This window comes from Pleurodeles waltl, chromosome 1_1 (genome assembly GCF_031143425.1).
Source record: "Pleurodeles waltl isolate 20211129_DDA chromosome 1_1, aPleWal1.hap1.20221129, whole genome shotgun sequence".
In the NCBI taxonomy this organism is placed as follows: domain Eukaryota; kingdom Metazoa; phylum Chordata; class Amphibia; order Caudata; family Salamandridae; genus Pleurodeles; species Pleurodeles waltl.
Window position 1 is genome coordinate 933147574 of NC_090436.1, and position 72089 is coordinate 933219662.

Sequence of the window (72089 nt, forward strand, 5' to 3'; positions counted from 1 at the left end):
CGTGTCTCTACTGGCTGCTTGCCAAAGCTTCTCGGCACAGAAAAGGATTGCCGTGTGTATTTTGTTTGGCTGCTGGCCAAGGTTTAGCTTAGAGCATATTTTTTAAGGATTGATTTTTGTTAACAATCTGCAGTTTCTTTTGTTTAATTGTTTATTTAAGCATTGTAAATATTTTGGAGAAAGGTTTTCTTATTTTACCTGGCTCTGCTACAAAATATATATATTACTTTTTGGTTCTATATTTTTTTTTTGGGACAATTATTGTTAAAGAGGCATACATGTTTTGAGGGAATTGGAGTTTTTTTTTTGTTGATAAATTATATTATTGTTGGAAGAAGAAAGCATGCAGAACATTGCACCACCTCCATTTTTTTTGCCTTTGCCTGGTGAACCATCTATACCGTGGAGTAAGTGGAAGAAGGTCTTTCTAACATACATTCGTGTTTGTGGGAGCAATTTGTCTGCAGACCGGAAGACTTCTGTTCTTCAACACTGTCTTGGGGCAGAAGGACAGGAAATTTTGGAGAATTTACCTGTTATCAATTCGTCAGATGGTGGAGAAGGGGATACAAACTTGAATGAGTTTGAGTTAACATTACTCAGATTAGATAGGCACTTTTTACCAAAAGTGTCAATTATATTACAGAGATTTTACTTTGGAAAATGTAAACAGGGTGAAACTGAGACAGTAGAAGATTTCGTTACAAATCTTCGCAAATTGGCGGCCCAGTGTAAGTTTGGCGACACTGTAGAGGAACGTATTAGAGACCAATTTATGTTGGAGTGCAGAAGCGACAAGATAAGAGAGGCCTTGTGGTCCAAAGGTGATCCAAATTTGGAAGAGGTTTTAATGGTCGCAAAACAAATTGAACATTCAGAACTCTGCGTGGAAGATTTAAGAAAATCAAAGAATACGTTAAAGTCTGTTCAGATTGTTGAGACGAGGTTGCCAACTAAAAAACACTCTGGTCCGTCGAAAACTAAACTGTTATGTTATAGATGTAATTCATCATCACACTTAGCCAATAGCAAAGATTGCCCAGCATTTAAGGTGTTATGTAAAAAATGTGGTAAAAAAGGGCACTTTGCTAGATGTTGTAAGTCTGGAGACAAAGGGGTGGTGAAGTTGAATGAAGTTGGTGATGGGGGCAGTGATGATAATGATGAAGAAAGATCATTCATTTTACAAGTTGTAAATGATGTAAACTGTATTGCTAAGGTACGATGTGAATATCCTATTGATGTGGTTGATGTTAATGGGGTCAAGGTTTCCATGATGATGGATTCAGGTGCAAAATTGACTCTGATTTCACAGTCAGATTTTTTAAAACATTTTGAGAACAAGGTTACTCTTCAACCCCCAGATGTTTTGCCTTTTAGTTATGGGGGAAAACCTATTGAGTTGAGAGGATATTTTGATGCTAAGATCATGTTCAAAGGGAATACCATTGAAGGGAAGATTTATGTTCCCATAGTAGGGAATACCATTTTGGGTTGGCCCCATCAGAAATTACTTAATATTGTATTGAACCCTAATGCGGTTCCACAAGTTCAGGTTCAAAAGGTCTGCTCTGGTAGTGATGATCTTATGAATGAATTTCCTGAAGTTTTTTCCGGTAAGATTGGGTGTGTAAAAGGATACAAGCACCGCATTGTGTTGAAAAAAGAAGCTATTCCTGTAGCATGTAAGGTTAGGAACATACCTTTTAGTTTAAGAGACAAGGTTAAGGTGGAACTTCAGAGATTAGAATTGGAAAATATTATTGAGAAGGTGGAAGCTGCAGAATGGGTGGCCCCAATTGTAGTTGCTTCTAAAGCCAACGGAGATATTAGGCTTTGCATAGACTTGCGAAATTTGAATAAAGAAATAGTTGAGGACAGATTTCCCTTACCTAACATTACAGAAATGATAAGTTCTTTGGGCAATGCTCGTTTCTTCACTACTTTGGATCTCAGCTCAGCTTATCATCAGGTTTCACTGTGCGAAGAATCTAAATTGTTGACTTCATTTATCACTCCTTTTGGTGTTTTTAAATTCAACAGGATGCCGTTTGGCTTATGTTCGGCGGCATCCGTTTTTCAAAGGCTGATGAATGGGTTATTAGGTGATTTGCCTTTTGTGAAATTTTTTCAGGACGATGTTCTTGTTTTTTCAGATACTTTTGAACAGCATAGAACATCTGTCAGGTGTGTGCTTAACATTTTCCGAGACAAGGGGATAACCTTAAAAAAAGAGAAGTGTAAGTTTTTTAGAACAGAAATCTCCTATCTTGGTCACATAATTTCTGCGGAAGGAGTAAAGCCTAAAGAGGAGTTAGTTCATACCATTATAAAGCTAGCAGCACCTGAAAGTAAATCTGATGTACAGTCTTTTTTGGGTATGGTGGAATTTTATGCTAAGTTCATTCCTGATTTGGCTAAAAGAACCTGTGCTATTAGGAGTTTACTTAAGAACCGATCTGAATTTAACTGGGACTCTGAGTGTCAGAGAGAATTTGAAGATTTAAAGATGGGTTTGTCTTCAGCTCAATTTCTTAATAGTTTTCAACCAGGTCTACCTTGCTCAATTACCACAGATGCATCTGAGAAAGGATTAGGATGTGTTTTAAGACAGTTTAATGAGGATAAAATTAATACAATTGCATTTGCGTCTCGTAGTTTACGTGGTGCGGAGTGTAAATATTCGACTATCGAAAAAGAGGCATTAGCAATTTTCTGGGCTGTAAGAAAATTTAAACAATTTCTGTGGGGAGTCAAGTTTGAAGTATGCACTGATCACAAACCTCTACGTGAGATCTTTGAGAAAAAGGGGTTGGATAATGTTTCGGGTCGCATTTGTAAGTGGATTGTTGGATTACAGGATTACCATTTTGATGTGAGGTATGTTCCGGGGTGTGAAAACAAAGCAGCGGACTGTTTATCTAGAATGAAGAATGTTGATTGGGATGGTTATGACTCTGATGATTCCTGGTGGGTTGACGAGGATGTTAAGGTGTGTGCTGTCACTGATGGGTGTGTTACAGAGGATGAATGGTTACAAGGAATGAAGGATGATGTAAATCTTTCCCGTGTCAGAGATTTACTTTTGGATGGACGGGTCTTAAATAAAAATGAGAATATGAGTGAGAATTATAGTAAAATTTGGCATGAATTGTCCATTCAGAATGGGATAGTATTGAGAGGAGAAAGGTTAATTCCCCCGTGTAACTTGCGTGAGCGCATCATGGATTTTGCCCATAGTGGTCATCATGGGATTTGTAAAACTAAAGAAAGACTGAGAGGAGTATACTGGTGGCCGGGTATGGACTTAAATATTGAAAGAAAAGTACGTGATTGTGTGGAGTGTAATGTTGCAGATAAGTCGTTGAAAGTTAGAACTCAACCTATGATACTCAAGAAAGCTCCTAATGAAGTGTGGGACTCAGTATCTATTGATATCCTAGGACCATTGAACTATAAATCACATTCAAAATTTGTTGTAGTTCTTATGGATGAGCTTTCTAGGTGGCCAGAGATCATGATCTCTTCAGAAGTGTCCTCTTTGACTGTGGTAGAATTTCTCACAGATGTTTTTAGTAAAGAAGGTAATCCCAGGTCCATTATGACTGATAATGGGGTTCAATTCACATCTAGACTTATGCGTGAGTTTTTAAGTAAAAGAGGGATTTTGCATAGAAAGAGTGCCTTGTACCATCCTGAGACAAATGGGATGGTGGAACGTTTTAACAGGACATTAAAGGAGACTATTCAATTGGCAAATCAGTTAGGGTGTGATTGGGAATTCATGATTAAGAAGAAGGTGGAGGAATATAGGTTCACGCCACACACTAGCACGGGCCAATCCCCTTTTGTCATGTTCAAGAAACGTATACCACATACTATGGTGTATCCTCCATGGGTTAAAGTTTATACTAAGGAACAACTCAATTATGAAATTAGGAGAGATTCAGCAAGGAGCAAACATTTGTCGTGTCAGGAGAAAAGAAAACAAGTGTATGATTTGAGGAAATCTGTAAAAGAGTTACATATTGAGGTGGGTGATTTTGTAAAGGTCAAGTTACCGGGGAAAATTACAGGAGGGCAATCTCACTTTAGTAGAGTTTTTAAAGTTATTGAAGTTTACAGTGGTGCTGTTAAATTAGAGGATGGTCGTGTGTGGAATCTCAATAGAATTGTCAAAGTCAAGTAATGTAGATGCATATATTTTTATTTTTCTGGAAGAGGAAGGTGGTGTGGTATTGTGTTAAGAATACGTAAGGAAAAAATAACTTTCATGTATTTAAAATGTATCATATTACTTGTGTAAATGTATTTCATTGTTTTACTCTTTGTTTATTTGTAACATGTTACTTGGTTTCTTCCGGCCGCCCCTGCTCCATCAATGGGACTGTTTGGAATGTTGGTGTGGACAGTTGGTGAAGGAGCAGAGCAGGAGTGGCTGGAGTTTCCTTTTCTTGGTTTAGAATAATTCTTCAATAAATACAGATGACTATTTCCTGGTTTCCTGCATCCAAATTACTTCAATTCCTTACCTATATTGCATGCAGTGTTAGTGGGCATGGCAGTCTTGATGAGGACGATGTTGAGTTTACAATTTTTAAATACACCATGTCATGCACTGGCAATGACAGTCTGCATAAGGCTGGTGTGGGGCCTCTCAGAGTGGCACAATTGGTGCTGCAGATCTGGGGGCTCATCTTCAGTACCCATGACCTAGGTACTAGGGGTATCATTTATTAGGGACTTACAAGGGTGGCTGAACTTCCAAAAATAGTACAGTTTTTGGGAAGAGATCTGGCCCTGGAAATCCGTTTTGCAGGGGCCCAGGGTACTTACAGTTTGAAACTACATTATTTTCCAGGCAAACAGTGGAGGATTACCATGTCAAAAGAGGTCATTTATCACACACACCTATCTGAGACAATGTTGCTGGAGATCTAAACAATAGAGAATGATTTCAAGACAACAATAACCTCATATGAGAAAATTGTACGAGGTAGGTTAAGAAATGACTGAATAAAAGGACTGTTTGACTCAGTCCAAGATACAAAAATTTCAAAAACACAGAAATATTTTTCCTATGTAAACATGTATCCATAGTCAGCCCTTGACCACACTATCACTGAAATACACTGCCAGACAACAGACTCCAAATGAGGGAAACAGTCATGGCCATAAATTTGGTAGAACTGCACCTTCTTCCAGAATCAAGTGGGTTTACCACGGCATATCTACCATCTCACACAATCCCACCAGTTCTTTGGTCGGAGCTTTCCATTTCATCAAGGTCCCCCACCACACATCCCCCCTAATCAGAGGTTCCCTTTTTTAGGGAGAGGAGGAAGAGGTGGGGGAGGAAAAGAAGGTACACTGGGAGGACAACCCAACAGCCATATACACCAGGAACACGTCAAGAGACATGCAACTGGGGGCTAGCAGAAACAGGACTGTGTCAAATCTACCATTAATAACACTGACAGATACTCAAAAAATAAAGGACTAGGATTTGTACCCACAGCACCCCTAGACAGATTTTGCTTACACTGAAAATGTGTTTTAGAAAATTCAAGCTGAAACCTTTTTTGAGAAAGCGGAGGTATCTGGGGAAACAGAACACAAAGAAATACATGGGCAAAGATAAAGTCAACCTTTTGCCCCTGCACAACTATTCCTATAGAGGTGCACACATTTGAGAAAGCAGTCTTCAAAGTAGTGGAAAAAATACAAAAGAGAGAGAGAGAGAGCAATATCTACCACATTCTGAGTAAAGAGGAAACAAAAGCACTACAAGACCCAAAAGCAGAAAAGAGAATCATCATAAAACCCACTGACAAAGGGGCAGGAATTGTACTACAGAACAAACAATATTACAACAATAAATGCCTGATATAGATTTTGGCAGAGGGGTTACTCCATCACAACAGTGACGGATGTCCCATCTGCCAAAATCTAAATCTCATTATGTCCTATGGCATTGAGATTTTGGTGGATGGGATATCCATTACCGTTGTGACAGAGTAACCCCTCCACCAAACTCTAAATCAGGCCCTAAGTTTAACTGTCTATTAGAAGACAGAAAGAATTATAAGATCTTCCCCACAGACCCACCTCCACATTTGTGAACTGACATCAGAAATCTCATAGAGAAGGCAGAAGCCAACAAGTCTATTTCATAAAAAGAGGCAGAATTCCTCTACACCATTGTTAGACCTGACAGCCTTAGGGTGGTCATCCCCCAACTTTTTGTCTGCCTCCCTCCACTTTTCTAACACCGTTTTTGCTTGTTTTAGGACTCTGCACACTTTACTACTGCTAACCAGTGCTAAAGTGCACATGTTCTCTCCCTTAAACATAGTAACATTGGTTCATTTCCAATTGGCATATTTGATGTACTTGTAAGTCCCTAGTAAAGTGCACTTGAATGCTAGTAGTGGCCCTGCAGCACTGATTGTGCCGCCCACATAAGTAGCCCCTTAACCATGTCTGATACCTGCCATTGCAAGGCCTTTGTGTGCAGATTCACTGCCACTTTGGTGTGGCATTTGAAAGTACTTGCCAAGACTTAAACCTCCCCTTTTTCCACATATAAGTCACCTCTAAGGTAGGCCCTAGGTAACCCACAGGGCAGGGTGCTATGTAGGTAAAAGGCAGGGCAGGTACATGTGTCTTTTATCTGTCCCAGTAGTGGAAAACTCCTAAATTCAAACTTGCTTCCTGAAGTCTCAGGGCCAAAAAGACTTTGGCCCATATTCATACCCTTGTATTTTGTAAGTTTGCACCAATTTTGCGTCAAAAATGATGCCAATGCGGTAATAAAAAAATATAAATATGGGCCTTTGTCTCTTCAAGTAACTTCTTGTGCGCTGAAAATTGACGCACAACCTGCCGGAAATGACACACAGCCGTGGTGTGACTGAGAAATTGCTGCACAGCCGAACCGGAATGACGCAGCCTGACTTCCAAACTGAAGAATCAACGTAGCACCTGCCTTGCAGCTGGATATTGGATGCAGATTCCTACCGGAACCATGCACAGCCGAACTGGAACGACGCAGCCCAACCTCCAGAGTGAAGGATCGGCGCAGTGCCTGTAGTGCCACAGAAAATTTGACGCATCACCTATCAGATCAACGGAATGCCTGTGACTTCATCCCGCACATCCAGGATTTCCACGCATCATCCCTGGTGTCAAAAAGATCTATGCATCACAGTGAGGAACTAAGCCTTCATGCCGGAAATCAACACAAAACCCCTTGCAGCGTGGAAAGAAACAACGCATCGTCTGTGCCACTCTGGAAAATCTGATGCACGCCCTATTTTTCCACGCATCTCCTCATCTGCTGTCTCCGTGCACGTTATTTTTTATGCAAACCAGGTACTTTGTGCACACAAGAGACAACTGTAGATTTCTAAGATTTAAGACTCTTTTTAATCTTGCAAAAGTGACATCTCAACTTGTGCTTATTGAACCTTTATCATTTTGACCTTAATTTAACCAGATAAATATCACATATTTTTCTAAACCTGTGTGGTGTATTTTATGGTGTTTTCACTATGTTACTGTATGATTTATTGAACTAATACTTTACACATTGCCTTCTAAGTTAAATCTGACTGCTCAGTGTCAAGCTACCAGAGGGTGCGCACAGGATAATTTGGATTGTGTGTGACTTACCCTGACTGGGATTGTGGTCCCTACTTGGACAAGGGTGTATACCTCTGCCAACTAGAGACCCATTTTGTAACCACCATCAACCCAAAGATTCCCTATTTCTACACTCCCAAAAATCCATAAGCAGAGGACCCCAGAACGCCTGATCATATCATGGATAGGTTCATTACTGGGAGCTTTGTCCCGCTTTTGCGATTTCTTCTCAAGCTTCTATTATGGGATACCTCTACATACTTAAAAGATACAAAAGACTCACTGATTCTGCTCAAGGAGATTGAGTGTGACCCAGTGAAGAAACACTAAAGAACCTGGGTATTTGGAGTTTGTACAAAAGCCCCCAGCAGGAGGAAACACTAGCAGCTATCAGAGACTCTTTGGAACAGAGCAAATACAACACCCCTTGGTCATTCATTCTGGAATGTGCCCACTTGGCACTGATGAGAAACCTTTTTGAGCAGTTTGATTCCAAGAACCTTAAGGGAGAACTTCTGTTACAGTCAATTTTTAAGGCTAATGAGGAACTTTATCAAATTCACTGACTTCAAACTCCAACCCTAATCCCTTCCATAGAAATTACAGGCATGCGACTATTAATAGAGTATTATAAAGACAACTTACAAACAAACTAGGAATCAAAACAGGCAATCCCTGTTAGAGAACCACACTTGCACAGACACCACAATCAATCTTATATACGTCACTCTCTTCATAACTATATCTAACCAAGTTAAAAAGGTGATCAATAAACACTGGCACATTCTACAGATAGGGAAGCTAAAATGGGTTAAACCATTCTTATCTTTCAAAAGAGCTAGAAGTCTGAAAAACAACTTGGTGTCTACCTGCCCTAAAACATGCACAGAAACAACAACGGGGGCCTTCCAGATGTAGTAGGACATTACATGTGCAGCAACTACAGTGTTTGTCATCCAAATTCCATGACTGAAACACTAAACCCAGCACAAGGGAAAGAGTGGACTATCTGGAAACACACAACCTGTATCTTTACCAAAATTATTTTTATGATAACTTCCACCAGTGAGCTCCGATATGTGGGGATAACACATTTAAAAGTAAAAACACGGATCTACGAGCACTGGAGCAACATCCAATGCAAGCGCAACAGTATAAAAATGACAGACCATTTCCTCAAAGAAGGACACACAACTAATGATATGATGTGGGTCATTATCGAACGACTGGAAGGTAACGACCCTGAAAATCTACTGTTCTAAAAGGAGCAGGGGTGGATTTACCATTTGTCTACACATAAAATGGGCTTATACTATAATACAGTGTGGAACAACATACAACTGTAAATGGATCACCACATAAGGTAGACTTATGAATAGTTAGTCTTGTCATTTCAGAAGGCTCATCTATACTAGTACATGTGGGGCATGATTACTAACACCATCATCCAGAGGCATAATACAAGCAGTTCTACGGACTATACCCCTAACTAATGACACGATTTCTTGAGGATAGACTGACCTGGATATATCACCACTAGAGCTCTGAAAGCTATTCGTTGTGCTGTATTCATGATCACTAACTTTTACACATACAACCTTTGCTGATGCATTTTATGACAATTGAGTTTTAAAAAACCCTACTTTTTACACATACTCTTTCCCGATGATCTTTACAGGCAAAACACTCACTTTAATTGCCAAATTGAACTGATTGAAACAGGTTGTAAATATTCAAATCCCATTATGGGTGAGGACAAAGGTTTACCCACAGCTGGGCACACCTTTGAGCAGCTGCTCAGGATATGGTGGCCAACGTGTGACACACATACCCATCTAGGCGCAATCACTGAAGCTCTCTTCCCAAATATACTGGTAAGACTATTTAGCCCACTCTGGGCAGAGGGAAAACAACATCCAGATCTCCAGAGGATGATAGACATATGGTGAGGGTGCAGCACCTTGACGAAGTAAGTCAGGGGAGAGGGACTGTCAATAGGCATTTGACCAAAAACAAATGGGTGCATTATTTGATAAATACTCCCGCAGTGTATGACAACATTGTGTGCCTCCTTCAGAGAACCCATGTGGCAAGAGAATAATGTAATGTAAGTAGGCTTAAGATATTTAGGGGGTTATTACAACTTTGGAGGCAGTGTTAATCCGTCCCAAATGTGCTGGATATACCACCAGCCGTATTACGAGTTCCATAGGATATAATGGACTCGTAATACAGCTGGTGGTATATCCGTCACTTTGCCGTCACTTTTGGGACGGATTAACACCTCCTCCAAAGTTGTAATAACCCCCTTAATATTTTAACAATTCTGTATAATGATTTTAATTATTACCTGTGTTCAATTTAAGCCTGACACTGCGATGCATGTGCTCGTGCATTGCACTGCTCATGATTGAATCTAAGTTGGGACATGATGCTTAATAAAAACAAATGCTTCCTTAGTAGATATAAGAAACTCACTGCATGAAGGACAATACAGTGGGTTTAAAGAATTAAGTCAATGTATAGATACATGACACTCAGAGATGTATATTCCAGCATGTTTGGAACACATTGCCCTGCACAAGTGCATCACACTGCTTATGCTTATACAGTTCTGCGCCATGTGCTACCATGATGTCTCAAATAATGTCTTTTTTATTGCATCCACCACAGAATATTAAAAAGAATGGTGAAAACCATAAGTTAAGAACCAACACACCAGTACTGCCTTCCTTAACTCACATGCGACCACTGGTTAGGAATTTAATCCTAAAAATCTGGTTCCGAAGAAATCCATATTGACCCTGTGGGCACTGAACAATGGCTGAAACATGTAGACCTTGGACTTAGAAGATCATGACAATCTCACATCACATCGGCAATCACTGATTTTAATCTTACCCAAGGTGTCCATAACTAAATACCCTTGAGGGGTGGATTACTTTGAGGTATTTTTAATTCACTGATTCTCACAAAATCACAACAAAACATACTCTGCTGTAATTCAGGTGCACTAGGCTTCTTGGGTGGGAACTCTATGATGAAGCATGCCACTAACTAGTGTTAGTGGATGATGGTTCTTTTTCATAACCTAAAGTGTTTTCCTAGCTACCCAAGAGGAGGACATTTGATGGTCTTAATTTTGGTAGCAAGCTCATTTCTATTGATTGCTCCTTCTTCCAGTTTAACAAATGATTTTTCTTCTAAAAAGAATACTGTTAGCTAATGCATAGACTTGTTATTTTGATTGATAGATATTAAAGTTCACACAGGGAAATGCCGTCTTAATTGGAAGGTTTAATCTTGAGTAATTAGATGAAATAAGACATAGTTGCAGCCTTAGAAGTTGAGGTCTGAGGTTTATTGTGTTCCTGTGAGAAGACGGAGAGGGAAAGTGTTCCCATGGGCTCATCAGATTGGTTGATTGAAGATTGATCTTTATAAAGATGAAGTACTAAAAAGAATTAAATAGTAAACCCCTTTAAATCGCATCAAACTCTCTTTATTGATTGAAATAAGCTACAGATTGTTGTGATGATCTAATGTTATGTACAACTCCTGATTAATCTCAATCAAAATCAAAGATTCATCAACCTGAGAAGAGTAGGCAGTAGGGGCTTTTCCCTGATGACAGTAAACCAAGATTTTAGAAGAACAAATCCTTGCACCAGCAAAATCAAATGTATTAATGGTATTGAAAAGCCATTTGTCCTCGGGCTAATACATTATGAATCCTGTGAAGGTTTCTTTTGCATTAGTAAAAGAATTGTGGCCTGAATTTCAGGATGTTCTGTATAGAGGTTTATAGGCTCAATAAAAAAAAAATGGTGATTGTTCGACCGGTCAGTCTTAAAGTGGTCTTCCCCCAAACCTTTTGTCTTCACCCCTCCTATTTTTATTGCATATATTTTTGGTGGCCTTACGACTCTGTGCACTTTTTCACTGTTAACCAATACTAAAGTGCTTGTGCTCGCCTCCTAAGTCATGGTAAAATTGGCTTACACCTGATTGACATATTTTACTTACATATAAGACCCTAGTAAGGTGGTAAACCATACACCCAGGGCTTGGAAATTAAAGACTACTAGTTGGTGTTCAGCACTTACTGTGACACCCACTTAAGTATAACATGTCTCAGGACAGCCATTGCATGCTGCTAGTTTTAAACTGCCGATTCTACTTTGCAAACTCAACTCTTTGCCAAACGTAAGTCCCTATTTTTAATTCATATAAGTTACCCCTTATGGAGGCCCTCAAACAGTCACTAGGGCAAGGTGCATTGTAATTAAAATGTTGGAAAAGTACTTTTAAGTTGTACATGTCCTGGTAGTGAAAAATTCCTAAACTTGTTTTTGGCTACTGGGAGGCCTTCCTCTCATACAGGATAACATTGGGTTACTTTTGGTCTTGGCCCTTTCTGTAGGGGTTCCTCTTGTTTCCAGAAGTGTTCTAAAGTCTGTGGTTTTGGGTGCCCTTCTTATAACCAATTTCTCCTTTGAAGTAGGCCTACTTCAAAGTAAAGTCTCTTTTGAATTTGAAATCCTGCCTTTCCCAGGCCAGGCCCCAGACACTCACCAGGGGGTCGGAGACGGCATTGTGTGAGGACAGGCACAGCCCTTTCAGGTGTAAGGGACCACTCCCCCCCTCCCTCCTAGCACAGATGGCTCATCAGGAAATGCAGACTACACCCCAGCTCCCTTTGTGTCACTGTCTATTTTGTGGTGCAACCAGCCCAACTGTCAAACTGACCCAGACAGGGAATCCACAAAAAGGCAGAGTCACAGAAATAGTATAAGCAAGAAAATGCTCACTTTCTAAAAGACATGATGGGAGCTCAGAGCTGAACATACCCCCACTGGCAAATCAATAGGGTGTGCCGTGCCTTCACACAAATAACTTCAGACTAGCCATTTCTGCCTGTAGATAGTCTATGGCCAGGGAAGGTGTACAGCACAATTCTAATCTCTTTTGAAAAGTGAACCTCTTGAAACTTTCCCTGCTTCAAATGAGACCCCAGGTATAAAAATATGACCCTCAGACCTACACTTCAGTTCAGTTTCTGGACCTGTGTCAAGACTCTTAGGGGGCTGCATGCTGCTGTGTCTTGTTGTGTACTTCAAAAGACTGCATTGCTGAACCATGAAGAACTGCTTTTCTACCAGAAGCTTGCCCTGCACTTTGCCTTGAACCCAGGACTACCAGAGAGACTCAAAGACCTCCTAATAAAAACCTCAGGGACAGAAAAGGCTCCAGCTACCTTGAACCTGCACCTGGATCCTGCCTGAGTGAGTCCCAGTCCTCCAAGTACCTCTCCAGTTCTGTCCCTTTAGAAGAGGTGCTAAAGGTACCCAGAGAGCTCAAATTCCAAACTTTTAGAATCAAAAAGTTCTCTGAGACATAAGACGAGACTAGGAAAAACCTGCTTGTCGATCTGCCCAAAGTGCATCACCTGTGGGCCTGACTTAGTGGCAGCTCTTGTTGCGTTCTTCTTAGCAGCAATGAATACCATCCAGCTCCTCCTTGCGGAAAGAGTATCTGGCCAATGGGAGCCCTCGTCAGCTATAGGTTGCAGCTTTTTTCCCTCTGGTGATCTTTGACTTCCCAAAAAGAGACTAAGGGCCTGATTTACATATTGATGGACGGGTTGCTCCGTCACAATGGTGAAGGATATCACATCCACTGAAATCTAAATCCCATTATATTCTAGGGGATTTATATTTTGGTGGGCAGGATATCCATCACCGTTGTGATGGAGTAATCTGTCCACCAATATCTAAATCAGGACCTAAGTCCAAACAAAGGATTCTTCACCACAAAATCAGCCTGTGACTTCCCGATGATGATGCCTCCTCCTCCCCAGACACCACCAGCGGCCTTTGGCCACTGAATTTTAACTTTTCAGACATTTTTCTACAAATTTCCTTTTAAGTCTGAAGGTAAGGAGAGACCTGGACCAATACACTTCTTGTGTCCAACCTGATCATCATTCCGGTTAGCCATTCCTTTTGCCTTTGCCTCGGTCTTGTGCAACTCAACGTCCTCAGTTGACACCTTGATCTTTTAGGTGCTAGGGTGAAATATGTAGCTTTCTGGGATCCACCATGGGATCACACCCATTTCCACCACAAACTGGAAGGACGTTGAAGGCAGAAAATATGGTAAAAATGTGCTAGCACCCAGTAAAATGCCAAAACTGTGGTTTTCTGAATCAAGTCTGCCTGTTCCTAAAATCTGGGAAAATGGTTACTTTAGCACCACAAACCTTTCGTTGATGTCATTTGCAATAAAAAAACAGACACTTTCGGCTGCAGAACTTTTTCTCATTTTTCCCCCAAAAAAACAAAAATGTATCTATATTTCGACTAATTTCCCAGTCCCCTTCAGGTGAGTCCACAAACCCTTTAGAATGACCAGGGTATTGGAAAAAAAGGATGCAAACTTGCCATAGATACAAGGGGTTATGGAGGCCTAAGTATGAACTACCCCAAGTAGTAAAAAAAAAGCTTAGCACTGGGGAGAAAAGGCCTTACAGCTAAGTGGCTATTAGATATGAGTATTGTGGAATAGTCTCACTGCCATTAACCACTAATATTATATAAAGATGGAATAGAAGTTACTCATAATAATCTCAAACTTAATTAGTTGCCTCCCAGAGTTAGTTCTGGTTGGCATTCCCTCGGCTAACAAACATTTTTGATGGATGAACCATATCTAGCTGTGTAGAAATGTTGATACTGTTAGAAAAACTATTCAATGTTGGGGACCAAAAAGTTGCCTCTTGGTGTAAAACTCTCCTATCATAAAAATGCAGGAATACCCTAGATAGAGTAAGCATTAAATGGGAAAAATGAACTGGTATTAGATTAAAGGAAATCTAGTGGACAAAATTTAACAATCTTCATTTTCAGGTTCTTAAGGGTGCTAGTTTTCTTGTATGTCTTTTTAAAAAAAATTATCATTGAATCTGTAAGAAAATGGGTGTACTGTATGGTAGGGTAGGGCCTTATTGTGCAGTACACAGAGTATTTATCTCCTTGGATAAAGTCAGAGTTATTTACTTAACCTTCAGCTCCACTGTTCGGTAGCTATAGCATAAAGCAGCAAGGCTTAGCAAAGAAAAAATGTGTAAAGCATTTAACTGCACCAAACAATGAATAAGAAAGACTCCAAACAAGAAGAAGACATGACAACAATTAGTAAAACTACTGCATTTTAATTAAGTTTTAGAGTCCTTGATGACCAAAATCCACCAGAGGGTTCAGTAAACATGAATTTTTAAAGCATTAAAAATCATTGAGATCAATTGCAAACAAGCATTGGCGAGTCAAAGCTTTTGAAAAGATTTTAAGAGTTTTTAACACTAAGGGCCAGATTATGACCGTAGCGGAGGGGATTACTCTGTCCCAAATGTGACGGATATCCCATCCGCCATGCTACAGGTTCCATAGTTCATAATGGAACTTGTAATAAGCCGGGTGGGATATCCGTCATGTTTGGGACGGAGCAATGCCCTCCGCTAAGGTTGTAATCTGCCCCTCAGTTTGGTGACTCCAACCCAATGGGGTGGAGGCCTAGGAGTCTTAAAAACATTTTTTGGACAGTTACCTGGCCACTAGAGTATTTTTTCAAAACGTTCAAAACTTTAAAGGCTATTGAGTCCTATGGAGTTGTCCTGATGCTGATGATGAAGGCTTGAAGATGCTCAATGAATGCACCAGATGCTGTGCGGTCCACAGGGTTGTAGTCCATTTGAGTCCTCGTCCACAGGTGAGAGGGGGCACCTTCAACCATGGATCGCAGGGTCCGACCAAGTCCTTTATGTAGGGGTCTGCACAAACCTGGACCTTCGGGGGGGCCTACTGTTGCGCCGCTGCGCGCGGCACGAGCCGAACATCCGGCTCGGGCCGCGGCACGCGGTCTAAAAACGTGCCGCGTCCCCAGCCTGCTCTGCACCTTACGAGGCCCCAAATTGGGCATGGGGCCTCGTTCTTTTTTAGCGCACCGCGCTCCCAGGCAGGTCTGACCTCCCCCACTCACCTGTTCTTCTTTACTTCTTCTTCTTTTTCTTGTTGTCTTGTTGTGCCTTCATTTGTGTTTTCTCCCTTTCCCATATTACCCCTCTCTTCCCAGCATTCCTTGTTCCCTACTCTCTATGGCTCCTAGTCCATTCTGTTCTATATGTTTTTCCCTATCTAAGTTGGTGTCCCTATACCTCCTGTGGGTCGCTTCCTGTTTGTTGGTATTTAAGGGCTGTGATTCTTTCTCTCCTTGCGCTTCAACACTTTCTGTTTGGATGGTATATTCGCTCCTGCTTCCTTGTATCCTTAGCTGGTTCTCGTCTGTTTCAGTGTTTTTTCCTGTATTTCTGCACCTGTTGTTACCTATTCATTTTGTTCCTGTTGCAGGAACCTATCTTTTTGGAGGTTTTTTCCCCTTTCAGAGTTTTTTTCCCTTTAAGGGTTTTTTTCCCTCTGGCACTACTTCTGAGGGACACGGCCTGCTCTTGGCGTACCCATTGCCTGCAGCACCATGGCTACCAGAAAGAGTCGCCCCTACCTGGGCCAAGGCCGAACATTCAGGAACAAGATCTTCGCCACTCTTTCTGCGGACTCCAGGTTAAAGCAGTACGTAAGTCGTGACAGACAGAGGCACAGGATAACAGGGAAGCTGGGAGGACTGCTGTTCGACAGGGGGAGGACAGGCCCAGGGAACTGATACTCCACAAGACACTCTTCAACATCATGGGAGCTTACCACCACTCCCCGGAGACCATGGGCACGGTACTGGCCAAGTTTCAGGAGAACCAGCGGCTGCAGGAGGAACACTACCTGGGAAACAGGGAGGACTTGAAGTCCATTAACACCACCCTGGTCACCATTGCAGGGGTGCTGGCAGACCTTGTCAACACCAGGAGGGACATATTGGCACACCAACGGGCCCCTGACACTAGCCTGGACGATGAACAGCCCTCCACCTCCGCCGGCACTAGTGGACAGGAGGCACCACCACAGGACCAACAGGCCACCAGCACCCCACCTCCTGCAGAAGGAGAACCAGCCTCCAAACGGTCCCTGAGATTCAGGAACAAGACAGAGAACATTGCCAAGACCCCCGCCAGGAAGTAAGATCCTCCTGAATGTCACCCTTCTGTCCCACTTTGTCACCCTGTCCACCTTCAACTGCCATTGCTCCACTTCCTATGACCCATAGGACAATGCACCTGTGATACAAATAGACTGGACTCTGCCATGGACATTCCTCCACCATCACCCCAGCCCAAGTCACAAGCCCCTCCACTTATTTGCACAGAAATAAACACCCTTGAATCACAAAACAATCTGGAGTCAGTCTGTGCTTCACAAATGTGTAATTGCAAAAGCTCTGGAATATAGCAATGTCATTGTACTTGTTCACATACCAATGTAACACAGCTGTAGGCCAGCAGTAAACATAGCAGAGGGCACAAATTGGGACCCAAATCTGTGAAATGGAAAGGCAAAGTAACAAGTCAGGGTCTATACACAGAGTGAAAATGGCAGACTTATGCTAGCTCCAACAACAGTATGAGATGTGGGAAGAAGTTCCATCTTCTTACCTGTGTCTCACTGGAAGTGTTGCATGATGATGTTGTTTCGGTTGTCTACATCTTCTTTTTCTGCCTCCTCTTCTTCACTGTCCACAGGCTCCACAGCTGCCACAAGACTAACACCAAGCCCATCCTCCTGCAGAAAAGGCACCTGGCGTCGCAAAGCCAGGTTGTGCAACAAAAAGCAGACCACGATTATCTGGCACACCTTCTTTGGTGAGTAGTATAGGGATCCACCTGTCAGATGGAGGCACCGGAATCTGGCCTTCAGGAGGCCGAAGGTGCATTATATAATCCTCTTAGTTTGCCCATGTGCCTCATTGTAGCATTCCTCTGCCCTTGTCCCGGGATTCCTCACTGGGGTTAGTAGCCGTTACAGGTTGGGGTAACCAGAGTCACCTGCAAATATCGAGGGACAACTGTTAGACATCCTCCAAACATTAGGGAATCTCCCATACTCAGACCCCTAATGAAACTGTGTGGGGACTTTAGGCTCACCTATTAACCACACACGGTGCCTCTGGAGTTGCCCCATCACATAAGGGATGCGGCTATTCCTCAAAATTTAAGCTTTATGCACTGAGCCAGGATACTTGGCATTCACATGGGAGATGTAATGGTCTTCCAAACACATCATCTGCACATTCATTGAATGGTAGCTTTTCCGGTTTCTGTACACCTGTTCATTCATGCATACCCCCCTACCTGCATGCCATCACATACTCCCACCCTCACCCTCACACCCATCACCCCACCACCCACAGATACCCCACTACCCCAACCCACACATCCCAAAACCAAGCCCTGCATGTAACACCAATGCATGGACCCCCAACACCAAAGCATGTCCAGTAGAGAGACTCACTCATGCCCAAAATCACCAATCACACAAGGGCCACGGCAATAATGCAAGCACAGGAGTAGAGGTTAACTCACTCATTGTACAAAATGGCACACACAGATACTAAGATTGTGCATTCACACCCCAACAGGACCCATACCCAACGTCACTGGACAGGAGGTGCCAGACATATCCAGTCCCCCCACAGAAGAGGCCCACTGTGATGACAGCAGCTCTGCACGCCTGGATCAAGATGACCAGCCAGGCCTGTCAGGGCCCTCGGGGCAGTCGGTTCCCCTGACACAGTCACAAACCACCACAGAGCCTCCCCCCTCAGGAAACACCACCACACCACCCACCCAGGGGGCCTATCCCTCTGTCCCCAGGACACATCAATCAGCAGTGTATCCACCACTACAGGGAACCCAGGCAAACGCCCCAAACCCAAGAAAATCAGGGACCTGGGGGCAGTGGCAGTGGGCACACGGTTCAGAAGACAGTGTTGCACTGCTGCGCACGGCACGAGCCGAACATTCGGCTCGGGCCGTGGCACGCGGTCTAAAGACGCGCCGCGTCCCCAGCCTGCTCTTCACCTCACAAAGGCCCCAAAATGGGCATGGGGCCTCGTTCTTTTTTAGCGCACCGCGCTCCCAGGCAGGTCTGACCCCCCCCCACTCACCTGTTCTTCTTTTCTTCTTCTTCTTTTTCTTGTTGTCTTGTTGTGCCTTCCTTTATGTTTTCTCCCTTTCCCATATTACCCCTCTCTTCCCAGCATTCCTTGTTCCCTACTCCCTGTGACTCCTAGTCCTTTCTGTTGTATGTGTTTTTCCCTATCTAAGATGGTGTCCTTGTACTTCATGTTGGTCGCTTCCTGTTTGTTGGTATTTAAGGGCTGTGATTCTTTCTCTCCTTGCGCTGCAACACTTTCTGTTTGGATGGTGTCTTCGCTCCTGCTTCCTTATATCCTGTGCTAGTTCTCATCTGTTCCAGTGTTTTTTCCTGTATTTTTGCTCCTGTTGTTATCTATTCATTTTGTTCCTGTTGCAGGAACCTATCTTTTTGGAGTTTTTTTCCCCTTTCAGAGGTTTTTTCCCTCTGGCACTACTTCTGAGGGACACAGCCTGCTCTTGGCGTACCCATTGCTTGCAGCACCGTGGCTACCAGAAAGAGTCGCCCCCACCTGGGCCAAGGCCGAACACTCAGGTACAAGATCCTTGCCACTCGTTCTGCGGACTCCAGGTTAAAGCAGCACGTAAGTCGTGACAGATTGCAGCGCCCAATACTCCCGACGTCATCTAACACCATGGATGATACAGTGGCGGCTGCTGCAGATTCTGGCAACTATTCCGCAACAGGCTCAGGAACTGCAACAATTATGCAATGAGAATGCTGCTTTACGACAGGCTTTGGATTTCCGCAGTGCAGATGTTCCGGCTGTCTCCACCTCTACTCCTCGTTTCTCCCGTGAACCAATTAAACTGCGAGAGTTCCTCGATGCATTAACTGTGTATTTCGCCTTCCGACCTACCCAATTCTCCCACGACAAGACAAAAGTGGGATATCTTATCAGTGCGCTATCCGGTCCTGCCTTGGCTTGGGTAACCCCGATGGTATCATCCAATGACCCAGTATTGTCGGACTATCCCGCCTTCGTGAATCAGTTTCAACAGATGTTTAGTCGTCCAGGATTGGAGGCCTCTGCGGAAGAAGCCTTATGTGACATCCAACAAGGCTCACAAGATGTCCTCCAATATATTACCCACTTTCGACAGCTAACGGCTGAGACCACCTGGGTGGAACGAACTCTGGTGACTTTATTCCATAGAGGACTTAAAGAGGAGATTAAAGCTGAGTTAGTACACTCCACCCGAGTTGAAGATCTTCGTGGTCTGATGGATCAAGCTCTTTCCATCGAATACCGTCTCCAAGAACGACGTATGGACAAGAGAAAGAATAGAGGATCTTCCCAGCCAAGCACTTCACGTGTCTTTTTGCATCGTCCCGAGGAACCTCGTCTTCTTGCCAGAGACACAGAAGGTGATCCTATGCAGGTGGATACCACTCGAGGCCCACTTTCTGTTAGCGAGCGGGAAGATAGACGTAAGAAAGGATTGTGCCTGTATTGTGGTGCTGCCGGCCACATGCTTCGTACCTGCCCCATTCGTCCTCAAAGGCCATCGGGAAACGCCACTTCCCATCCTCTGTAAGAAGGGAGGGGACGGGATCATCTGCTATACCTTCCATCAGTTCATTCATGGACAATGCCACAACTTTGTTTATGTTACCTGTGACGTTACAGTTACCGGACGGCCGTCAAGAAAGAACAATGGCTTTACTTGATTGTGGTGCTAGTGGCATATATATGGATAAGACTTGGGCCACCACCCAACAAATACCAACACGACCCAAAGAAGTCCCGGAACAAGTTCACACAGTGGATGGATCCTTAATATCCTCTGGTCCAGTTGATATTACCACCCTGACACTAAGTTTACAATTTGGGAACCACCAAGAAAAACATCTCATTTGATCTAATATCATCCCCCAATCATACTCTCATTTTAGGAATTCCGTGGTTCATAAGACATAACCCTTATGTAAATTGGGAAACCCGGACTATTTCCTTGCCCTCACAGTTTTGTCATGAGAACTTCTTTGCTTCAGACACATATTGGTCACCCAAGAGGTTGATGCCTACTGAAGTTACTACCGGATGTTACATCAATACAGTCCAAGGAGTCCCTGATCACTATCTAGAATTTCACGATGTGTTCCAAAAGCCATCCAGACCTGTGTTACCCCCACATCGAGATTACGATTGTGCTATTCCCTTGGAACCTGGAGCGATCGTTCCCTTTCGGAGGATGTATTCACTCACAGAACCCGAAAGGGAAGTTCTCAAGGAGTATCTGCAAGAAAACTTACATAGCGGTCTTATTGTAGCATCATCCTCTCCGGCAGGGGCTCCCCTCTTTTTTGTACCCAAGAAGATGAAGGATCTTCGTCCCTGTCTGGATTTTTGAGGTCTAAATAAGATAACTATAAAAGACCGTTATCCTTTGCCCCTCATCAAGGATATACTAGAGGCAGTCAGAGGGGCTCAACGATTTACCAAACTAGATCTTTGTGGAGCCTACCACCTTTTGCGTATTAAAGAAGGAGACAAGTGGAAGACTGCTTTCCGGACCCCATTTGGTCATTATGAGTACAGAGTTATGCCTTTTGGTCTCACTAATGCCCCCTCAATTTTCCAAAGATTTATGGACTCTGTATTCTCTGATCTCTTGAACCATACGGTCTTCATCTACTTAGAAGATACCCTTATTTATTCTAGAATTCCTGAACTTCATTCCTCTCATGTGAAACAAGTCCTCCAAAGACTCCGGGAACATCAACTGTTCTGTAAACCAGAAAAGTGTGAGTTTGACAAGACCAAAGTGAAATATTTGGGATATCACCTTAGTCCCACTGGAGAAGCAATGGACCAGGAAAAGGTACAAGCCATCCTAGACTGGCCTTCCCCTTCCTCTATTAAGGAAACACAATGTTTTCTAGGATTGGCTAATTTTTAACCGCAGTTTATCTTAGACTTTGCAGAACAAACCAGCCACATAACTCAAACATTAAAAAAGGAGAATTTAAAGAAAGGCTTTTTCTGGACAAGGACGGCTGAAATAGCTTTTCAAGGTCTAAAAAGGCCTTCACTGAAGCTCCAATATTGAGACACCCAGATACCAACAAACAATTTATTGTTGTTACAGATGCTTCCAAAAGAGCCATTGGAGCTGTCTTACTCCAACAACAAGCAGATGACGGTCTTGAACATCCTGTTTTCTATTTGTCCCATGTACTCTCTGCGTCGGAAAAACATTACTCAGTACTAGAAAGGGAGTTATTGGCTCTGAAAACAGCCTGCCTAGAGTGGAGACAGTTTCTTATGGGTTCCAAGGAGCCCTTCGAGGTGAGAACAGACCATCGCAATCTACAATATTTACGTAATTTTTTATGCCAGAACAGTCGTCAGGCTCGTTGGGCCTTTTTCTTCAGTCAGTATGACTTTTATGTCACCTATATTCCTGGATCCCAAAACATTCTGGCTGATGCTCTGTCTCGCCGTTATCCAGATTGTACTCCTACCCCATCACAGTATCTTCTTGAGCCTAGTAAAATCATTGGAGTAGCTCAGTCTTTCCTGGATGAGGTACAACTGGAATATTCCAACCTGTCTGATCAAGAATTAAAGAAACTAAACCCCCTTACATGTAAACGGCAAGGGTATTATTATTATCAGAACCTGTTGTTCCTCTCTACTAATGGAGTAAGAGAAAAGTCAGTACAATTGTACCATGATTCGCCGGTTGCTGGTCATAGAGGCATCAAGGCCACACAAGAACTACTCTCACGATCTTTCTGGTGGCCTACCTGGAAATCGGATGTCGAGAGATATGTTCAGGCTTGTCCCATATGTGCTCAAGTAAAGATTCCCAGTACCAGACCTGCAGGATTACTACAACCATTACCTGTTCCACCAGCTCCCTGGCACACCATTTCTACTGATTTCATGTGTTCACTCCCTCCATCAGGCTTTGTTTGGACTAGGGCGGCTGAAATAGCTTTTCAAGGTATAAAAAGGCCTTCACTCAAGCACCGATATTGAGTCACCCAGATACCAACAAACAATATATTGTTGTTACTGATGCTTCCGAAAGAGCCATCGGAGGTGCCTTACTCCAACAACAAGAAGATGACGGTCTTGAACATCCTGTTTCTATTTGTCTCATGTACTCTCTGCGTCGGAACAACATTACTCAGTACTGATAGGGAGTTATTAGCTCTGAAAACAGCCTGCCTAGAGTGGAGACAGTTTCTTATGGGTTCCAAAGAGCCCTTCGAGGTGAGAACAGACCATCGTAATCTACAATGTTTATGTAATTTTTTATGCCAGAACAGTCGTCAGACTCATTGGGCCTTTTTCTTCAGTCAATATGACTTTTATGTCACCTATATCCCTGGATCCCAAAACATTCTGGCCGATGCTCTGTCTCGCCGTTATCCAGATTGTACTCCTACCCCATCACAATATCTACTTGAGCCCAGTAAAATCATCGGAGTAGCTCAATCTTTCCTGGATGAGGTACAATTGGAATATTCCAACCTGTCTGATCAAGAATTAAAGAAACTAAACCCCCTGATATGTAAACTGCAGGGGTATTATTATTATAAGAACCTGTTGTTCCTCCCTACTAATGGAGTAAGAGAAAAGGTACTACAAATGTGCCATGATTCTCCGGTTACTGGTCATAGAGGCATCAAGGCCACACAAGAACTACTCTTGCGGTCTTTCTGGTGGCCTACCTGGAAATTGGATGTCGAATGATACGTTCAGGCTTGTCCCATATGTGCTCAAGTAAAAATACCCAGTACCAGACCTGCAGGATTACTACAACCATTACCTGTTCCACCGGCTCCCTGGCACACCATTTCTACTGATTTCATGTGTTCATTACCTCTATCACCAGGAAACTGGGTTATCATGGTCACCATAGATTCCTTTACTAGATGGCTCAATTCACTGCCCTGAAAAAATTACCTAATTCCCAAGAACTAAGTCAGATATTTATCCATCATATTTTCCGTCTCCATGGGCTTCCACACAGCATTGTATCTGACAGGGGACCTCAGTACATCTCCCGGTTTTGGAAACATTTCTGTAGGACACTGAATATCAATATAGCAATATCCTTGGGTTTCGATCCTCAAACCAATGGACAGACTGAGCGTCTCAACCAAGGACTGGAGCAGTACCTTTGCTGATTTTGTAATTCTACCCAGAGCAACTGGAACACTTACCTTCCTATTGCTGAATTCTCTTACAATAATACTGTCCATAGTGCCTCAAAGGTCACTCCTTTTTTCTTATGGCTATCATCCTACCTCTTTTCCTACTACTCCTCATTCTACCTCTTCTCTTCCTGCTGTTACTTCATTTTCCAGATGACTTTTAAAAATCCATAGATTGATTCGGTCTAACTTGTTGAACACCAAGAGATACATGAAAAGAATAGCAGACAAGAAGCATAGGGATGCTCCAGAATATCACCTTCAGGATAAAGTCTGGCTTTCGACAACATTTTTGCCTTTACGCCTTTCTCAGAATAAGTTCACACCTCGTTACTACGGTCCTTTCCGTATCCTTCAGCTGATTAATCCTGTCACTGTCCGTCTTCACTTGCCTCGTACCTGGAGGATTCATCCGGTCTTTCATGTTTCCCAGCTCAAACCCTATATACCTGATCCTTACTCTCGACAGTTTCCTTTGTTAGTGGATGATGTACCTGAATATGAGGTACAAGAGATTTGTGACTCTCGGTGAATGCTCTTGGGAAGATGCATCTTCTGTTCACGAACCTCTTCTGATTCGTCATTTTCACCGCTTGTTTCTGCACAAACCTGGACCTTCAGGGGGACCTACTGTCGCGCCGCTTCGCGCGGCACGAGCCGAACATCCGGCCCCGGCCGCGGCACGCGGTCTAAAAACGTGCCACGTCCCCAGCCTGCTCTGCACCTTACGAGGCCCCAAATTGGGCATGGGGCCTCGTTCTTTTTTAGCGCACCGCGCTCCCAGGCAGGTCTGACCTCCCCCACTCACCTGTTCTTCTTTACTTCTTCTTATTTTTCTTGTTGTCTTGTTGTGCCTTCCTTTGTGTTTTCTCCCTTTCCCATATTACCCCTCTCTTCCCAGCATTCCTTGTTCCCTACTCTCTATGGCTCCTAGTCCATTCTGTTCTATGTGTTTTTCCCTATCTAAGTTGGTGTCCTTGTACCTCCTGTGGGTCGCTTCCTGTTTGTTGGTATTTAAGGGCTGTGATTCTTTCTCTCCTTGCACTTCAACACTTTCTGTTTGGATGGTATATTCGCTCCTGCTTCCTTGTATCCTGAGCTGGTTCTCGTCTGTTCCAGTGTTTTTTCCTGTATTTCTGCTCCTGTTGTTACCTATTCATTTTGTTCCTGTTGCAGGAACCTATCTTTTTGGAGGTTTTTTCCCCTTTCAGAGTTTTTTTCCCTTTCAGGGTTTTTTTTCCCTCTGGCACTACTTCTGAGGGACACGGCCTGCTCTTGGCGTACCCATTGCCTGCAGCACCATGGCTACCAGAAAGAGTCGCCCCTACCTGGGCCAAGGCCGAACATTCAGGAACAAGATCCTCGCCACTCTTTCTGCGGACTCCAGGTTAATGCAGTACGTAAGTCGTGACAGACAGAGGCACAGGATAACAGGGAAGCTGGGAGGACTGCTGTTCGACAGGGGGAGGACAGGCCCAGGGAACTGATACTCCACAAGACACTCTTCAACATCATGGGAGCTTACCACCATTCCCCGGAGACCATGGGCACGGTACTGGCCAAGTTTCAGGAGAACCAGCGGCTGCAGGAGGAACACTACCTGGGAAACAGGGAGGACTTGAAGTCCATTAACACCACCCTGGTCACCATTGCAGGGGTGCTGGCAGACCTTGTCAACACCAGGAGGGACACAGTGGCACACCAACGGGCCCCTGACACTAGCCTGGACGATGAACAGCCCTCCACCTCCGCCGGCACTAGTGGACAGGAGGCACCACCACAGGACCAACAGGCCACCAGCACCCCACCTCCTGCAGAAGGAGAACCAGCCTGCAAACGGTCCCTGAGATTCAGGAACAAGACAGAGAACATTGCCAAGACCCCCGCCAGGAAGTAAGATCCCCCTGAATGTCACCCTTCTGTCCCACTTTGTCACCCTGTCCACCTTCAACTGCCATTGCTCCACTTCCTATGACCCATAGGACAACACACCTCTGATACAAATAGACTGGACTCTGCCATGGACATTCCTCCACCATCACCCCAGCCCATGTCACAAGCCCCTCCACTTATTTGCACAGAAATAAACACCCTTGAATCACAAAACAATCTGGAGTCAGTCTGTGCTTCACAAATGTGTAATTGCAAAAGCTCTGGAATATAGCAATGTCATTGTACTTGTTCACATACCAATGTAACACAGCTGTAGGCCAGCAGTAAACATAGCAGAGGGCACAAATTGGGACCCAGATCTGTGAAATGGAAAGGCAAAGTAACAAGTCAGGGTCTATACACAGAGTGAAAATGGCAGACTTATGCTAGCTCCAACAACAGTATGAGATGTGGGAAGCAGTTCCATCTTCTTACCTGTGTCTCACTGGAAGTGTTGCATGATGATGTTGTTTCGGTTGTCTACATCTTCTTCTTCTGCCTCCTCTTCTTCACTGTCCACAGGCTCCACAGCTGCCACAAGACTAACACCAAGCCCATCCTCCTGCAGAAAAGGCACCTGGCGTCGCAAAGCCAGGTTGTGCAACAAAAAGCAGACCACGATTATCTGGCACACCTTCTTTGGTGAGTAGTATAGGGATCCACCTGTCAGATGGAGGCACCGGAATCTGGCATTCAGGAGGCCGAAGGTGCATTATATAATCCTCTTAGTTTGCCCATGTGCCTCATTGTAGCGTTCCTCTGCCCTTGTCCTGGGATTCCTCACTGGGGTTAGTAGCCGTTACAGGTTGGGGTAACCAGAGTCACCTGCAAATATCGAGGGACAACTGTTAGACATCCTCCAAACATTAGGGAATCTCCCATACTCAGACCCCTAATGAAACTGTGTGGGGACTTTAGGCTCACCTATTAACCACACACGGTGCCTCTGGAGTTGCCCCATCACATAAGGGATGCGGCTATTCCTCAAAATGTAAGCTTTATGCACTGAGCCAGGATACTTGGCATTCACATGGGAGATGTAATGGTCTTCCAAACACACCATCTGCACATTCATTGAATGGTAGCTTTTCCGGTTTCTGTACACCTGTTCGTTCATGCAGGGGGGACAAATGCCACATGTGTACCATCAATGGCACCAATGATGTTGGGGATATGTCCCAGGGCATAGAAGTCACCTTTCACTGTTGGCAACTCCTCCACTTGAGGGAAAACGATGTAGCTGCACATTTGTTTCAACAGGGCAGACAACACTCTGGACAACACGTTAGAGAACATTGGCTGGGGCATCCCTAATGCCATGGGCACTGTTATTTGAAAAGACCCACTGGCCAGGAAATGGAGTACAGACAGAACCTGCACTAGAGGGGGGATTCCTGTGGGTTGGCGGATAGCTGACATCAGGTCTGGCTCCAACTGGGCACACAGTTCCTGGATTGTTGCATGATCAAGTCTGTAAGTGATAATAATGTGTCTCTCTTCCATTGTTGACAGGTCCACCAGGGGTCTGTATACCGGAGGCTGCCGCCATCTCATCACCTGCCCCAGCAGACGTGCCCTATGGAGGAGAACAGTGAGCAGTGGGTCATCCAACACTTAGGTATCACAATGTGTTATTTGCTAAAATGTTAGAAATTCGCAATGTGCCTTTATCTGTCCGTATTCCAGGCCTAAATAGGTGTGACACAGTTTTTTTTGCCTGCCATGTGGCCCCCTGAAATGGCAGCTGCCTGACCTGTAAGGTGGGACAAGGGGAAATGACGTAACTGCGCTGGCTTTGTACACCGTTGCGGTAGGCGGTCGAAGACCGCAGCACAATTTAGCATTGTTTAACATTGGGCCCTATGGGTCCCAGGAGGCAATGACGATGTATGCCGGTGGTGACGGTACGCACCGCCACAGACGTGGCCACCATTTTCTAACTGTTCCCTCACTTGATACCTGACTTTCAACAGGAGAGGACCTACACTGCAAGTGCTGCTGTGTCCTGTGTCTGGAAGCGACGATGGCTACAGTGTCTGGGGAAAGGGCCCTTGCCTTCACTTCGGAGGAGTTGGAGAAACTGGTGGATGGGGTCCTCCCCCAGTACATGCAACTCTACAGTCCTCCAGACAAACAGGTGACTACACTGTGCGTATGGTGGAGGGCACATGATTGTATGAAGTGTTGTGGATGCAAGAGGGTGGGGAGGGGGACAGGCCAGCATGTTAGGATAGTGTGTGTGTATGTATGTCTGGCCCAGGGTGGGAGGTGTTTAGGCAATGCATGAGATGAAATGTACGGGATATTAACATCCATTCTAACTTCACTGTTCCTCTAGGTCAGCACCCACCAAAAAAAGGGTATTTGGCGTGCTATCCCCAAGGACGTCCGGACCCTGGTGGATCTACCATAGACGGAGCACCCACTGCGGAAATAGATGGGAGGAGCTGTGCCGCTGGAGCATGAAGACGGCAGAGGCCCAGCTGGGGATGGCCTCCCAACGTGGAAGGGGTGCATGTCTCACCATGACCCCCCTGATGTACTGGATCCTGGCTGTGGCCTATCCGGAGTTGGATGGGCGCTTGACGGCATCACAGCAGCCACAAGGGGGTGAGTACACTCTCATTCAGCTGACTCTGCGCGCTTTACGAGGTGTCTGGCTGGGGGAAGTCGGCTGTGGGTTCCCCTAGGCCAGGGCGAACTTGGTAGGGTAGGTCCCTTGTTAGGCAGGCTCTGTGGCACCCTAACCCTACTACTGGTAATAGCCATCTACACCTAGTCAGGCTCCTGTGGGTTCCAGGTGTGCAGCAATTGGGCTTGTGAATTTCCTAAGAACTGTTAGTGCATGGCTTAGTGCATAGGGCTGCTCCCTGTGTGTTGTGTCCGCCAATGGTAGTGGTTTTGCATGCACTGAACATGTGTTTCTTCTGTCTTTCCTCCCTTTTTGTTTTGTCACCCTGTTCTTGCGTACATTAGCATCATCTGGCGGAGGAGCAGTGGCACGGGAGCAAGAAGGAGCTGCAACCCACATGGGCCTGGAGGGTGAATTTTTGGAGTCTGAAGGCACCAGTGGGACGGAGGGCGAGGGGAGCTCCACGACGGAGACAGGAGCATACACCAGCGACTCCTCCTCTGATGGGAGCTCCCTTGCAGTGGTGGGCCCCTCTGTGCCCACTGCATCAACAGATACAGCTGCCACCCCACCTACCAGCACCGCCCTCCCAGCAGCCCCTCAGCGTGTGTCCTGTGCCCGCTCACCCAGGAGGGTGGGCTTCTCCTTCGCCCCAGGCACCCCAACCCCTGCCCCAGTCTGCATTGCTGCCCTCAGTGAGGAGGCTATTGACCTCCTGAGATCCCTCACTTTTGGGCAATCTACCATTTTGAATGCCAGCCAGGTTGTTGAGAGGCATTTGCAACAAACAAATGCATACCTTGAGGGCATTCATTCTCGGCAGGCAGCCCAACAGAGAGCATTTCAGGCTCTGACCTCAGCACTGGTGGCAGCCATTGTCCCTGTGTCCAGCCTCACCCCTCCAACTTCCTCTACCCACACCCAATCCCCTGTACCTCAACCTATCCCAAGCACACTATCAGACCAGCATGCACACTCATCAACACACAAGAGTGGGCACGGCAAACATAAGCACCACACATCCCACAGGCAATCACACAAGCACCATCCCCATACAGACACAGTAACATCCACTGCCTCCACTGTGTCCCCCTCCTCCACGTCCTCCTCCTCCCTCCCAGTCTCGTCTCCACTCACACGTGCATACACTACATCCTCAGACACTACCTCCATCACCAGCATGCCCATCACCACACACCGCTCACATGCAATCACCACCCCCACTACCATTCACACATCCCAGGTGTCCTCTCCCAGTGTATCTGTGAGCCATCCTCCCAAACTACACAAACGCCGACACACACCCACCCAACAGCCATCCACCTTACAACAGCCTCCGGCCCATGCACCTTCACCCAAATTCAGCAAACGTACACCTCCTACAACCACTACCACTTCCTCCACTCCCAAACCCCCTTCATCTTCCCATCCCAGTGCGTCTAAAAAACTTTTCCTGGCTAACTTTGACTTCTTCCCTTCACCCCCGTCCTTCCCCTAGGGCCAGGCTTTCCAGGTCCCAGCCCAGCACCTCAGCCACCAAATCCCCAGACACAGTGGTGCCAGCAGCTGCGGTCTCATTGAGTGCGCCACCCATCAGGGCTGCCAGTGTGCCACCTAGCGAAGCCAAGGACATTCCGCCACCTGCCAAGGTGAAGAAAGTGCCCACATCCCGGAGGGAGAAGCCACACCTACCAGCCAGCAAGGGCTCCTCCAAACCAAAAGGGGACAGTGGCAAGACACCAGCGGCAACATCAAAGGTGGGGAAGGGACACAAGCCGAAGAACAGGTCAGGACAGGGCACAGTGGCTCCGACTGAGGGACTAGAGTCACCCCTTCTGTCAACCACTACACCAACCTGTACGGCGGTGGACATCGCCACCTGCACTGCCACCAGCACCGCCACATGCACCGCCACCAGCACCGCCACATGCATGTCTTTTACTCAGCAACAGTCCCCAGCATCTTCCCCAGTGGGCAGCCATCCGAGGCTGTAGGAGATGTCCTGCTGTGTCCCTCAACAGGTGCAGACACATGCACCACCGCCAGCACCTCCGCCACAGATATCGCCGCAAGCACCGCCACCAGCCCCGCGACATGCTCAAACAGTGCCACCACAGCTAACATAGCTATCATCCCCAGTGGGCAGCCGTCCGAGGCTGGAGAAGACTTGCCCAGCTTCCATGAGGCATGACTCTCATCACTGTTTGCACCTGCAGGTGGCAGGCGAAGCCGCAGCAGGGTGGGATATGTCCCTGCCTCCATGGCGTATCATGCTACCTGTTCCTAAGCAATCTTGTGGCACACACACCCATGTGACGTAATGGAACCAGCCACACTGCATGTGAAGCACTCTGGGCACCAAGCCCCCTCCAGAACTAGTGGAGATTCACATCAACTTCCTCAGTCCTTGGCAGGATGATGCACTCTGGGCACCAAGCCCCCTCCAGAACCAGTGGAGATTCACATTCACTACCTCATTCCTTGGCAGGATGAAGCACTCTGGGCACAAAGCGCCCTCCAGAACCACTGGAGATTCACATCCACTACCTCAGTCCTTGGCAGGATGAAGCACTCTGGGCACCAAACCCCCTCCAGAACCAGTGGAGACTGTTATCCACTTGAGAGACTGTGGCTTTGCTCTCCCCAGGATAGAGCAGTGGGCAAACCACCCACTGAAGAGATTTGAGAGACTGTGGCTTTGTACTCCCCAGGATAGAGCAGTGGGCAAACCACCCACTGAAGAGACCTGAGAGACTGTGGCTGTGCACTTCCCAGGATACAGCAGTAGGCAAACCACCCACTGAAGAGACTTGAGAGACTGTGGCTTTGCACTCCCCAGGATAGAGCAGTGGGCAAACCACCCACTGAAGAGACTTGAGAGACTGTGGCTTTGCACTCCCCAGGATACAGCAGTGGGCAAACCACCCACTGGAAAGACTTGAGAGACTGTGGCTTTGCACTCCCCAGGATACAGCAGTGAGCATGGAGCCCCCTCATGCAGCAGTGGCGTCGTGCCTTCATCCGCATGAGGTGCCCCCCTCCTCCTGAGGTGCCTGTTTCATTTCAATCTGATGCCCTTGCAGTGTTCTCTCCGATTTGAGTCAGGTATCTTGTGTGGGCTTCGCCCGTGCATTTTGAGACTACTGGTCCACGGACAATGATTGGAACACTATCCGGACTTGTGTAGTTTGTGTACATATTTGTATATACTGAGTTTTGATATTGCACTTTCTGATTTTTATTGATTACAATCATTTCCTTTTGTCCTTGCATTCTTCCAGAGGGTGAGGGGGTGTTTATGTAATGTTGCTTCATGTATTTGTGTGTATGGTGTTGAGGGTGGGGGTGGGGGTATTTCGTGTTGGGTGTGTGTGCCACTCTCTTTTCCCTCCCACCCTCCCCTGTGTTGTAGGTGCAGTACTCACCGTGGTCATCGATGGTGTCTGTCCTGCTCCTGATACAGAAGGAGGAAGAGCAGCATGGGCAGGACGTGTAGTTCGGGCTCCATGGCGTCCTGGTTCCTCGTTGGGTGTCGAAAGGTGAGTGGTTTCCCTTCTGTGTACTGTTTCCGCCGTGCTTTTGATAGCGTTGGTCCACCCCGGAAAAGGTGGCGGATAGGCGTGTTGTAATACAGTGGGCGGAACCTTGTGTTCCACCTGTCTGTTGGCAGTTACCGCCACGGTGTTTGTTCCTACCGCCGTGGCGGCCGGAGTGTTAAAGTGGTTGTCTATGTTGGCAGTTTCCGCCATGGTCGTGATTCAATTTTTTTTTTCGCCGGCCTGTTGGCGGTATTACCGCTGCTTTAACACCGACCGCCAGGGTTGTAATGAGGGCCATCATTTCTATCAATAGTAAAAATGTTATTTAGCACAAACTAAGAAGTTGTGTCTAAAACAAAAGGCACATTTGAATAAAATAAGGTTCACAAATCACGCATGAACTCTTTTAAGAAATATTACGTTTTTGTTTTAAACATTTAATATATTTTTGCTGCATGGATTTTATGTTTTTGATTGATGTAAATTGTTTTAAAGGCAAATTAAATTATGAACACAAGGAGTTATACTTGGCTGTATTTCTCAAATTAGTTAAAAAGCTAAAACACAAAACCTTACATGACATGTAAAGAAAAAAATAAGAGGACAGTAACTATAGTATTTGCAGACACATGCCACTCACACCTTGGCTCATTAAACTTCCTCATGATAGCAATGTTGCCATCTCAGAAAATGAAATTATATCTTGAAAAAGCAGAAGTAAAATTTAAAGGAAAACACAATTAAAAAACATCAACACAACCAAACTTCTACTAAAGCACATTTGCAATGCAAAATAGAAAACTAAAGCAATATAAAGCACACATATGTTTTATAAACCTGCTTCAATCCTAAAAACAACTAAATCCAGCTTATTCTACTAGTTTTATTGAAACTACTAACTACTAAATCTGTATTAAAGATAAATACATATTAGAAACAGGAGTGCTGGGTGGGCATACGTATGTATGTCAAACATCTACACTATCTAAATCTACAGTAATGATTTCCTAACCCATATTCCTATCATCAGTCTGGATCCACCCCATTCTCTCTTCCCACAGCATATCATAACTCACAATAAAAGCAGGAAGATTAAGACTTTAAATGACTGTAAATATTGTAGTTATAGGTTTTATACCGTAGGAACTATGCCTACTGCTTTGAAAAACAAAATAGGGGCCAGATTTACTAACCCTACGCTTTGTCATTGCATCGCCAATGTGACGCAGGGTAATGCAGGTGCTTAAGTCAGATTTACTAAGCCATCTTGAATGAATCGCATTATTCTGCACTAGGAAGGCATTCCATTGATAGAGTGTGGGTGTTCCCACGCACCCACCCATGTTTTTTAACACATTCCCAGACATCCTTACACTAATAAACTTGGGAATGTGTCAAAATACTAAGGGCCAGATGTAGCAGAGGTTTTTACCCATACTTTGTCTATGGGAAAAAGTGTTCGTACATATGGCCCTAAGTGAGTTGTAACAAGGAGAACTATCTTTATTTTTTCTTGTAATTTCTGCTTCATATATGTGCTGCTTTCTGAAGCATACATAGAAAGAGAAAATGCCTCAGAAGATTTGTGGATGGGACACCTTCCTGGACAAAAAACAATCCTGCTTGTAAAGCAAGCACCCTTGTGCCATGGTGCAAGGGTTCCAGTGTTAGTGCTTCTTGGCAAGTGGTTTATTAGTAGGTACAGGTAGGTACCTACAGCTAGCAATAATAATACCATAATCACTAATAAGGTTCAGTCAAAGTCTCAATAAATTAATTCTTGCTGAACCCTTGGTAGCTTGGATGATAAGCAGTCAGGCTTAACTTAGGAGACAGACACAATAAAATTCCAAACCAATTTATACAAATAGAGAACATTTTTTTCTTCAGAATGACACCAAAACTACAAGCATCCAGTCTAGGGAAACGGAGTTATTAACGTTTAAAGATTCAGTAAAAAATATGGGCTTTTTAGCACCTAAAAGTGAAAAGCTCCAACCGCAGCTCTCTGGTCACGCTGTACCAGGATCAAGACAAAGTTTTAGGCTGACTGCAATGGAGCATGGTTCAGATACAATGGTTGGGGCCGGTCAAGTCTTTACCTTTGCACCTCGTCACTTTTTTGGAGCTTTTTCTCTTGATGTCGAGCGAGTCTCCTCAACAGGCCTGGTTACAGTTCGATGACAGAGGCTTGCTTCAGAGCGAGAACATTGATGGTGAAGAGCTCCTCAACTTCAGCAGGGCATATCTGGATTTCAGGCTGAGTCATGGTTTGACTTCGCCAACCTGACTCTCAAAGAAAGATCAGTAATCTTATGGAACTTTTTGCCAACAATTCTCCAAATGATTCCAAACTTCTGAAGCTTCTTCAAGAAGGTCCTTTTGGGGTCTTGAAGGGTCCACAAAACCCTCGGAGTTGTTCCTTGAAGAGTTAGAACTACAACTCCCAAAATGCACCTGGTCAAATCCTTAAAAGTCCATTGGATGCTGGTCAGCTTGACTGTTCCTTATTGTAACTCTTTTATGCCTGTTGCTTTCAGGGAGTCCTCTCTCTAATCTTTTTGAAGCTAAGCAAAGTCTTATTTTGTGAAGTCCAAAGTGTGCAGAAGATTTAGTACTTATGAGTGCACTCTTGGGGTGCAGACTAGAGGTTTATCAGGGCAGTCCTTCTTCTCTTGACACTTCCAAGCAGGGATCTGAGTTAGTTGGTAGGTCTCCCATATTTATCTTGGATTCTGGGCTGGCAAGCAGGGGGTAACTCTGACCAATGGGGTATAGGGTGCCACATCTGAGATGACAAATTCCTTAGAAGTGTGACATATATTTGTCTCAGAAGCAATGCTTCACAAAAATCTCTCCTGGAGGTTCAAGTCTGGCGAACCCAACCCACAGGTGTGGATAACATATCCATATACTCTCCTTCTAGCCCCTCTCCTAATCTAATTAGAGAGGTTCCCATCTTGCTGGGGGTGCAAAAAAGTAGGGGTGGGCCTGGGTCCTGGATTACCTAACTTTCTCTGTTTGAAAAAACAGTTTGGCTACCCAGCCCCCTTCCTATCCTGGCATGTGCAGAAGCAGATCTCCTCCCACAACACGGTCCCTTTATTTCAGCCCAGGTCACTTCACACCTCATCAGAGCAGCTTTGGCTCAGCCTGTCAAAGACTGACCAATTGGGAGAGACAGAGCAGCTTTGGCTCAGCCTGTCAAAGACCGAACAATTGGGAGAGTCTGCTACAGGGCTGACATTAGGTAACTCTGGAAAAGCAGTTCCAAAACAACTTTCCTGCAATAGTTATAATGAATCTAATCTTCGCAAGTTGTTGAATTGATTGCAACTATTACTTTGACATGTTAATTGACTATTCTAGCTGACTCCTGCCAAAAGTTAGGCTTTATTAAAGCTTAATAAAGTCTTTCCATTTTAGCCTTTGGAGTTAGCAGTGCTACTATGGGGAAAATTGGCAGTTTTCCCCTCACCAGGGCACATAAAACATCTTTTATAAAGTCCCTGCTTATCATTTCAATGCACCCTACTCCTGGGGCACCTAAGGTGGACCTTAGGGGTGAATTATATGCAAAGATAAGGTAGTTTTAGACTTTGGAAGTGCGTTTAATTCCAAATTTGAATGAGGACATGGCTTTATTTTAAAAGCAGCCCATAAGGCAGGGCTGGCTATTAAAATGGCAGTAAGCAACACAGCAATGCACACTTAAGTGCATTCAATCTACTGGGCCTCTAAACCTACATGCCCTAGCATATACGTGGGACTTACAAGTAGGTTTTCAGAACCAATTGTAATTATTCCTAATTACCACATACCTTTTAAACAGAGCACTGACCATGGGCCTAGTTAGCAGAACCCAGGGCACAATCAGAGTCAGTAATCACCAGTGTCAGTCAGAAATGGGGGTGATCAAGGCAAAAAGGATGACTTTCTCACAGTGTAAGACTGCCCAGTGCATCAGGTTCTCTTGCAGCGTTGCATTGCCTGACTTTTAAGTAAATGTGGCCCACAGCACTAAGACATGTGCTAGTTGCTTAGGAATGTGTGGAGGCTAATGCTGTTAATATTTTTAAATAAGACAAAATTAACAATCACAAAGATCAATGGGTGGAATTCTGCCAGAAACAACAACACCAGCAATGCAACAACGATGAATTTCCTGACGAGAGTACCTGTGGAACAAGGGGACCAAGTCCAAGAGTCACGATCAAGTCGGGAGTGGGCAGATGCCCAGGAAATGGCAGCTGTGGGTGCAAAGAAGCTGCCACCGGATGGTAGAAGCTGTGGATTCTGCAAGAACAACAAGGGCTAGAAACTTCCCCTTTGGAGGATGGATGTCCCACGTCGTGAAGAGTTGTGCAGAAGTGTTTCCGTGCAGAAAGACCACAAACAAGCCTTGCTAGCTGCAAGGGTCATGGTTAGGGTTTTTGGATGCTGCTGTGGCCCAGGAGGGACCAGGATGTCGCCAATTGCGTGAGGAGACAGAGGGGGTGCCCAGCAAGACAAGGAGCCCACTCAGAAGCAAGCAGCACCCGCAGAAGTGCCGGAACAGGCACTACGAAGTGGAGTGAACCGGAGCTCACCCGAAGTCACGAAAGAGGGTCCCACGACGCCGGAGGACAACTCAGGAGGTCGTGCACTGCAGGTTAGAGTGCCGGGGACCCAGGCTTGGCTGTGTACAAAGGAAATCCTGGAAGAGTGCACAGGAGCCGGAGTAGCTGCAAAACACACGGTTCCCAGCAATGCAGTCTAGCGTGGGGAGGCAAGGACTTACTGCCACCAAACTTGGACTGAAGAGTTACTGGACTGTGGGAGTCACTTGGACAGAGTTGCAGAGTTCAAGGGACCTCCCTCGTCATGCTGAGAGGAGACCCAGAGGACCGGTGATGCAGTTCTTTGGTGCCTGCGGTTGCAGGGGGAAGATTCCGTCAACCCACGGGAGATTTCTTCGAAGCTTCTAGTGCAGAGAGGAGGCAGACTACCCCCACAGCATTCACCACAAGGAAAACAGTCGAGAACGTGGCAGGATCAGCGTTACAAGGTCGCAGTAGTCGTCGTTGCTACTTTGTTGCAGTTTTGCAGGCTTCCAGCGCGGTCAGCAGTCGATTCCTTGGCAGAAGGTGAAGAGAGAGATGCAGAGGAACTCTGATGAGCTCTTGCATTCGTTATCTAAAGAATTCCCCAAAGCAGAGACCCTAAATAGCCAGAAAAGGAGGTTTGGCTACCTAGGTGAGAGGATAGGCTAGCAACACAGGTAAGAGCCTATCAGAAGTAGTCTTTGACGTCACCTGCTGGCCCTGGCTACTCAGAGCAGTCCAGTGTGCCAGCAGCACCTCTGTTTCCAAGATGGCAGAGGTCTGGAGCACACTGGAGGAGCTCTGGGCACCTCCCAGGGGAGGTGTAGGTCAGGGGAGTGGTCACTCCCCTTCCCTTTGTCCAGTTTCGCGCCAGAGCAGGGCTGGGGGATCCCTGAACCGGTGTAGACTGGCTTATGCAGAAATGGGCACCATCTGTGCCCATGAAAGCATTTCCAGAGGCTGAGGGAGGCTACTCCTCCCCTGCCTTAACACCTTTTTCCAAAGGGAGAGGGTGTAACACCCTCTCTCTGAGGAAGTCCTTTGTTCTGCCTTCCTGGGCCAAGCCTGGCTGGACCCCAGGAGGGCAGAACCCTGTCTGAGGGGTTGGCAGCAGCAGCAGCTGCAGTGAAACCCTTGAAAAGGCAGTTTGGCAGTACCCGGGTCTGTGCTAGAGACCCAGGGAATCATGGGATTGTCTCCCCAATACCAGGATGGCATTGGGGGGGGCAATTCCATGATCTTAGACATGTTACATGGCCATGTTCGGAGTTACCATTGTGAAGCTATACATAGGTAGTGACCTATGTATAATGCACACGTGTAATGGTGTCCCCGCACTCACAAAGTCCGGGGAATTGGCCCTGAACAATGTGGGGGCACCTTGGCTAGTGCCAGGGTGCCCACACACTAAGTAACTTAGCACCCAACCTTTACCAGGTAAAGGTTAGACATATAGGTGACTTATAAGTTACTTAAGTGCAGTGTAAAATGGCTGTGAAATAACGTGGACGTTATTTCACTCAGGCTGCAGTGGCAGGCCTGTGTAAGAATTGTCAGTGCTCCCTATGGGTGGCAAAAGAAATGCTGCAGCCCATACGGATCTCCTGGAACCCCAATACCCTGGGTACCTCAGTACCATATACTAGGGAATTATAAGGGTGTTCCAGTATGCCAATGTAAATTGGTGAAAATGGTCACTAGCCTGTTAGTGACAATTTGTACAGAGAGAGCATAACCACTGAGGTTCTGGTTAGCAGAGCCTCTGTGAGACAGTTAGGCATCACACAGGGAACACATACATGTAGGTCACAAACTTATGAGCACTGGGGTCCTGACTAGCAGGGTCCCAGTGACACATAACAAACACACTGAAAACATAGGGTTTTCACTATGAGCACTGGGCCCTGGCTAGCAGGATCCCAGTGAGACAGTGAAAACACCCTGACATACACTCACAAACAGGCCAAAAGTGGGGGTAACAAGGCTAGAAAGAGGCTACTTTCTCACACAACCCCCCCCCCCCCCCAAAGAAGGACAATAAGGCTAACCTTGGCCAGTTGAGACTTTATTGTCTAAGTGGTGATAAGTAGAGAGTAGCTCTGCAATAGACTGGTTACTCCCTTTATCATCCACTATATGGTTACTTTCCTGTCGGGATGTGAACCAATCTGTTTGAAGTTTTTTAGCTAAGCAACAATGTGAAGATGTATTTTCAGAGTTTCTATCAGTAGGTTTTAGTTTAGAGCAGTGGGAATTGTCCACTGAACCTATTTGTAGTGATGAAAATGCCGGACAGGGATGTTGTCTCAGTAAAGCCATAGCTGGGCAAAAACTTTGTCCATATGGCTGGAAGAGAGAACAGGGATGCCGTTTCACCCCTCTATCTTTATTTCGGTAAGTAAAAAACAAACCATTAAAGTACAATACACAACAAAGAGAAAAAGAGCTTCATAAAAGCAGGAGGGTACTAAAAAAGTAAAATAAAAACACAGTTAAAAGAAACAGAACAAGTTTAAAAACAAACAAAAAATAAGCAGCCAGATAAGCATCACTTAATATAATGAAAGGCTGTACTCAATAAAGAAACTGGTTCCATAAATCAGTGATGATTAAGAATATAATACACCAATATCTATATCCTGAGGAGTAATCACGCGTCCAATTTGATAAATATACATAAATAAGTCTAAAAATTAGTTCCCCAAACTTACTCCTTAAAATTGCTAATCTCAGATGTCAGAATAATAAAAAAAAATTACCATTAATAAAACTGTCTGGGTGGATGAATCACATTTTAAAATTCTCACAACATAAAATGAAGGATCAGTTCCATAGATCTATAAGTAATCCATAATAAACCGAACCAAAGTCTATATCCTATACAACAAGGACTACAATCATACATCCAAGTTAAATAAATATACATAGATAAAACTAAACATTAACTACACAGTTTTGTTCCTTAAAATTGCTAATCTCAACCGCCAGATTGACTCAAGAAAACTTGCCACTGGTAGAGCTATCTGGACGGACGGGTCGCATTTTAAAATTTAAAATGAAGACAGGATCTAACCCCCAATTGTTTGCAAAGCGGGATGAGCCATAGTGCTCTTTGTTTATGATACGCTTGACAGTGGAAGAAAACATGTGAAACGGTTTCTTCACTTTTACAACCCATCAGGCACTGTTTAGATCTATTAGTTGAGCTCTCCCATTTATACGTAAAACCGCACAGAGGAAGAGACCCGATCCTAAACCTAATAAAAAGGGCACGAGCAAGTGGAGATAACTTTGCGTCCATAAAGGGCTCAAATTCGTAATGACATTTAACAAGTAAAAAATTGTCGGACATAGACAATGGAATAGAACTAACAAATTGTCCAACCTGAACATTATGCCAGAAAGCGTCCTTTAACAGCTGTGCAGCATTTTTAGGAATAGAAATAGGATCCTGCCAATAGGACCCTAAGCCAAGCCGAGAGAAAGATTGTTCAACAAAGACACACCTTTTAGTTTTAATACTAGAATCGCGGCCCACCACATTGAGAAGGCCACAACGAAAAGGGGTTAGGGCATCTGTTGTCCACAACCGAATCCAAAACAGCAGGGGCCTTAAGGCAGCAATCTGTGAAATTGAGAAAAGATTTAGGTCCAGGCGAATGGGCAAGGATGGGGTACTCGAAGGAACCTTTAGCATCATTTTTATAAACTGATTTTCCGCCCTTGCCAAATTCGCCAAATTACAGTGGCCCCAAAGTTCAGCTCCATATAAGGCGGCCCCCCTAGCTTGAGCTTTGTATATTTCCAGTGCAGGGGATATTGCAAATTTTGGAGAACTATAGGCAAATCTGACAATGCCACCCGCCATCTGCTTCAGGCATAATAAAGATTTTTGGCGTTGGGCATGCCAAAGATGTGAATCTTCCACTTTAATGCCTAAGTAATCAAAGGTACCCACCCTTTCCCAGGGGACACCATCTAAATATACAGGCCTCTTCATTTTTTGCCTAATATCTCCAAAAACCATGTATTTTGTTTTTGCTGAATTAATTGATAGCCCATGGTCAGTGCAAAACTCCAGAAATCTGGAGAGCAGCCTAGAAAGGCCCATGGCAATACGTGATAACAGTAGGGTATCATCTGCAAACAGAAGACAAGGAATCTTCTGCCCGCCCAGGCTAGGGGCATCACTTTGACAGTCTAAGAGGTATGGCAAACAAGCATTGATAAACAAGAGAAACAAGGTGGGCGCCAAGACGCAGCCTTGCCTCACACCCCGTACCGTTGGAAAAGCACGAGTCAGATCGCCAATAGCACCCCAGCGGACTTTAGCACAGTTATCAGAATAGAGATCCTTAATGATGTTAATCATAGAACCCGGAACACCGGTGGTGCTAAGAACCTCCCAAAGCTTGGCACGTGGGACAAGGTCAAACGCAGATTTCAAATCAACAAAGGCCACAAACAAGTGGCCTTTATCTGCGTCTACGGTCTTCCACTTAATGATGGTAAATCGAAAGATTTGATCGATGGTGCTGATCTTGTCCCTAAATCCTGCCTGAAGATGGCTTAAGACCTGATTTTTCGTTATCCATTGTTTTAATCTAGTTAGCAACCTTGTACGAAAAACATTTCTGCAAGTTGTCTAATAGACTAATAGGTCTATAATTCCCAGGGGAGCTCTTGTCTCCTTTTTTATGGACGGGGACAATAATCGCCATCTTCCACGAAACCGGATAGGATCGAGTTGCCATGGCAGTGTTTGATACCCTATTGAGATATCGGGTCCATGCTGGTAGATCTGTTTTATACAGATCCGAGGGAATACCATCTTGGCCAGGGGCCCTACCAGATCTTTGAGCGCAAATTGCCATCTCTGTTTCTTTCAGGGTGAAGGGCGGCATTTCGGGCTGGCACAGTACATAATCTGTAAAAGTATCATAAAAATCCAACCGAGAGCCATACAATTCACAAAAATAAGAGAACCAGGTTCCTGAGTCGATATGACATTCAGGAGTGGATGACAGGGCTGGGTCGCTGCGTGCAACCAAAGTCCAAAAGAGCTTGGTGTCGCGAGAACTAGCCGCCTCCGCCAGACACTCCCATAAATGTTCCTCATATTTGAGTTTCGATAGCGCACGAGTAGGCACATAGGGCCTGATTACAACTTTAGAGGAGGTGTTAATCCATCCCAAAAGTGACGGTAAAGTGACGGATATACCACCAGCCGTATTACGAGTCCATTATATCCTTAATACGGCTGGTGGTATATTCGTCACTTTTGGGACGGATTAACACCTCCTCCAAAGTTGTAATCAGGCCCATAGTTCTTTCTCGCATATATAATGTCATCCCGGTTCTTTGACTTTAAGGCTTCAGATAGAAGATGCTTGGCCACCCGGCACTCTTTGTCAAACCATTTGCACCTAGGAGCAAAAGATTTTGATTGGGATTTAGAAGGTTTAGTGAAAAGCTCCTTAAGTTCCGCAAAAAAAACCCGCATGGGCGGACATAATTTCTAAGGAAGATAATACGATGGAGTGCTCAAAAAGTTGGTGACAGGACATCATAATGCCAAGCTTGTGATTCAATACGTTGGATTTCAGAAACGAAGGCCACTTTACAGCATGACTTTTATGGAAAGTTTCAACAGATCACTTCGACCAACCAAACCAGTGGGTAGATCAAACAGGGCTATGTTATATGCAATTTGCAGGGGGGCATGGTCACTAGTACAGGGAAGACCCACCTCTACGTTAGTTATGAGATGCCAAACTCGCAAATCCAAGATGACATAATCCAAACAACTGCTATAATTACCTCTAAAAAAAGTGGGCCTAGCAGGGTTATCGTTTGGAAATCGTCCATTTCCAAAACGGAGGCCATATGTAAGTGCAAGATCTATTATCTGAGACACCCTAGGGGAAGGAATACGTGGCGTAGAATGAAATTGAAGTGGGGGAATGTTCCACACTAAGTCCTCATACTGAGTGGACTCAGCAAAAGCTCAGCCAAGTTCAATTTGGGCGTCAAGATCACCAGCAATGATGACTCGATAATTAGAATGGAATTCTGATAAAAATTATGCAAGCGATGAATGGTATCAGATTGTTGGTTAAGAGGGCCTGGACGGTTATAGATATTAATACACAGCACAGGGGTACCAGACCTAGGATGTATTATTATGGCTAAAATATCACAGGAATCAACAACAATTTCCTTGACCCTGCCCATCTCAGGCAACTTGACCCAGATACATAGACCCCCGACCGCCCTTCCCCTAGGGGATTGGATTGCCTTTTTTATAAAAGAACGGTAACCTTGCCTATACACACCATCCGTATCCCAAGTTTCCTGGAACATGCAGATAGAATAAGATTCCACAAAAGCCCCCCACTCCGGATCAGGCAGTTTGCTCTTAATACCTGCCACATTCCAGGACAGTAAATACCCTTCAGAAGATGGAGTATTACAAATAAGCTTACCAGAATCAGTGTCCGTAACTAAATTAGTATTTACTACTGGGATACAGAGTGAAGCACTTGAAATAGGACCACCTGGGCTGATTAAAGGTCTTTGAGGTAATACAAGTGGACCACAGGGTATGCAAGGATTAGGGAAGCGTAGTCAATCCACATCAGATGTATCCCCTAAAGTAGCGGGGCCTTGAGTACCAATATGTTTAGGATTGTAAACCAAAGCAGCCCCATCAGCAGGGAAGGGCAACAAACCAGGCTTAGCAACAAGAACTGAAGCACTGCAGGGGATTTCCTTGGGCCTAAAAGGATGGGGGGGGCAAGATCTTGTGACCAATAGCAGGCAAACGTTCGCTAAAATGTATATCAAGATCAGTTCTTAACATATTGCGGGCTTCCATCTGCAAAAGCCCCCTAACTAGATCAGGATTAGTGAGGTTAATTTTAATGGTGTCACGTCCACCGGGACAACCACGAACCCGAGAAGCACAGACAATATCAGAATGAATAATAGAAGCACAGCCTCTGGTGTGACGGATCCAATGTGCCACCTTGTTAACGAGAGAGGAAGTATCTTCTCTGATGAGATGTGAGAGGGGGAACATTGCACAAATAAATACAATTTGAATTAGACACATGAGTAGAAGGGGCCACAACTTGTCCAAAGTCAAAAAAGGAAGATGCTGAACGTACTGTCGAAGTAGCCAGTTGTTTTCCATGGGTTGGCTTATTAGAGGGGCCCTTGTTAAGGTCCCCACTTGATGAAGAAATAACAGGCAGTGCAACCGGGCCCAGAGGACAAGAAGATTGTGTTGGCACAGGAATCAAAGTACGGTGAGGAGATGGGTCAATTTTTTAAGAAGATTGAGAACCTCAAACAGTAAACCCTTTAACTCCCCGACTTCACGCTTTAAACTAGAGACTATTGTTAGCACGTCTTCTCCTGGAGGGTCACAGGAAGTGACAGCGGGTAAAGAGATCGAAGGTTGTTTGTCACCCACCAAATCAAACTGGTCTAAAATAGAAAAACGATTAGCACAAGGGATGCCACTAAGGATAGGATCATGAGAAGTAGCATCTAAGTTATCCATTAGACCAGGGGGAGTAAAAGATTTAGGCAACCCCAACTGGCTAGATATGGCAGAAACTTGCACAGGGGATTTCAAAGGCTGGGCATCAATAGAAAGATTAGGGCCTGCTGTTAAGAACAGAAGTAAAGTCCCAGATTTCAGTCTCTTGCGGACTTTGCCCTCATTTTCCTTAAGAATGGATTCCACCTCCTCAATTAAGTTGTCAATTTCTCTTGAGACGCAGTTTGAATGGACTTGTGCTACTCTGTTGAGTTTTAGGTTTTTAGATTTAACTCCTGCAGCATCAGGACTAGTGCGCGCCTTCCGCTTCCCCATACTTGGAAAGGAAAATAAGGAAGATAAGGAAAGCCGAAGGCTCTCACTACACTCTTGTGAGGCACAAGAAAATAAATTTTTTTTAAAAACCAAGGGGGGTGGCCCAGCCCAGCCTCTTCCGGGCACTGACGGGCAAAGGACGGGCCCGCCCTTGGCCCGGGCTTGGCCCGGGCGCGCCCCGCGAAGCGGGTGCGGTCTTTTCAAGTTTAAAGGGCTCAGAGCCCCACCCCCAGGATTCCGGGACACAGCAGCTGACCTCCTCTTTCGGCAAGATGATGCTGTTTCTCTTTAGTTGGAGCAGCGCAGGGACGCTGTCCTATGAGCTCCACACTAGGGCAGGGAAGCTGTCCTAAGTGTTCTGAGGCAGTGCAGGGTTTCTGCACTAAATTTTCTCTGGGAGGGTTGGAGGGATGCTCCATGTTAACTAAAATGGTGCTCTTTTCCTCTCCAATGTTAGTTATCCCACAGAGAGGTACTTCCACCTCAGGGAGTACAGCTATGCCAGCTGATGTTTCCCTTGGAACAGGTGCCACCCCAGGAGAGGTTTCTCCCACCACAGGAATGGTATCCTGAATGGCAGGGTGGTTAGGGGATACTGTGATACCCTTTTTACCTGTTGGTGGAGAGGGATCCTGAGTTTTCAGGCCTTCTCTTCTTTGCTTTTTCATTTCAGTAGAAATGAGAGGGAACAATTCATCTGGGATGCCCAGCATGGCTGCATGGGCATAAAACTCTACCTCAGCCCAACCTGAGGCCTCTAGGTCATTACCTAAGAGACAGTCTACAGGTAAGCTAGGTGATACCACCACCTGCTTAGGGCCAGTAACTCCACCCCAACTAAACTGAATTATAGCTAAGGGAAGAAACTTAGTGGAGTTATGGACATCAATAATCTTATACTGTTGTCCAATGATGTGTTGTTCAGGATGCACTAGGTTTTCAGTCACCAAAGTGATACTGGCACCTGTGTCCCTGTAGGCCAAGGCCTCAACACCATTTATTGAAACTGTCTGCCTGTACTTATCCATTGTAAGGGGACAAGCAGCCAGTGTGTCAAGGCCAATGCCACTAGATGTGACAGAAACTGTCTTGGGACTGACTACCCCAGTTTCTATGATGGACCCATAAGTGAACCCAACTACACCCTTAACTTGACTGTTGCCAGCAGTCCCACCACTAGTACCACTACTGCTAGGGGCACTAGAGCTTGATGTATTAGTGGTGGTAGGCTCAGGGGGGTTACCTGGACAGGACTTATCCCCTGGCCTATGGCCTCTGTTTTTACACACAAAGCACCAAGGCTTTTTAATGTGTGTGGGTTGAGAAGAAGAGGAAGAATTTGTTTTATCCCCACCCCCTGAAGAGTGTTTAAGATTTGAAGTGGGATCTTTGGTTTTACCCTTATCCCCATGCTTATCTTGAGATTTCTCACCATCTTCCTTCTTGCCATCCTTGTCACCCCCTGTATGAATTTTTCTGTTCACCCTTGTTCTGACCCATTTGTCCGCCTTCTTTCCCAATTCTTGGGGAGAGGTCAGATCTGAGTCTACCAGGTACTGGTGTAACAAATCAGACAAACAATGATTAAGTATATGCTCTCTCAGGATTAAGTTATACAGGCTTTCATAGTCAGAACCTTTACTGCCATGTAAGCACCCCTCCAAGGCCTTCACTGAATGGTCAACAAAGTCTACCCAGTCTTGTGAAGACTCCTTTTTGGTTTCTCTGAACTTCATCCTGTACTGTTCAGTGGTTAAGCCATAACCATCTAGGAGTGCATTCTTAAGAACTGTAAAATTATTGGCATCACTTTCCTTCACAGTAAGGAGCCTATCCCTCCCCTTTCCACTGAAAGATAGCCATAGGATAGCAGCCCACTGCCTTCGAGGGACCTCCTGTACAACACAGGCCCTCTCAAGTGCAGCAAACCACTTGTTAATGTCACCCCCCTCCTTGTAAGGGGGAACTATTTTATGCAGATTCCTAGAATCATGCTCTTTTGCAGGATGACTATTTGGAATACTGCTGCTGCCACATGGCGTCCTAACCCCAACCTCTGTCTTTCTTTTTCTAAGTCTAAAGATTCCCTGTCTAGAGCCAGCTGTTGCTGTTTAAGCTTCAGCCTGGACTCTTCCACTCTCAATCTATTGAGTTCCCTTTCTAACATTCTGTCTTCAGGGAGGGTGGGTTGGGCATGCCTTGACACAGAATAATGGTGTGAATGAACAGAGGGAGACCTGTCCCTAACAGATGGCACTCTAACATTCTGGCCTACAGAAGTAACACTCCTACTGTGATGGGAACTCACATAAGTACCAGCCATGCTAGGTGGCCTGCTAAGGGGCAGGTTGGGAAGGTTTCCTTCTAACCCTTTTGCTAGGGGTGCCCCAGAATCAGAGTGGAACCATCAGCTAATCTCTCAACAGAAGTGCCACCTAAGGTCTTATCTTGTTCAATGAGCATATTAACCAACAGTTCTCTAGAGGGATTCTTCCCTACCCCTAAACCTCTATCAACACAGAGACTCCTTGCTGCCTTCAGCTAAGGTGGTCATATGCAGTCTTGGACAGATCCAGAGTTTGATCTGTACCAGACATAATAGAAATGGTTTAAGGGACAGAAAAAGTGAGAAAAAAAGTTTTCAGAACTTTTTAAAGGACAGAAAAAAACTTTTAAAACTTTTTAAGAACTTTTTGAAAGTTTAGAGGTAGTTTTCAGCACTTAGCAAAGAAGTGAGAGAAGAAAAGCAAAACTTTTTGGTTAGGTGTACATACACTGAACTTGTTTTGTATATTTTTCTCTTATGAAAAGTACAAAGACAAAAGTGGTAAGTAGTTGCAAGTACTTATCCCACCGCTGCACAACCAATGTAGGAGGCTGGACTGGCTTGTAGTGAGTACCAAGGGGTACTTACACCTTGCACCAGGCCCAGGTATCCCTTATTAGTGTAGAGGGGTGTCTAGCAGCTTAGGCTGATAGAAAAGGTAGCTTTGCAGAGCAGCTTAGGCTGAACTAGGAGACGAGTGAAGGTCCTACAGTACCACTAGTGGCATATGCACAATATCATAAGAAAACACAATACACAGATATACTCAAAATAAAGGTACTTTATTTTTATGACAATATGCCAAAGTATCTCAGTGAGTACCCTCAGTATGAGGATAGCAAATATACACAAGATATATGTACACAATACCAAAATATGCAGTAATAGCAATAGAAAATAGTGCAAACAATGTATAGTCACAATAGAATGCAATGGGAGCACATAGGGATAGGGGCAACACAAACCATATACTCTAGAAGTGGAATGCGAACCACGAATGGACCCCAAACCTATGTGAGCTCGTAGACGGTCGCTGGGACTGTAAGAAAACAGTGAGGGTTAGAAAAATAGCCCACCCCAAGACCCTGAAAAGTGGGTGCAAAGTGCACCTAAGTTCCCCAAAGAGCACAGAAGTCGTGATAGGGGAATTCTGCCAGAAACAACAACACCAGCAATGCAACAACGATGGATTTCCTGACGAGAGTACCTGTGGAACAAGGGGACCAAGTCCAAGAGTCACGATCATGTCGGGAGTGGGCAGATGCCCAGGAAATGCCAGCTGTGGGTGCAAAGAAGCTGCCACCAGATGGTAGAAGCTGTGGATTCTGTAAGAACGACAAGGGATAGAAACTTCCCCTTTGGAGGATGGATGTCTCACGTCGTGAAGAGTTGTGTAGAAGTGTTTTTGTGCAGAAAGACCGCAAACAAGCCTTGCTAGCTGCAAGGGTCACGGTTAGGGGTTTTGGATGCTGCTGTGGCTCAGGAGGGACCAGGATGTCGCCAATTGCATGAGGAGACAGAGGGGGTGCCCAGCAAGACAAGGAGCCCACTCAGAAGCAAGCAACACCCGCAGAAGTGCCAGAACAGGCACTAGGAAGTGGAGTGAACCGGAGCTCACCTGAAGTCACGAAAGAGGGTCCCACGACTCCGGAGGACAACTCAGGAGGTCGTGCACTGCAGGTTAGAGTGCCGGGGACCCAGGCTTGGCTGTGCACAAAGGAAATCCTGGAAGAGTGCACAGGAGCCGGAGTAGCTGCAAAACATGCGGTTCCCAGCAATGCAGTCTAGCGTGGGGAGGCAAGGACTTACCACCACCAAACTTGGACTGAAGAGTCACTGGACTGTGGGAGTCACTTGCACAGAGTTTCTGAGTTCAAGGGACCTCGCTCGTCGTGCTGAGAGGAGACCCAGAGGACCGGTGATGCAGTTCTTTGGTGCCTGCGGTTGCAGGGGGAAGATTCCGTCTACCCAGGGGAGATTTCTTCGGAGCTTCTAGTGCAGAGAGGAGGCAGACTACCCCCACAGCATGCACCACCAGGAAAACAGTCGAGAAGGCGGCAGGATCAGCGTTACAAGGTCGCAGTAGTCGTCGTTGCTACTTTGTTGCAGTTTTGCAGGCTTCCAGCGCGGTCAGCAGTCGATTCCTTGGCAGAAGGTGAAGAGAGAGATGCAGAGGAACTCTGATGCGCTCTTGCATTCGTTATCTAAAGAATTCCCCAAAGCAGAGACACTAAATAGCCAGAAAAGGAGGTTTGGCTACCTAGGGGAGAGGATAGGCTAGCAACACAGGTAAGAGCCTATCAGAAGGAGTCTCTGACGTCCCATGCTGGCCCTGGCTACTCAGAGCAGTCCAGTGTGCCAGCAGCACCTGTGTTTCCAAGATGACAGAGGTCTGGAGCACACTGGAGGAGCTCTGGGCACCTCCCAGGGAAGGTGCAGGTCAGGGGAGTGGTCACTCCCCTTCCCTTTGTCCAGTTTCGCGCCAGAGCAGGGCTGGGGGATCCCTGAACCGGTGTAGACTGGCTTATGCAGAAATGGGCACCATCTGTGCCCATGAAAGCATTTCCAGAGGCTGGGGGAGGCTACTCCTCCCCTGCCTTAACATCTTTTTCCAAAGGGAGAGGGTGTAACACCCTCTCTCTGAGGAAGTCCTTTGTTCTGCCTTCCTGGGCCAAACCTGGCTGGACCCCAGGAGGGCAGAACCCTGTCTGAGGGGTTGGCAGCAGCAGCAGCTGCACTGAAACCTCTGAAAAGGCAGTTTGGCAGTACCCAGGTCTGTGCTAGAGACCCGGGGAATCATGGGATTGTCTCCCCAATACCAGGATGCCATTGGGGGGCAATTCCATGATCTTAGACATGTTACATGGCCATATTCGGAGTTACCATTGTGAAGCTATACATAGGTAGTGACCTATGTATAGTGCACACGTGTAATGGTGTCCCCGCACTCACTAAGTCCGGGGAATTGGCCTTGAACAATGTGGGGGCACCTTGGCTAGTGCCAGGGTGCCCACACACTAAGTAACTTAGCACCCAACCTTTACCAGGTAAAGGTTAGACATATAGGTGACTTATAAGTTACTTAAGTGCAGTGTAAAATGGCTGTGAAATAACGTGGACGTTATTTCACTCAGGCTGCAGTGGCAGGCCTGTGTAAGAATTGTCAGAGCTCCCTATGGGTGGCAAAAGAAATGCTGCAGCCCATAGGGATCTCCTGGAACCCCAATACCCTGGGTACCTCAGTACCATATACTAAGGAATTATAAGGGTGTTCCAGTATGCCAATGTAAATTGGTGAAAATGGTCACTAGCCTGTTAGTGACAATTTGTACAGAGAGAGCATAACCACTGAGGTTCTGGTTAGCAGAGCCTCAGTGAGACAGTTAGGCATCACACAGGGAACACATACATATAGGCCATAAACTTATGAGCACTGGGGTCCTGACTAGCAGGGCCCCAGTGACACATAACAAACACACTGAAAACATAGGGTTTTCACTATGAGCACTGGGCCCTGGCTAGCAGGATCCCAGTGAGACAGTGAAAACACCCTGACATACACTCACAAACAGGCCAAAAGTGGGGGTAACAAGGCTAGAAAGAGGCTACTTTCTCACAGTGCTGATTCCAATAATATTGCTCTCAATAGGTGGGTGCATATGAGTTTCAGCGCAAGTGTTTACCTCATACCCTCTACCAATACAACAGTGAATGTGAAGTATGCCGAAGACTGCTTTGTAATCTTACTGGAATAAACTGCAATAAAGAACAGTGACCTATATACTAAAAACAAAATTTAAGATAGAACCGGAGCAGATGGAGGAATAATATTCTCCGCAGAGTACCATAACATCATTATTTGCCCCAATTAGCAAGACAAGCAAGATTGTAATACTCTTATGTCTTTATTAGTGTCTGCTGCTGTAGATGAAAGACTCAAACACTCCCCAGTATATCTGATGGCAAGTAGTGGCCTGGTGGAAATGATCTAGATTGTTTAAGTACGAGGATGAAAGGGTATGTTTTCTTTCAATGTTTTTCATCTACTGCAATTAAAATGAGTATCTCTAGTTCCACGTGAAATGCGATCTTTGGAATGGAATGGTAATTGAAGAAAATGTCATTGTGAAAATGTATTCACATAACTTCTGAGTGAATTGGAGGATCTGCAATTCTTTTCCATTGCATTCAGAAGCTTGTTTTATGCCCAAAAACAAACAAATCCTTCGATCTTCGTTGTATCTCTTCTATTGTATGTCACATGGAACGAAAATCTGTTGATGATACTTCAAAACATATAATTTGACTGCGCTAATCGCTGAATGCGGCCAGGAACGTCATGTCAGAAAATAATCTATAAATCTTGTCCAGATTTTTGGTAAAATGTTTCCCCACTATCTGGTGGATTTAATTTTAGTGGACACATTTATGAAATGAGACTTTGACACCTCTTTCTCACGGATATAGTGGAAAAACAGACGAAATACTGTGCATTTTAGCAAGTGTCATATGTATTGCTCCGTACACGTGTCTATGAAATATTAGGTGAATGTAGAACAGTTAATTAATGCTTGTCCATCACAGCATATTTTTACACATTTCATCTCTCTAATTCCAGATCATTTAAGATGTTAACTGAAGCATAATAAGGAACCTAAACCATAAGCGACACCAGAAATCATGTAAATTGTTCAGCAATAGACCAACACTGAAAACACGACAATTTTGTAATTGTAATTGTACTTATTTAGTGCCTACTATCCCTGACAAGACATCGAGGCGCTATCCAGCGAGTAGTATGCTTCTCCAGAACCCAAAATGGAATAGTGGCGGATTAGTTTAGGTAATATGAGTTGGTAATTCGAGCAATGGAAACATGAGCCTGTTAAATTGGATTTATTAGGATACACGAGGAATAGAGGAGGGGAAAGTCTAGAAAGTGTCATTTGGGAGGTCATAGTACTAAATGAGGTTCCTAACGTGTCAAAGGGGGGATAGAAGAGGGAAGAGTTTAGAAAAGGTTATTAGATAGTAGTAAAATGAGATATGGGATGAGTCAGAGTAGGGAAGGGTCTAGAAAGGAATATTAGGGAGATCATTGTAGTGCAATTATGTTTGGGTTCAGTCAGAGTGGAGATCGAGCACATTTTGTGAGAGGTGTAGGATGAGATATAGAATAGTTTGCTGTAGAGATCTGAAGGCCTTTTTTATGTCTACAGTAGAAGTAAAGTAATAAATATATAGACATATAACTACATAGGAAGCTATAAATGTATATGGAAAATGATAAAGAGTTGTATTATATTAAATCCCCTTTGCGCACGTATGGATAAGTAGTTCGAAAATCAGACTTTCATGTGCTGCCATACATAAAGTTAATTTATTTGTGTTTTTGTATTTTTGAGATTGAATGCATTTTTGGTTTATTTTTATTTTAATTTAATTTATTTTGCATATTTTCCAATATTTCATTAGTAAAGCAGTTATTGATATAATTGTCATGTTTATACTTAAAAACTTTGATAGATGAAATAAAATGAAACAGAGACTCCTAGACATCGAGCCAAATAACATATAACTTATCACACGTTGTAGTGGATGTGATACTCCACTGGTTCTGGAGGGGGCCTGGTGCCCAGAGTGCTTCATCCTGCCAAGGACTGAGGTAGTGGATATCAATCTCCACTAGTTCTGGAGGGGGCCTGGTGCCCAGAGTGGTACATGTGCAGTGTGGCCCAAACAATTCCCTCACCTGGATGTGCGTGCCACGAGATTGGCGATGTTCAGGTAGCATGATACGCCATGGAGGCAGCGACATACCCCACACTGCTGCGGCTTCGCATTCACCTGCAGGTGCAAACAGTAATGGAAGTCATGCCTCATGGATGCTTCCCAGGGTCCACAAACTCACCTCCAGCCTCATACGACTGAACACTGGGGATGGTAGCCATGTCAGCGGTGGTGCCAGTGTCCGAGGACACCTCGGGCCGGTGGCGGTGCTTGCAGCGGTGTCTGTGGCGGCGGTGCTTGCGGCGGTGTCTGTGGCGGCGGTGCTGGCGGCGGTGCATCGGTCAGCACCTGCTGAGGGACGAAGCAGGACGTCTCCTGCAGCCTCGGACGGCTGCCCACTGGCGAAGAGGCTGAGGACTGTCGCTGAGGCTGCAGACATGCCGGGGGCAGTGCAGGTGGCGGTGCAGGTGGCGGTTGTAGTGGCGGGGCAGCTAGCGGTGTTCGCCGCCGTATAGGTTGGCGTGGTCGTGGACAGAAGGTGTGACACTGGTCCCTCAGTCGGTGCCAACATGCCCCCTCCTGACCTGCTCTTCTGCTTTTGGCCCTTCCCCACCTTTGATGGTGCCGCAGTTGTCTTGCCACTATCCCCTTTTGTTTTTGCTGAGCCCTTGGTGGCTGGAAGTTTCGGTTTCTCCCTCCGGGATGTGGGCACCTTTTTCACCTTGGCAGGTGGTGGAATGTCCTTGCCCTCGCTATGTGGCACACTGGCAACCCTGATGGGTGGCGCACTCGATGACCCTGCAGTTGCTGGCACCACTGTGCCTGGGGATTTGGTGGCTAAGGTGCTGGGCTGGGACCTGGAAAGCCTGGCCCTAGGGGAAGGACGAGGGGGAGGTGAAGGGAAGAGGTCAAAGCTTGCCGGGAAAACTTTTTTAGACACACTGGGACGGGAAGATGGAGGGGGTTTGGGAGTGGAGGTAGAGGTAGTGGTTGTAGGAGATGTACGTCTGCTGGATTTGGGTGAAGGTGCATGGGCCGGAGGCTATTTTGAGGTGGATGGCTGTTGGGTGGGTGTGTGCCTGCGTTTGTGTACTTTGGGAGGAGGGCTCACTGAAACACTGGGAGAGGACAGTGGGGATGTGTGAATGGTAATGGGGGTGGTAAGTGCACATGAGCGGTGTGTGGAGATGGGCGTTCTGGTGATGGAGGTAGTGGCTGAGGATGTAGTGCATGCAGGTGTGAGTGGAGACAAGACAGGAAGGGAGGAGGAGGACGTGGAGGAGGGGGACATAGTGGAGGCAGTGGATGTTGATGTGTCTGCATGGGGATGGTGCTTATGTGAGTGCCTGTGGGATGTGTGGTGCTTATGTTTGCCCTGTGCACTCTTGTGTGTTGATGTGTGTGCATGCTGGTCTGATGGTGTGCTTGGGATAGGCTGAGGTACAGGGGATTGGGTCTGGGTAGAGGAAGTTGGAGGGGGGAGGCTCGACACAGGGACAATGGCTGCCATCAGTGCTGAGGCCAGAGCCTGAAATTCTCTCTGTTGGGCTGCCTGGCCAGAATGAATGCTCTCCAGGTATGCATTTGTTTGTTGCAAATGCCTCTCTACACCCTGGATGGCATTCATAATGGTAGATTGCCCAACAGTGAGGGATCTCAGGTGGTCAATAGCCTCCTCACTGAGGGCAGCAGGACTGACTGGGGCAGGGCCTGAGGTGCCTAGGGCAAAGGAGATGCCCACCCTCCTGGGTGATAGGGCACGGGACACACGCTGAGGGGCTGCTGGGAGGGCGGTGCTGGTAGGGGGGGTGGCGGCTGTACCTGTTGATGAGGTGCCTGCCACCGCAAGGGGGCTCCCATCAGAGGAGGAGTTGCTGTCACTGCTGTCTGCTCCTGTCCCCGCCGTGGAGCTCCCCTCGCCCTCCGTCCCACTGGTGGTTTCAGACTCCATTGCTTCACCCTCGAGGGCCAAGTGGGTTGCAGCCCCCTCCTGCTCCGGTGCCAATTCTCCTCCGCCTGATGATGTTATTGCACACAAGAACAAGGGGACAACAAAAAGGGGGGGGAGACAGAAGAAAGACATGTTCAGTGCATGCAACACCACTACCATTGGCGGACACAACACACATGGAGCAGCCCTCTGCACTACGCCATGCACTGACAGTTCCAAGAAATTTCAGCTGACCATGGGGTACGAGGCCTAAGACCTATTGCCTACCAAGTTTGCCCTGGCATAGGGGAACCCACTGCCCACCTCCCCACCCAGACACCTTGTAATGCACGGAGAGTCAGCTGAATGAGAGTGTACTCACCCCCTTGTGGCTGCTGTGATGCCCTCAAGCACCCATCCAACTCCAGATAGGCAACCGCCAGGATCCAGAACATCAGGGGGGTCATGGTGCGACGGGCACCCCTCCCACATTGGGAGGCCATCCCCAGCTGGGCCTCCGCCGTCTTCTTGCTCCAGCGGCACAGGTCCTCCCATCTTTTACAGAAGTCGGTGCTCCGTCTGTGGTAGACCCCCAGGGTCCGGACGTCCTTGGAGATGGCACGCCAAATACCCTTTTTCTGGTGGGCGCTGACCTAGATGAATGGTACAGGGGGAAAGGAAATTACTTACCTGTCCGGACCGTCATACTCATTGCCCACCAGTTCCCACCCATGCCCTGACGCACACTCACCATCCGCACATGCAGGCCTCAGCCCCCCCATGTATCTTCCATCCACACCACTCAAAACAGGCATTGCCCATGCAGCACGCTCACAGTGTGCTTACCTGTTTGTCTGGAGGACCGTACAGTTCCGTGTATTGGGGAGGACCCCATCCACTAGTTTCTCCAACTCCTCCGAAGTGAAGGCAGGGGCCCTTTCCCCAGACACTGTAGCCATCGTCGCTTCCAGACACAGGTATCAGCAGCACTTGTAGTGTAGGTCCTCTCCTGTTGAAGGTCAGGTATCAAGTGAGGGAACAGACAGAAAATGGCGCTCACGTCCACGGCAGTGCGTACCGTCACCGCCGGCGTACATCATCATTGGCTCCTGGGACCCATAGGGCCCAATGTTAACCAATGCAGAATGGCGCCGCGGTCTTCAACCGCCCACCGCAACGGTGTACAATGCCAGAGCAGTTACCTCATATCCCCTTGTCCCACCTTACAGGTCAGGAAGCCACCATTTTTGGAGGCCACATGGGATGAATGTTAACTGCATCACACCTATCTGGGCTGGGAATATAGACAGATACCGGCACATTGCTGATTAATAATGTTTCTGCAAATAACAAATTGTGATACCTCAGTGTTGGATGACTCTCTGCTCGCTGTTCTCCTCCATAGGGCCCATCTGCTGGGGCAGGTGATGAGATGGCGGCATCCTCTGGTGTGCACATCCCTTGTGGACCTGTTGATAATGCGAGAGAGACACATCCTAGTCACATATAGGCTTGATCGTGCAACAATCCTGTAACTGTGTGCCCAGTTGGAGCCAGACCTGATTTCAGCTATCCGCCATCCCGCAAGAATCCCCCCTCTAGCGCAGGTCCTGTCAGTGCTCCATTTCCTGGCCAGTGGCTCCTTTCAAACAACAGTGGCCATGGCATCAGGGATGTCCCAGCCAATGTTCTCTAACGTGTTTTCCAGAGTGTTATCTGCCCTGCTGAAACACATGCACATCGTTTTCCCTCAGGTGGAGGATTTGGCCACAGTGAAAGGTGACTTCTATGCCCTGGGACATATCCCCAACATCATTGGTGCCATTGATGGGACACATGTGGCATTTGTACCCCCCGCAGGAATGAACAGGTGTATAGAAACCGGAAGAGCTACCATTCGATGAGTGTGAAGATGGTGTGTTTGGCAGACCAGTACATCCCCATGTCAATGCCAAATATCCTGGCTCTGTGCATGACGCTTACATTTTGAGAAATAGCAGCATCCCTTATGTGATGGGGCAACTCCAGAGGCACTGTGTGTGGCTAATAGGTGAGGTCAAGGTCCCAATACAGTTGACATAGGTGTCTGGGTATGGGGCTGTCCCTAAGGGTTAGTGTGTGTCTAACAGATATCCCTCGACATTTGCAGGTGACTCTGGTTACCCCAACCTGTCATGGCCACTGACCCCAGTGAGGAATCCCAAGACAAGGGCAGAGGAACACTACAATGAGGCACATGGGCGAACTAGGAGGTTGATCGAATGCACCTTCGGCCTCCTGAAGGCCAGATTCCGGTGCCTCCATCTGACAGGTGGCTCCCTATACTACTCACCGAAGAAGGTGTGCCAGATAATCGTGGCCTGCTGTATGCTGCACAACTTGGCTTTTCGACGGCAGGTGCCTTTTCTGCAGGAAGATGGGCCAGATGGTGGTTTTGTGGCAGCTGTGGAGCCTGTGGACAGTGAAGAAGAGGAGGCAGAAGAAGAGGATATCGACAACCAAAACAACATCATCATGCAATACTTCCAGTGAGACACAGGTGAGAAGATGTAACTGCTTCCCACATCTCATAATGTTGTTTGAGCTAGCATAAGTGTGTTATTTTCACTCAGTGTATGGACCCTGACTTGTCACTTTGACTTTCCATTTCACAGATCTCGGTCCCACTTTGTGCCCTCTGCTCGGTTAACTCCTGGCCTACAGCTGTGTTACATTGGTATGTGAACAAGTACATTGATATTGCTATGTTCCATAGTTATTGCAATTGCACATTTGTGAAAGCACAGACTGACTCCAAATTGTTTTGTGATTGAAGTGTGTTTATTCCTGTGCAATAGGTGGGTTGTAAAATGGGCTGGGGTGATGGTGGAGGAATGTCCATGGCAGAGTCCAGTCTATTTGTTTCACAGGTGAATTGTCCAAAGGGGCATAGGAAGGGGAACAATGGCAGTTTAAGGATGGACATAGTGAGACAGAAGGGTGACATTCAGGGGGGTCTCATTTCCTGGCGGGGGTCTTGGCAATGTTCTCTGTCTTGTTCCTGGATCTCAGGACCATTTGCGGGGTGGTTCTCCATCTGCAGGGGGTGGGGTTCTGGTGTCCTGTTGTTACTGTGGCGGTGCCTCCTGTCCACTAGCGCTGGCGGAGGTGGAGGGCTGTTCATCGTCCAGGCTAGTGTCAGGGGCCCCTTGTTGTGCCACTGTGTCCCTCCTGGTGTTGAGAACGTCTGCCAGCACCCCTGCAATGGTGACCAGGGTGATGTTAATGGACTTCAAGTCCTCCCTGATCCCCAGGTAGTGTTCCTCCTGCAGCCGCTGGTTCTCCTGAAACTTGGCCAGTACCGTGCCCATGGTCTCCTGGGAATGGTGGTAAGCTCCCATGATGTTGGAGAGTGCCTCGTGGAGTGTCGGTTCCCTGGGCCTGTCCCTCCCATCGCACAGCAATCCTCCCAGTTTCCCTGTTATCCTGTGCCTCTGTCCCCTGAACCGTGTGCACACTGCCACTGACCCCAGGTCCCTGATCGTCCTGTGTTAGTGGGGTTGCCTGGGTTCCCAGTAGTGGTGGACACACTGCTGATTGACGTGTCCTGGGGACAGAGGGATGGGCCTGCTGGGTGGGTGCTGTGCTGGTGTTTCCTGATGGGGAAGGCTCTCTGGTGGCTTGTGACAGTGGCAGGGGAACCGACTGTCCCGATGTCCCAGATGGGCCGGGCTGGTCATCTTGATCCAGGCGTGCAGAGCTGCTGTCATCACTGTGGGCCTCTTCTGTTGGGGGACTGGATATGTCTGGCACCTCCTGTCCGGTGACGTTGGGTAGGGGCCTGGTGGGGTGTAAATGGATAGTTATTGTATCTGTGTGTGCCATCTTGTCCAATTGGTGAGTGGCCGTCTACTCCAGTGCTTGCATTATTGGCTTGGTCCTTGTGTGATTGGTGATTTTGGGGCATGAGTGAGTCTCTGTACTAGACATGCTTGGTTGATGGGTGTCCATGAATTGGTGTTACATGCTGGGCTTGGTTTTGGGATGTGTGGTTGTGTTGGTGGGGTACCGGTGGGTTGTTGGGGTGATGGGCGTGAGGGTAAGGGTGGGAGTATGTGGTGGCATGTAGGTGGAGTGGGGGATAAGGTAGTAAAGATTTGCCTTACCAGAGTCCAGTCCTCCTGCTACTCCTGCGAGGCCCTCAGGATGCATAATTGCCAAGACTTGCTCCTCCCATTTTGTTAGGTGTGGGGGAGGAGGTGGGGGTCCACCGCCAGTCCTCTGTACAGCAATCTGGTGTCTGGATACCACAGAACGCACCTTCCCCCGTAGGTCGTTCCACCTCTTCCTGATGTTATCCATGTTCTTGGATGCTGTCCCACTGCGTTTACCCTGTCGACAATTCTTCGCCATAGCTCTATCTTCCTTGCAATGGATGTCTGCTGCACCTCTGATCCGAATAGCTGTGGCTCTATCCGGATGATTTCCTGCACCATGACCCTGAGCTCCTCCTCAGAGAACCTGGGGTGTCTTTGTGGTGCCATGATGTGGTGTGGGTGATGTGTGAGGTGGTATCTGTTGTGATGTGTGAGAGGAAGTGTTGGTGTTTGTTGTTTGAGGTGCGTGGATGTTGTGTAGGTCATGGTGTTGTGTGTCTATGGATGCTGGTGTTGTTTTTGGTATTGTCTCTCTCTGGCCTGCTTTCAAATTTCTGGTAGTAAGGGTTTGTGGGTAATGTGGGTGTGTGTTTTATATTGGATTGGGTGTGTGGGAGTGGTGTGTGTGTGTATCAGGTGTGTGGAGTTTGAATTGTCCAATGTGGTTGTGTTTTGCAAGTGTGTGTGTATTTTGAGCAGGGCGGTGTGTACCGCCAATGGTTTACCGCTGTTGAAAGACCGCTGTGTTGATTTGTGGGTCGTGATAGTGTGGGAGTATTCTTGTTGGCGTGACGGTATCGGTTTTGGTATCGCGGACTTGTGTGAGTGTCTGTATTGTGGCGGATTCCGAGCTGAGAGTCGTAATACCTGTAGCAGATTTCCACGGCCGCAGCGGTATGTTGGCGGTCTTCTCCACGGCTGTAAGCGGGATTTACCGCCAGGGTTGTAATGAGGGCCTTAATCTCTCGAGGAAACTCCTTGTGCGCTGAACATCGATGCACAGTTTGCAGGAAACGACGCACAACCGGGCTTTTGATGAGAAAATCACTGCGCAGCCAAACTGGAATGACGCAACCAGACTTTCCAAGTGGAGATTCGATGCAGCTCCTGCCTTGCTACCAGAAATTAGACACACAGCCCTAATGGATTGACGCACAGCTGAACTAAAATGACGCAGCCTGATTTCCTGAGTGAAGAATCGACGTAGCGCCTGCCATGCGACAGAAAATTCAACGCATCGCCGTACCGGATCGACGCAATCCTGCGACTATGACCCGCATGCCCAGGATTTCCACACACTATCCTGGGTTTCAGAAAGATCCCAGCATTGCAGTGAGGAACCAAGACTGCGTGTTGTAAATCGAAGCAAAGCTCCTTGCAGCCTGGAATGAAATGGTGCATCGTCTGTTCCTCGCCTGAAATTCCGACGCACACCATATTTTTCCACGCATCTCTTCCTCTGCGGTCCCCGTGCATGTTATTCTTAGCGCAAACAAGGTACTTTGTGAATCCAAAAGACAACTTTTGATTTCTAAGATTTAAGACTCTTTTTAATCTTGCACAAATGATATCTCAACTAGTGCTTGTTGAACCTTTATCCTTTTGACCTTAATTTAACCAGATAAATATTTGATATTTTTCTAAATCTGTGTGGTGTATTTTTGTGGTGTTTTCACTGTGTTACTGTATGATTTATTGCACAAATACTTTACACATTGCCTTCTTAGTTAAGCCTGATTGCTCAGTGCCAAGCTACATCAGGGTGGGCACAGGATCATTTGGATTGTGTGTGTGACTTACCCTATCTAGGATTGTGGTCCCTACTTGGTCAAGGGTGTATACCTCTGCCAACTAGAGACCCCATTTCTAACAATCAGGTTTAAAAAATGCAGTGAAAGTTTTGTAAAATGTTTTGTTTGCACATGTGGCATTTTGAATTCTGTTTGATTAGTACCTTTTTAAGCTTTTCTGATTGTTGACATATATTCTGTTATTTTTGTGTAGGTGGAGTCTGTCTTGCTTGCTATTTGTTTTGAGTCAGTCTTGCAACTTTGCAATTAGTTGTTTTATCATTTTAGTTCTGCTTTCATTGAAGGTGCTTGTTCTCTTTTGCCCTGTTTTATTGGTCTTAGTAGTATTAGAATATTAGAAGCTTCCTGGAGCCACTCATAGAGTTGTTAAATGTATTGTGGCAGGTTAGTGTTGGATGTTAGTTCTGTTTCTAAGTATTCAGATTGTCATATTATGACATAGTTGACAGACAGAAGCAAGTGATGATGGCAGGCTGCAGTATCTTTGTCACTTTAGTGATTGCAAGTGTGGCAAATTCATCTGCTAGCTTAGTCAATGTGCTACCCAAGACCAACACACAATATGTATAGCTCACTGGTTCCCCCAGGGAGAAATTTCCACCAGAATAAATGTTGGTTTTTAATAGTGTTCATGAGGACCAACCTAAAGGCCACATTCCAAAGAAAAACCAAAAATTGCACTCAGGCCATACAATCATGCATGCCATATGTAGCAGCTGCCTCACCTTATACTGTAGAAAACACAGAGGTAATTGGTTCAGTGCTTGTAAAATTTCTGCCACTGCCAATCTCTGAGGCTACATTAAAGCCCATAGTTTTTCAACTGTTATGCCACTTCAGACAGAAACTAGCCATACTTAAATCAGCTTTGGTCCTGCTCCAGTAAGCACAGTCCTAATAAAACCTCTAGGCCAGGTTTATTCCCAGCAGGAATACAAACAACAGTAGACAGGTGTTAGCCTAGTTTGACTTGTAAGTGTGGACTCGTCTGAGCCCTATGCCACAGTGAGTACAGTACCCATGGCTTGGAATACCCATTGAACTTAGTGCATCCGTCTGTGGAAATAAACATCATGAAAGGAATGCTTGTAAAAGGCTCAGCCACCTGCAGTATTCAGGCCCATCATTTTTTAGCCAATATGCTACTCCAGAGACCAGTACCTACAATTTCACACTTGTCTTCCTTCAATGTAAACATTTGAAGTTAATCAGCCAGAAACGGTCCCAAATGAATGGGAACAAAAGCAACCACAGACCCTTGTTAATTTGATCTCAGGAGTCAAGAAAACGGCTGCTGTTGAGCTCCTGTTCCCTTTTTATAGTAGATATCACTTTATTGTTTCCCTAGCCTTCAGTACAAATCAAAATCTCTGCACATAATTCGAGCATCATCTGTTTTGTCACTTTTTCCTCTTCTGATCATTGAATAGTAGATGCTCAAGGTTCACTGAGGGCTACTGTAAAATGTGCCTACATTCTTGAAGCCCTGTTTTTTTATATGTTATCTAAGAGTGAGCATCAAGTTCTTAAGCAACACCAAGTCTCAAGCTTGTAGAAATGGAAAGAACAGATGGCTCGACTTTCTACACAACGTTTTAAAACTTACAAGTTTCCCTATTTCCATTGCAAGAAAATCAGTATTTAGTTGGGCGGATGTGAATCCTACTCAAGTAATACATCCCCAAATCCTGTAAGCTCGAACACATAGGGGCATATTTACAAGCCCCTAGCACCGCCTTTTGCTGCCCTAGTGTCAATTGTTTAATGCTAAGGTGGTGTTAAGGAGGCCCCTCATGCGCCTAATTTACAAAGTGGGTCAATGCATGCATTGCTCTACTTTGTACCTCCTTGCACCACATTATACCTGTGCCAGGTATAATGTATGCAAGGAAAGCATTCCCCAGCAGGGAGGCCCAAAAAAGGGTGCAGTGAAATTTACAAGATTTCACTGCACCATTTCTTTCCATAATTTTTGACACCTGCTCAGGGCAGGTGTTAAAGTGAAGCTGCCATTATACCCTGTGTGCCTCCGTGACCTTTGCTGGGTTAGCTTCAACATTTTTTATGCAAGTCCAGCAAAGCGTGACAAAAGCATCAAAAATATTCACACTATTGTCCTAATGTGCACCATTGTGCACTATATAGTAAATACAGCGCTACCATGGTGACATTTGGGGGCACTGGCCATCTCATGAAAGTGGCTCATCAGAGCTGATACGCCACTTTCTTGTAAATGTGCCTCATAGTTTCAGTAATTTAAACACCGGCTCAGTCCTTAGTAGTTATGACACAGAGCGGACAGGACCATTTATCAGGTATTTAGCAAAACTAAAACAATCAAAACACAACTCAATAAAAATCCAATATCCAGTTTCTAAAATTAAAGAAACATGTTTTAAGAAAATGACTCCAAAACTACTGACATTTAATAAGGACCACAGTTATGAATTTTGAATGTTTTAATAGAAAAAGCACCAAGAAAAGTAAAGGTGGCAACCTGAAATCTCTGTTTGCAATGGAAATGGATCTTGGCATTAATTAAGGCTGACAGTAACAGGGCAAAGGTTGGCCACACCAAGCAGTCATTGTGGTCAAAGTTTTTACTTTCCAACTTAGCTTTTTTTTATGGAACGCAAAATCCTTCAGTGGGGCAAGGGTGAAGTCCTCTCAAAGTTGTATAACTTCTGGATTAGGTCCTGCTGAAGCTGTTCATTTTGATGAATAAAGTCCAGAGTGGGAAAATTAAAATTTCACAACTACAGAATTCCTCTTCCTGGTTGGATACTTTTTTCATCTTCTCCAAGCCAAGATTTCTACTTTGGGAGTTTGTCTCTTTTTTGGAGTGCACAACCTTCCAGCAGGGCAAGACTACAGCTTTATCCAACAAAGCCCTACTACAACACCTTTGCTGCAAGGTCCTGCTGAAGCTCCAGATTCATTAGTATTCAAAACATTTTCGTTCTATATGGGTGGTTCCTCTTTCTAGCTTCTAAGGGTCCTGGGGACACAGAGACAGCACTTATGGGATAAGACAACCGACTGAAGAAGCCCCCAACAAGGTCCAATTAACGTTACAGTTTTACCTGGTCACTCTCGGAAAAAGGCCTCTTGCTGCTTGTTATGTTCATGTAGCCTGATAGGAGGTCAGCCAACTGACTATTTGAGTTCAATTTTTAGTCCTTAGTATAAGTGGCAGCAGGTTCATCCCTTCCCGTCTCTACACAAGTTACAGACAGAACGTCCAGTCCTCTTGTGTACTGACACAAGTCCACAAAGGCCTCTGAGGATCTGAAGTTGAGGTGGTTTGTTTGTTTAATTCTCTAGCCATTGGGTGGGAGCCTGGCCAATGGCCAAAAACATCCCAGAGGCAAACCTTCCCAAGTTTGTCTCACTGAAATCTGTCCTACAGTGCACCATTCTCAGTAAAACCCAGCGTGGGAGTTTGTGGCACCCTTTAGTGCATATTTAAGGTAATGAGAATCCCACTTAAGATCTTCAAAGTACTTCTAGGCCCAGCTCCCTCCTTCACTGAGATGAAAGCAAGGAGGCTAGATTTGATTTGGGATAAAAGAAACTCTCTACCCCAGGAGTCCCTTATCACTTAACTATAAAAGTGCAGGAATTTCAGGTCCCTTTTACATTAATAAGTTCCTGGACAGCTCTGATTGGGTTACATTGGGTCACATTTCTACTCCAATCTATCAAGCAAGGCTCAAGCCATTTTCTCTGATATGAGAGCAATATTTCACATCTCATCAAAGCAGCACTGCCAGGCCTGGCTGGAGGTAGGCTGATGCTAATTAACCTGTGGGGCTCAGGCAGAAAAGTGTAACTCCTCAAAAGTGTATTTTCCTATATGTTTATTAAAAGTCGAACTTCACCATTGAATTGGATTTTATAAATAATAAAATAGTGGTTCAACTATCTCTGTAACTCGTTGCAAACAAAGGTATAGGATTAACACGTTGATAGTACTCTAGCTTTGTCTTCATAGAAAGAGATACAGCTCAATCAGTACAATTGGTATGTGGGGGATAGTTACTGTAGGGAAATGCAAACATTACATGTTTACATATTTCACTGTTAAAAAACAGTCATCAAGAGCTCATTAAAGGTGACTTATTTAATATTTAAAAGTAGTGTTTCCCTCCGATCTGCCTGTCAAAAGGCTAATATTGATAGGTCAATCTGAATTGCTAACCCCTTAGCTGTTGCCCCCCCCAACTCAGTGCTAAGCCTTTTTTTCTATATAGGGTAGTTCACTCTTAGGAGTCTGAGAAAATAGCCAAATAGCCAACAGTCAAATAGCGAAAAAGCTGATTTCTTAGTTTTTTTAGAAAAATAGGGAACACGTGCTCCAGATAAAAGTGTCTGTTTATTTCCTAAAATTAGCATCTACAAACTGTTTACTGTATTAAAGTCACAATCTTCCCTCCTTTCAAGACCAGGCAGAGCTGCATCAAAAAACTAAGACCCATATTTAAGAGAAGTTTGCGCTGCCTTTGCACCATTTGTTTACGAAAAGGTGGTGCTAACCTAGCGTCATATTAATATTTTGTCGCTAGACCCATCTACTGACAAAATTCCAGAGTTAGCATCCTTTTTTGGGCGCAACACCCACCTTGAGTCATTTTGTGACAATGGTTGGCAAGGTATGCATTCCCTTCCAAAAAATGATACTAGCACTCCAGTGCCATATTTACAGCCCAACGCTAAAACGATGTACATTAAGGAACCAGTCCCAAAAAATGACGCAAAGTCTGATTAGCATCAAATGTTAACGCCTGGTCTGGCCAGGCATTAAAATGAGCCCCACATATTACTACTTAAGGGAAAAACACAGAAGGAGCAGTGGCAACCTCCTGGACAACATGGAACTGTGAATGCTCCAGCTTGGCACACATCGCAGATAACAGCAGCACAACAGGTCCCTCCAGCACCACAGCAGCAAACCCAAACACTACAACAGCAGCCACAAAGGCAACGCAGAAGATAGGAGAGGATATTTCAACAGCGCACAACCATTCCTGCGCTCAGGGAACAAGATGTTATCAGAACCTACCGTCTGAAGCGGGAGTCAATTTTACCCCTGCTGCAGCACATCGCGCCACCACTGCAAGGGCGGAAACTCCAACAACTCTTCCACCCATGTCCAAACTCCTGACTGTCCTCTATATGCTGGAATCAGGATCATTCCAGACAATGGGTGCACAAGTCGCTAGTATCTCACAGACATTCTTCTCGGCCTTCCTACCAAAGATTCTGGATGCAATCATCTGCCTTACAAACCACCACATCTACTTCCCCAACATCCAGCAACTGCAGCAGGAGACCAAGCAAGGTTTCTACAACCTGATTGGCACACCACATGAAGGACAGGTGGAGCATACAGAAGCTGGGCCTAAACCACTACAAGTGTCCACTGGTTGACAACTAAATACAGATCCCACACAAATAATACTTAACAATGAATAGCTCAGCTACATGAATGACATTGGCCAAGTTAATGTAAAGAAAGTCACATATAGGCACAGGCAGACATTTTTCATGGTGTTGAAGCCTCTGGCGGCACCAATATCAAATGCCATCCAAGTGTTCCCATTACCAACTACATATCACCCAAACCTACCAGATGTACCCACTGTGTGCACCTTCACCTGTCTGGTGGATTGTGCCCTACACTTAGGAATACAATATCACCAGCCATGAAAGACCATGTGGCGGACTAATGAAAAGTGGTGCAACACCTAGTCCAGCACCACTTTACTTGCGCCCCTTGGCATCCCTCTATCTCTATCATGTGTGTGCCGGATACAAGAAACGGTGCACCATGGTGCAGAGTAGCTGCAATACTGTCAAGACTATGTTGTGCCCCTCTTAAAGCCTGCACTGTGCAGGTGTTGAAAGTGTCTATGATAAATCACATCTAGGAACCTTGAAGATTACTCAGCACCAATTTTGAAACTCCTCCAATAGTGTGAATCTCACGCTTGTACACATGATGGCTGGCACAGGCAAAATCTGCCACAATGTGTAACTAAGTGTTGCACTGCAGTCGTAGTGCCACATCGTAACATGGAGGCCTGAGTTTGACCTTGTAGGGCTACCATGATGTCAATACAAATGCTACCATGGTGGTGCAAAGAGGTGGTAGGTTCCACTAACATTAGGACACAGCCTCAAATATGGACTGCACAATGCATATTTGGCATGGTCGAACTGTCAGTCCAGATTTAATTTGACAATCACCAGGTCCTTGAGCCACAATCCAAGATAGTAATGGCCAATCACACATACCAATGCAACCATTCCACAAAACAGGAACGCACACAATACCAGAAGCAAGTCTGAGTCACCACTTCACCTAAAACTAACATCTGCCATGGCACATATTAAACCACAAATATGCACATGTTCTCTCATTCTTTGCATCTGACCAAGGTTATGGCATCTAGCCATAGTGATGACTCCTTTTGGCAACCAGACAAAGGTGGAAGAACGGGCATACAATAAAGGGAACATAAGAACATGAAATGTGGTAGAGAGGACATTTGGGCTCCTGAAGTCAAGGTGCAGGTGCCTGGCCCTGACAGGAGGAAGCCAGCTGTATGCCCCCCCCCCCCACCACCGGTTAGCAAGATGATCCTTGCATGTGCTATCTTGTATAACATATGTATTAGGACTAATATCCTCTGGGATGAACTGGTAGATGTCCTCAATGAGGAGGAGGATGACAATGGTGCAGTACAGGTGGAAGGGGTACAACAAACAGTACAGCCAGAGTTCACAGAAGACGACAAATTGTACAGAACTTCTACACCTAGACACTGTACAACTAATATCACCTTGTAAATATCACCAATAAAACACTTTGCACCAGAATGTCCATGGTATGCTCATTCTCCACTACATCTACCATTGGAATGTTGCCCATACCTCAGAGAGCAGGAAAGAAACACAACAGTTCAAAGATGGTTTGAACATAGGTTGTAATGTAAGAGGGTCTACCACCTCCAAGCCATACATCAGCTTCACATAACTCATGCTCATATGGCTCTCGAAGGCCTGGGTCCACACACCAGAAAAACTAAGGGGGTCATTACAACATTGTTGGTAAAAGCTGCTTACCGCCGTGCAGAAGACCGCCAACACAACCCTGCGGTCGCGGAATTCCGCCACGGTCATTATGACCCAAAGCCCGGAATCTGCCAAAATCTAGACTCCCACACAAGTCCGCCACACCAAAGGTCAGTGATAAACTGGCAAAAAAAAAAACCTCCACGTCACGCCAACAGGAATACGCCCACACTATCACGACCCACGAATCAACGCGGCGGTCTTTCAACTGCAGTATTCCATTGGCGGTACACACCGCCGCGCTCAAAATACACACACATTTACAAAACACTACCACATTGGACAAATCGAAATACACACACCTGATACACATAACGCACCACTCCCACACACTCAATACAATATAAAACACACACCCCCATCACCCACAAACCCCTACGACCACAATTGCGACTGAAGGCCAGAGAGAGACACCACCATCTACAAACTAGCATCCACAGGCACTCAACACCGTCACTCACATAACATCCACGCACCTCACACAACAGACCTCTAAATATCACCCCACACATCACAACACACACCACCCCACACATCACCAACACCACCCCATGGCACGGCAAAGACACCCCAGGTTCTCTGAGGAGGAGCTCAGGGTCATGCTGGAGGAAATCATCCGGGTAGAGCCACAGCTATTCGGATCACAGGTGCAGCACACCTCCATAGCTAGGAAGATGGAGCTATGGCAAAGAATCGTGGACAGGGTCAACACAGTGGGACAGCACCCAAGAACTAGGGATGACATCAGGAAGAGGTGGAACGACCTACGGGGAAGGTGCGGTCCGTGTTCTCAAGACACCACATCGCGGTTCAGAGGACTGGCGGCGGACCCACACCTCCTCCCGCACAACAAACAACATGGGAGGAGCAAGTCTTGGCTATACTGTATCCTGAGGGACTCGCAGGAGTAGGTGGAAGAATGGACTCTGGTAAGTCAAATCTTTACTACTTCATCCTCCACCCAAACTGCATGCCAGTACACATACCCCCACCCTCACCGTCACCCCCATCACTCCAAATCCTCACACATGTCCCAATATCACAAACCACACATCCCAAACCCAAGCCCTGCATGCAACACCAAAGCATGGACACCCATCACCAAAGCATGGCCACTGCACATACCCATACACCCCCTAACCCATCATCACACAAGGTCCTACACAGGAATGCAAGCACTGGGGTACACGGTCACCCACCCATTGCACACCATGGCACACACAGATGCAATAATCATGCTTTTACACCCCTGCAGGACCCCTACCCAACGTCACTGGACAGGAGGGTCCAGATATGTCCACTCCACCCACAGAAGAGGCCCACAGTGATGACAGAAGCTCTGTCCAACTGGATCTAGATGACCAGCCCGGCACATCTGGGACCTCGGGACAGTTGGTTCCCCTCACAGTGGCACAAGCCACTACAGAGCTTCCCCCCTCTTGAAACACCAGCACTGCACCAACCCAGCGGGCCCGTACCTCTGTCCCTAGGACACGTCAAGCAGCAGTGTGTCCACCACTACAGGGAACCCAGGCTAACCCACCACCCCAACAACAACAGGGACCTGGGGGCAGTGGCAGTGGGCACACGGTTCAGGGAACAGAGGCCCAGGAACACAGAGGAACTGGGAGGGCTGCTGTGCGACAGGGGGAGGACAGGCCCAGGGAACCCACTCTCCACGAGGCCTTCTCCAACATGATGGGAGCCTACCACCATTCCCAGGAGATGATGGCAATGGTACTGGCCAAGTTTCAGGAGACCCAGGGCTTCAGGGAAGAACTCAAATCCATCAATTCCACCCTGGGCACCATTGTAGGGGTGCTGAAGGAACTCGTGAACACCAGGAGGGACACTGTGGCACAACAAGGGGCCCCTGACACTATCCTGGACGATGAACTGCCCACCACCTCCGCCAGCGCTAGTGGACAGGAGGCACCACCACAGGACCACCACACCAGCACCCCACCTCCTGCAGAGGGAGAACCACCCCGCAAATGGTCCCTGAGATCCAGGAAAAAGACAGAGAACGATGCCAAGAAATGAGACCATCCTTTTGTCCCACCTTGTCACCCTGTCCATCCTTAAACTGCTCCAGCTCCACTTCCTATGCCCCTTTGGACAATGCACCTGTGAGACTAATAGATTTGACACTGCCATGGACATTCCTCCACCATCACCCCTCACCATTTTACAACCCCCTCCAATATTCAGCACTTAAATAAACACCCTTAAAGCACAAAACAATCAGGAGTCTGTCTGTGATTTCGAAATAGTGTATTAGCAATTACAGTGGCAAAATGCTCTTTCAAATGTAATGTCAACATACCTATGTCACACAGCTCTAGTCCATGAGGAAACAAAGCAGATGTCACACAGTGGGACCCACATCTGTGAAATCGTAAGGGAAAGTGACAACTCAGTGACCTTAAACTGGATGAAAATGAAAGACAGTAGAGAGGTAGTAGATTAAAATCAGATGTAGCAGGCAGTGTCATCTTCTTACCTGTGTCTCACTGGAAGTATTGCAGGATCACCGTGTTCCTGTTGTCGATGTCCTCTTCTTCTGCTTCCTCATCTTCACTGTCCACAGAGTCCACAGCAGTCACAAGACCTCCATCTGGACCATCCTCCTGCAGAAAAGGCACCTGTTGTCGCAAAGCCAAGTTGTGAAGCATACTGTAGGCCACAATGATCTGGCATACCTTCTTTGGTGAGTAGAATAGGGAACCACCTGTCATATGGAGGCACCGAAACCTGGCCTTCAGGAGGCTGAAGGTCCGCTCTATAATCCTCCTAGTTCACCCATGGGCCTCATTGTAGCGTTCCTCTGCCCTTGTCCTGGGATTCTTCACTGGGGTCAGTAGCCATGACAGGTTGGGGTAACCAGAGTCACCTGCAAATGGCGAGGGACAACTATTAGACACACACTAACTCATAGGGACATCCACAGACCCAGACAACTATTCCCACTGTATTGGGTCCATGTCCTCACCTAATAGCCACACACGGTGCCTCTGGAGTTGCCCCATCACATAATGAATGCTGCAATTCCGCAGGATGTAAGCGTCATGCACTGAGCCAGGGAATTTAGCATTAACATGGGAGATGTACTGGTCTGCCAAACACACCATCTGCATATTCATGGAATGGTAACTCTTCCGGTTTCTGTACACCTGTTCACTCCTGGGGGGGTACAAGGCCACATGTGTCCCATCAATGGCACCTATAATGTTGGGGATATGTCCCAGGGCATAAAAATCACCTTTCACTGTAGACAAATCCTCCACCTGAGGGAAAACGATGTAGCTCTGAATGTGTTTCAGCAGGGCAGACAGCACTCTGGACAACACATTGGAAAACATAGGCTGGGACATCCCTGATGCTATGGCCACTGTTGTTTGAAAAGACCCACTTGCTAGGAAATGGAGTGCTGACGGCACCTGCACTTGAGGGGGGATTCCTGAGGGATGGCGGATAGCTGACATCAGGTCTGGCTCCAACTGGGCACACAGTTCCTGGATTGTGGCCCGATCAAGCCTGTAGGTGATGATCACATGTCGCTCCTCCATTGTCGACAGGTCCACCAGCAGTCTGTACACCGGAGGATGCCACCATCTCCTCACATGCCCCAGCGGACGTTGCCTATGGAGGAGAACAGCAAGAAGAGAGTCAACCAACTCTGAGGTACGCAAACACAGCTTACTCTGAAAATATTATCAAATCGAAATTTGCCTGTATTATTGTTTAGGCAAGGCCTAGATATGTGTGACGCAGTCCAAATTAATGCCATGTGGGCCCATGAAATGGCGTCCGTCTGAACTGTAAAGTTGGACAGGGGGATATGCGATAACTGCGCTGGCGTTGTACACCGTAGCAGTAGGTAGTCGAAGACCGCGGCGCAATCCTGCATTGGTTAACATTGGACCCTATAGGTCCAAGGAGCCAATGACGATGTACGCCGGCGGTGACGGTACGCACCACCGCGGATGTGACCGCCATTTTCTGTCTGTTCAACCACTTGATACCTGATCTTCGACAGGAGAGGACCTACACTGCAAGTGCTGCTGTGACCTCAGTCTGGAAGAGAAAATGGCTTGTGTGTCTGGGGAAAGGGCCCCTGCCTTCAGCACGGAGGAGCTGGAGAAACTCGTGGATGGGGTCCTCCCCCAGTACACGCACCTCTACGGTCCTCCAGACAAACAGGTAAGTACACTGTGAGCATGCTGTATGGGCAATGCCTGTGTGGAGTGGGATGGATGAAAGATGTGGGGGGTGAGAATGAGGCGTGCATGAAATGACGGTGAGTCCATGTGCGTCATGGCAAGGGTAGGGATGGGGGCCAATGACTGTGACATTGCAGATGGTAATTACTTCTCTTTTTCCCTTGTACAATTCCTGTAGGTCAGCGCCCACCAGAAGAAGGACATTTGGGTTGCCATCGCCAAGGAATTCCAGACCCTGGGGGTCTACCACAGACAGAGCACCCACTGCCGGAAAAGATGGGAGGACATTCGCAGCTGGAGCAAGAAGACGGCGGAG